Source organism: Ranitomeya variabilis, chromosome 4, assembly GCF_051348905.1.
Source record: "Ranitomeya variabilis isolate aRanVar5 chromosome 4, aRanVar5.hap1, whole genome shotgun sequence".
In the NCBI taxonomy this organism is placed as follows: Eukaryota; Metazoa; Chordata; class Amphibia; order Anura; family Dendrobatidae; genus Ranitomeya; species Ranitomeya variabilis.
In genome coordinates, this window is record NC_135235.1 from 535,051,126 (window position 1) to 535,123,214 (window position 72,089).

The following is a 72,089-nucleotide window of genomic DNA, read 5'->3' on the forward strand; positions in this document are numbered from 1 at the left end:
ATGCAAGCATAGCTCCTTACATAATAAACCTACTTACAGAAGCAATAAAGTCATAAAAGATTTACAAGAATCTCTACTGACAGATTCTTCTCAGAAGTCCTCACACGTCTTCATTTCTTACATACTTCTTGAATTTCTCAGAAAAACTACAAGTAGAATGTGTTATAGATATATCGTAAGTCTTGCAGACAGCATAAACCCAAAAAGTGACAGAGGTTTCCAGCTTCGGCATCCAATATTGGGGCCACCTCAATGAATCATAGTGAAGATCAGCAAAGAGTGATCCTCCCTCCCCGGAGGACACATTGGAGATGATTGCTGGTGTAAACCATGGGAGAACGCAGCTGCACAAATTTAGTTAATCTGCAGCGCCTCTACAGGGGAATTGAGGCATTACATAGGGACAAGAGACGTTCCTAGTGGCTGCTCTCTAGAATGTGCTAAACCGAATAAGTTTTTTTTAGACGACCCCTTTATGGAAAAAAGGAATTCAGTCTCAGAAACATTACAATTCATTACCCATGTCCAACATGTCTCATAAATGGATGGGTTTTTTTCTTAGCTTCTCCTAAAAATGTTTTCTCAAACTGAAGCTTCAGGAGTGCTCAGCTCCCAGTCTCCGACTTCCTGCCTTATGAGGGAGCAGTATGCTCCTGAATACTTACGGTTGCGACCAGCATCGTGGTCAAGGTTGCCCACATGATATTTTATTTTTTCTGGACAGCATATCAAAAAATCACAAACAGACAATAATTTTTCTGGACACTTTGGAAAATTATGAGAAATCATGATTACAAACGATCCTCTTCTACAGACCATAGTACTGATATGAAGACATCAGTGTCATTCACTGTAAACTGTAAAACATAATATGTATGTTTCTTCAGCCTCAAAAAAAATCATGGTTGCCTTAACTTTTTTACGGACAGGGCAAAAAAAGTGATACATTCTTATGGAGCGTCCTGGAATTTCTGGACTTTTGGCAACTCTGAGAAAATATTGACTGCAGCAGTGACTTGTTGGTCATCTCTGCTGCCAATGGTTTGACTAAATCAGTCTACATTTCTGCAGCAATGGTTTCAACCGCAGGCTTACATTGAAATATTCTGCTTGTTATACTGTAGTTCTGCCAGCAGATGGCAGTCGTCTACAATTCATTTTCTGAAGCGCTGTCTCATCTTCATAAATTGGCAAAATTGCAAAAGTACTTGCAAAACCAACATGGCGATTTTTCTTTTCTTCTTCCTTCTCAAGAACGGAGGGATATTTAATTATAAACAACCCCTGGTAAAAACTATGGACTCACCGAACCGTCCTTGGAGGATGTTCATTCAGCTGTTTAATTTTGTAGAAAAAAAACAGATCACAGACATGGCAGAAAACTAAAGTCATTGCAAATGGCAACTTTCTGGCTTTAAGAAACACTAAAGGAAATCAAGAACAAAAAATGTGGTAGTCAGTAATGGTTACTTTTTTTTAACCAAGCATAGGGGAAAAATTATGGAATCACTCAATTATGAGGAAAAAATTATGGAATCACCCTATAAATTTTCATACCCAAAAATAAATAAATCTGTATCTACAAAGCAGATACATCTGTGTATTGAATATACTGATGTTGCAGGGAGTCATCATCAGCTCCCCACTCCACCCTTCACGTGGCATCTGGAGCTGTGATCAGCCATATATAACACAGAGGGGAGATCTGCCCCTCTCATTGTGGAAATGAGGTGAGGTCATTATGCAGCGCCCCAGAGTCCTTGTCATTGCAGTAATGTCACTCTTCCACCAGGGGGAGTGATATTACGTCTGATGGTACTAAAGGAGTTCACCTTGCCAGGTATCACAAGTCACACACTACACTTCACACTCCGGTCCACCAGGGGGAGCCTTGCTTCTATCTATTAGGGCACTCCTCACATACGGGTAAAACTGGTGGGTTGGATAGAAAGTTAGTGAGAAGCTGCCTGGGTTTTGACCCAGAGAGGACCTGTCAGGCAGACAGGGGGAAAAGGAGGAACATCTGAGCTGCAGACAGAGGGTCCTTGTCAGGGGTGGGATCCTGGCAGAGGCCTAGCATGAGATAGAAAGCTACGGAGCTGCGCCTGCCCCACGTGCGGCAGCATCCTAAGAAAGGACAAGAAAGGAATTGTATTGTGGAGAGTGAGAACCGAAGTCACAGCACAAGGAGATAATACCAGGAGGAGTTCTGCCCCGAGATCGGCAGCCTCCTTCTGAGGTGCATAGCCGGTGGCCGGAACACCGAGGGAGTAATAGGCTTGTAATTAATAAGTAAGTAATACGCATTACTTCAGAGACCGGCAGGACAGTCAATTCCAAGTTGGCTGCCCGACCTTAATACCAAAGAAGACACGGTGGCAAATTGTGGGGGTCGGGGCGTCTCTAGGGTCCCTACAAACAAGCCCCAGGCTATCCCAGTCATACGGGTTGTCCTATCCATACCATCTGGGGGACAGAGAGAGAGAGAACATCAGAAACATCTATGAAAGTTGTGAGGACTATCCCGTGGTGCTCAGCAGGGAGGTACTACAACACACAGGCGCTAGTAGGAAGGCTATTGATTTCCACCTGGTTAAGAGAACTCTGGATATGCCTTCAGACCGGCCGGACTCTGCCTGCCCTGTGAACGGTACTCTGGACTGTGGACCCTGAAGTCTTCAGTAAAAGGTAAAGAGACTGCAACCTTTGTGTCCTCGTTATTCATTGCGCCTTACATCGTCCACCATCACCACCTACACATCTGGGAAGCCCTGGGGACACACTTCACCTGTGGGAAGGTATACCATCTAGCTGCCATTCCATCACCCCAGTGGACCCCTAAGCAGCGTCGGTCACCCTGACCGAATACCACAGGTGGCGTCACGAACACCAGACAAACTTCACCTTTAATTAGACGCCCCTCAGAAGGGCCACGGACCGGGTCGGGCTACCGTGACATAACCAGAACCGAGAGAGATAGACCCGGTGCCGGGTACCCCATTGCCCCTACACGTGCGGGCGCTCCAATTATTTTTATTATTTGCCAGTGGGGTGGAGTGGAGGGGCACCATACTTGGGGAAGGAAGCACTGTTCATCATATCATGTGAGTGTGTATGTGGGGTGAATAGAAGATACGGGGAGGTGCACTGGGGCAATCATAGTCTGTGGGTGGGGTGATTTGGGGGCGTCATACTAGTTGACAATTTTGTTGCAAATCATCATCACAACTTGGTGTCAGAAGGCATTTTAGGGGTATCATACAGTGTGTGGGGCACTGCGGGCATAATGATATGTCTGGGGCATCATAATGTGTGTGGGGGATCTTCTGTGTGTGGTGTGAATATATTGTATGGGAATCATATTGCGGGGAACTATGGATGATCGTAATGTGTAATTGAGGCATTATGGGGTCATCATGTGTGAGGGTTACTTTGGGGACATCATAATGTTCGAAGATACACTGTGCGGGAGGGCATCATTGTGAGTAGAAGCATCACAATGTGTGGGATATACACTGTGGTGGCTGTGTGGGAAGGGCATTGTAGGGACATCAATATGTGGGAGGCTAACTGTAAGGGCATCATTGTGGGTAAGAGAATATGCTTTGGGCATTATAATGTGAGGAAAGACATCATGTCCCTCTTTCCTGTCCTTCAAAGTTGGGAGGTATGAAGATCTACAGCGACCTGTTAGGTAAAGGGGCCCATTACTATGTAGCACTTAAAGAGCTGAGCTCACAATTACTAGTGGATTTTTAGAGAAACAAAAGAAGGTCCTTGATGTCAAGCTATTGGAAAGCCCGGGGCCTATATGCTGCTCTTACAATTCAGCCCTCTGACTCTAAATAAACAGTAGTGAATCTATACTCTGTGATTATACAGCTATGCTAAAGCATTCCTTAACTGTCCATTCCTGCCTGGACTTGGAATTACCCTGGAAACAGACATTGTGAGGGAATTATGGACACGTATCTCCATCTAGGGACTTTATGGAGATTTTTTGAGCTTTCCTGCAGTCCAGCTACCTTTTTCCTCACAGTGTTGACAGGGGGACTGAAGTCCAAAGGAACAACAATCTGTGTACAAAGAGCTAGCCTTCTTTTTATGACACTTTCAACCACTGACTTATAATAAAGTATCCAGGAGAAATGTGATTGAGATCTCCATTATGTGTAGCAAATACTGTTTGGTCATAGTCACCTTGCAATTTTATGTAGATTGTTGTTTAGGGATGAGCGAACGTACTCCGTGATACTCGGATATCACTTGAGTATCTGCTTGCTCGGATGTACTCTGCACTTGGCAAACATTAGCCGGTGATCAAATTTGAAACTCTAAGTCCCACCTCGCATGTTTGGCGCCTGTTACACAGCCAATAAGCATGCAGGGATTGCCTGCCAGTCAATGTAATACAGTAGCCATCTTGGTAGTGGCATTACTATAATTAACTGGCCGTATGACATTGTCAGGGGTTATAAAAGGACAGCTCGGCACACTGATGCCATTGCACAGCTTAGGGACAGTTCTTATTGCAGTGAGAGAGTGCTTTTCCAGGACTGTGTATGCACAATTGAACAAATCAGGTCCTCTAGCAAACATACCGTATATACTGGAATATAAGCCGACCTGAGGCATCGGGAGTGCCCCCATGGGGCCGTGGGGTACTCGGTACCGGGTCCTGCGGTTCACAGGGGGATGCCACAGTGGCTGACCCGGTCCGTGGCCCTGGGACGTCCGTGTAAAGGGAAAGGTCTTTATAGGGATAAAGTTTGTGTTCGTGACGCCACCTGTGGTATTCGGTCAGGGTGACCGACGCTGCTTTAAGGGGTCCGCTGGGGTGATGTTATGGCAGCTAGATGGTATACCTTCCCACAGATGAAGTACATCCCCAGGGCTTCCCGGTGTGTAGATGGTGGATGGTGAGAGGCGCAGAGAAAAACGAGGACACAAGGTTGCAGTCTCTATACCTTTACTGAAGACTTCAGCATCCACAGTCCAGGGCACCAGATCCCAGGGCAGGCAGAGTCCAGCCAGTTTGGAGGCAAGTCCAGAGTCCCCTTGTCCAGGTGGAAATCAGTAGCCTTCCCTTGCGCTGCAGTGTTGTAGTTCCTTACTGCCTAAGGCTTCACATAAGGTCCTCACAGATGTAATGTCTTTCTCTCTGTCCCCCATATAGGATAGGACAAACCCGTATGACTGGTGGCTTGAGGCTGTTTATAGGGACTCTAGCATGCCCCGCCTCGAAAGGTTGCCACTGTGCCTCCTGGATGTAGGGTGGACAGGTAACTTGCAAATAGCTGTCCTGCCGGTCTCTGGAGCAAAGCATAAAGGTCCTTACTCCCTCGGTGTTCTGGCTACTGGGCTTCTGCGCCTCAGAAGGAGGCAGCCTGTGTAGGGCTGGTCCCCTTCTGGAATCCTCTCCTTTGCTATGACTTCCTTCACGCTTGCTGCAATACAGTTCTGCCTTCTGTGTGTCGATTCCTAGAAGCTGCAGCTCTGAGGGCATGCACAGCTCCGTGTCCTTTCTCCTTTGTTCACTGACAGGATCTCACCCCTGCCAGGGCCCAACTAACTAAGCTGAGCTTAGCCAGCAACTGACTAACTTTCCCTACAGGCGACCAGTTTTACCTATGTGGGGAGTGACCTAATAAATAGGAGCAGAAGCTCCCCCTGGTGGCCTGGAGTGTGAAATGTGTTGCATGTTTGTGATACCTGGATGCAGTTATCCTTCTTTGCCTCCAAACGTAGCATCACTTTCCCCGAGAGAAAAGCAATACCTCTGCAACGACCAGGACCCAGGGGTACCGCACACCTACTTTTGCCACGAAAAACTGGGTAAGCTTATTGACTTGAGTATAAGCTGGGTGTGCATTGTCCCATCATCCTTATCGTGGTATGCATGGCTCCCCCGTCCCTGTCATTGTATGCATGGCTCTCCAATCCCTGTCTTTGAATGCATGGCTCCCCAGTCCCTGTCCTGGTATGCATGGCTCCCCAGTCCCTGTCATTGAATGCATGGCTCCCCTGTCCCTGTCATTGTATGCATGGCTCCCCAGTCCCTGTCCTGGTATGCATGGCTCCCCAGTCCATGTTAGGCTGCTGTCACACTAGCAGTATTTGGTCAGTATTTTACATCAGTATTTGTAAGCCAAAACCAGGAGTGGGTGATAAATGCAGAAGTTGTGACGTGTTTCTATTATACTTTTCCTCTAATTGTTCCACTCCTGGTTTTGGCTTACAAATACTGATGTAAAATACTGACCAAATACTGCTAGTGTGATGGCAGCCTTATTGTATGCATGGCTCCCCAGTCCCTGTCCTGGTATGCATGGATCCCCAGTCCCTGTCCTGGTATGCATGGCTCCCCAGTCCCTGTCATTGTGTGCATAGCTCCCCAGTCCCTGTCATTGTGCACATGACTCCCCAGTCCTTGTCCTGGTGTGCATGGCTCCCCAGTTCCTGTCCTGGTATGCATGGCTCCCCAGTCCCTGTCCTGGTATGCATGGCTCCCCAGTCTCTGTCATTGTATGCATAGCTCCCCAGTCCGTGTCCTGGTGTGCATGGCTCCCCAGTCCCTGTCCTGATGTGCCTGGCTCCCCAGTCCCTGTCCTGATATGCATGGCTCCCCAGTCCCTGTCCTGGTATGCATGGCTTTATCCCCTATATACCTATGTATGATTCCTGTTAAAAAAAATCTTATTTACCTGCCTGCGCTCCCTCGGTGGCACTGCATCTTGTTCCGGCTTCCAGCAGCTCTTCTTCTTCTACGGCGCATGTTTGGAAGGGGTTTAAAACATTTTAATGAGGCTTGCCTGGTGTTGCCTTTCAAGGGTCTATGGATGATTGTATGACCCTCCTTATATTTTTTTCCTGTCTTTGCACTTTTTGCAAAACCTTTATGAGTGTACGAGTACATCAACTAAACTTTCAGAATATTTATTTTCAAAAAGTTTTTCTGGATTCAATTACTCATCCATACAATTAAATGCAGCTCTTGTTACATTACAATGGTATGTAACACTCTAAAAAAGTATTTAAATTTTTTTCTGGATTCAATTATTCATCCATAGAGTATATTAAATGCTTTAAGCACATTTTGGTATTATATAAAACTCAAAAAAAGCATTAACATTTTTTTGTAGATTCAATTACTCGTCCATACAGTAATATGTGCTTTGTGGTACATTTCTGTGTTATGTAACACGGGGTGAGGTTGTTACGTATGATTAGCAGCAGCGGAGATGGGGGTCCATCGAAGAGTTCATTCAGACAGATGCCTCAGAAGTAGACCTAGGTGCTGTACTGTCCCAGGTAGTTAACGGGGACGAGCACCCCGTGGGTTACGTGAGACAAAAGCTCACCACAGCTGAATCCAGGTAAAATATAGTAGAGAGGTAGTGTCTTGCCATTAAAGGGACTCTGTCACCTGAATTTGGAGGGAACAATTTTCAGCCATAGGGGCGGGGTTTTCGGGTGTTTGATTCACCCTTTCCTTACCCGCTGGCTGCATGCTGGCTGCAATATTGGATTGAAGTTCATTCTCTGTCCTCCATAGTACACGCCTGCGTAAGGCAAGATTGCCTTGTGCAGGCATGTACTACGGAGGACAGAGAATGAACTTCAATCCAATATTGCAGCCAGCATGCAGCCAGCGGGTAAGGAAAGGGTGAATCAAACACCCAAAAACCCCGCGCCCTATGGCTGAAAATTGTTCCCTCCAAATTCAGGTGACAGAGTCCCTTTAAGTAGACACTTGAGTCTGTCCGTTATTATTTGCTGAGGAGGATATTCCACCTGGTGACCTATCATTCCTTTTTAACATGGATGAGTCAAACTAAGGAAGGGAATGCATGGGTCTCCAGGTGGTTTTGAACTTATATTGGCGATTGAACTTTGGGTTTAGAAATTCAGAAATAGGAACGTTTTTTTTTCATTATGATAAGTTTTCTGTGGTTCATGCAATTAATTCTCTTATGTAAAAATCACTCCCGGTAATAGCTTATTTGCAGCATCTGTTATTGAGGTGTTTGTAATGGAATGTGTCCATTATAGCTAGACATGTGTCAGGGGTGTCCAACAAGATAGCTGATGCATTGTCCCATTTTCAGTTCAGCAGGTTTCATAGTCTGGTTCCATGGGAGGATGATGTGGGAGTGGAAGGTCTCTGCTGGTTATGTAATCTGGTAAAAAGGAAGTTTTGAATTAAATAAATAATCGGTGACCAAAGTTACGTGGTGCTGGTACAGAAAAATATGGGAAGTATTAGGTGTGAATGCCAGGATTGGTTCTATGTATAGAGATTGCTTGTTTTTGACATTGTCTTTGGTTGATCAGTGATCACGACTTCACTGGGGAAAGATCAGTGTAAGCAGTGAACAAGGAACCCTGCTGGAAGCTGAGGCAAAAGCACGTGAAGGGACAGAGAGGTTACCGCCGTCAGCATGCGAGCAGCATGGTGGGCAGAGTGCTCCACACCCAGAGTGCCGGCGCTATGATGGGTTGCAGCAGACAGCTCCCGGTGCCACCAGCGAGACAGCTAGAGTGAGAGCCCCGTGCACCCAGTTACAGTGAAGTCAGTGCACGTGCAGAGAGCCGATTACAGGAAAGTACCTTGCGGTCTTTACTACCGGACAGTGTACCACAGCCCTCGTTTAACCCCAGGATTGCTGCAGCCATTGTTGCGTTGGCTGCACAAGCTCATGTGCAGCGCCCCAGAGTCCTGGTCGTTGCAGTACTGATGCTCCGCCGCTAAGGGGGCTATGGTACGTCTGATGGCACTGAAGGAATTCACCTGACCAGGTATCACAGACACCAATACACTTCACAGTCTGGCCTCCAGGGGGAGCTAAGGGTGCTATGTATTAGGCCACTCCTCACAGTCTGGTAAAACTGGGGGTTAGGTAGGAAGTTAGAAAGAAGCTGACTGGGAATCGAACAGGCAACATCCTGTGGCAGAGGGTGTTGCGGGGAGAGACTCAGGGGGGTCCCTGTCAGGGGTGGGATCCTGACAGAGGCCTAGCGAACAGAGAGAATGTTACGGGACCGCGCCTGCACTAGATAGCGGCGGTGCCCTAAGAAAGGACAAGAAGCGAGGTATATTGTGCTGAGTGAGAAACGAGATCAACGCAGCAAGGAGAAATACCAGTAGGAGTCGTGCTGTAAGACGAGGCAACATCCTACTGAGGCGCGTAGCCGGTGGCCGGAACGCCGAGGAAGTACTAGGCTCCAAGCAATACTTCAAACCTACGGCAGGACAGTCAGCTATAGACGGGCTGTCTCTCACAAATCACCTACGAAGACACAGGGGGCAACAACAGGAGAAGGGCGACACTAGGGTCCAGGAAGAGCTCCGAGCCTACCCGTCATACGGGTGCGTCCTAGCCATATCATCTGGGGGACGAAGAAGAACATCAGAATCGAGTTGTGAGGGAACACGAGAAACAGACACAACAGTTGTGGGGACTATCCCGTGAGCACAGCAGGGGAGGACCGCAACACACAAGCGCTAGAAGGTAGGCACAGATTTCCACCTGCAAAGGGAACTCTGGAGGTGCCATCGGACCGGCCGGACTTGCGCAGCCTGGTAAACCGTATTCCGGACTGAGGATCCTGAAGCCTTCAGTAAAGAGGTAAAGAGACTGCAACCTGGTGTCCTCGTTATTTACTGTGACCAGCACTGCACCGCACTACCACCACCATCCACACCTTTCATTGGGCGCCCCTCAGCAGGGTCACGGACCGGGTCTAGCCACCGTGACAACCCCAGAGCAGAGACCCAGAGGCCCGGTACCGGGTACCCCTCGGCCCTGCGGCAGTGGGGGCGCTACACATGGACTAGGGCAGGAGTCCCCAACAGGTAGTTCGGGAGCCACATGTGGCTCGCGGTCCCATGAATTGTGGCTCGCGGCTGTATGTAAGCTTGGTGCATTAACTCCAGTTGTAGCAAACAGTTGTGAAGAGCACATCTGAAAATGGTGAATTTTGTGAGCAGCCCTGAACAAAAGAGCAGATCTGGATGCACATATACTGGTCTTAGGGTACGTGTCCACGTTCAGGATGGCCAGTGGTTTGGACGGAGCGGAAAACCCGCTCCGCCCAAAGCGTTACCCCCTTCTGTAGACGCGATGATGCCGGATGTGTTCATTGCACACATCCGGCATCATCACACCCCACACATAGGGCCGTGCGCAGGTGCTGGGAAAGGTCAGAGAGGCCCAGCGCCTGCGCACCGCAGTACTTTGCTCTGCCCTCTGCACCAGAGCCGCAGTGTGAAGACAAGAAAGGCGTCATCCTATGAAGATAGGATGCGCTGGACCGGACCGTGACGCCCATCGGATCGGACCGCCCACCCAGGTGAGTATAGTCTAACCTCTTTTTCTCATCTTTCAGGATACATAGGGGGCTTATCTACAGCATTCCAGAATTCGGTAGATAAGCCCCTGATGTTGGTGGGCTTAGCTCATGTTCAATTTTGGGGGTTACAGGTTCCCTTTAAAGACTTTGCACTGGTCAGATCATCTACGGCGAGACAAAACCATGAACACGATAAGTTTATTAAGAGAACTGCTTTCACATTAACATCATTTGTTTCTTTGCATTTGCAATTTTAACTGTTTATCTCCCTGCGAGTACTGTTTTGTTCAATTAAATTGTTAACCCTTGCTCTGCCTCTCGTTCGTCACTGCATCCTGCAACCTGCTTACAGAGACATGTGGATGGTTTGGCATTATCTAGATATCTAGATATCAGTTTCTGGCATCATTTCAAGAAAGTTTAACACACTTAGCAAGTAGTTCAAAGAATATGGATCGCACTCTTTTCAGAATCAAGATGTTATGCTCAGATTTGTGTGACGAGGTGAATCGGCACATTGGACTTTGGGAATATTTGAGATTTCAGTCTTATGTTCACCCCCATTGGTTACATGTTAATGGTGTTCATTAACCTAGTTGGTCCTGGGACACTTGTATGTTTTCTGGGGTTGACGTTGTGAGTGGACATGTGTAGCGCCCCCACCGCCGCAGGGCCGAAGGGTACCCGGTACCGGGCCTCTGAGTCTCTGCCCTGGGGTTGTCACGGTGGCTAGACCCGGTCCGTGACCCTGCTGAGGGGCGCACAATGATAGATGTGATGGTAATGTTGCGGTGCAGTGTAGGTCGCAGTTAATAACGAGGACACCAGGTTGCAGTCTCTTTACCTCTTTACTGAAGGTCTCTGGGTCCTCAGTCCGGAATACGGTTCACCAGGCTGCGCAAGTCCGGCCGGTCCAATGGCACCTCCAGAGTTCTCTTTGCAGGTGGAAATCTGTGCCTTCCTGCTAGCGCTATGTGTTGTGGTCCTCCCCTGCTGTGCTTATGGGATAGTCCCCACAACTGTTGTGTCTGTTTCTCGTGTTCCCTCACAACTCGATTAGATGATGTTCTGCTAATCCGTCCCTCCCGGTGTTATGGTTGGGACGCACCCGTATGACGGGTAGGCTCGGAGCTCTTCCGGGACCCTAGAGTCGCCCCTCTCCACAGGTTGCCCCCTATGTCTTCTTAGGTGATTTAGGTGAGACAGCCCGCCTATAACTGACTGTCCTGCCGTTGGTTTGAAGTATTGCCTGAAGCTATATATAGAAATACTTCCTCGGCGTTCCGGCCGCCGGCTGTGCGCCTCAGTAGGATGTTGCCTCGGTCTTACAGCACGACTCCTACTGGTATTCTCCTTCTTGCTTTGATCTCGTTTCTCACTCAGCACAATATATCTCGCTTCTGATCCTTTCTTAGGGCACCGCCGCTATGCTGAGCAGGCATGGTCCCGTGACGTTCTTTCTCGTTGCCAGGCCTCTGTCAGGGTCCCAAACCTGACAGGGACCCTACCGAATCTTCCCCACAACACCCTCTGCCACAAGGTGTTGCCTGGTTCCAACCCAGTCAGCTATCTCTCTAACTTCCTGCCTGACCCCCAGTTTTACCAGTATGTGAGGAGTGGCCTAATGAATAGTACCCTTAGCGCCCCCTGGAGGCCCGACTGTGAAATGTATTGGTGTATGTGATACCTGGTCAGATGAACTCCTTCAGTGCCATCAGACGTACCATAGCCCCCCATAGTGGTGGAGCAACAGTACTGCAACGACCAGGACTCTGGGGCGCTGCACTCCCCCCCGGTTAAATCCAGTACTCCGGGACTGGGAAGAAAACAACAATACATGTCAGCAAAAAGACATACAATTTTTGTGAGTGCAATAACAATAAGCATATTTGAACAGAGCTTCCCTTTATGGGAGGTGAGGACACTTGAACGTTACAAACATGGTTTAATACTCTTAAATAACTTTACTATAAATAACTTTTCTTACCCAACCGGGTATTCTACTAAGTGCAAAATTTTTAAACATTAATTTAATATTGCCTTTAAGGATGTACACTCTGAATCCACTAAAGACCTTCTTATAACACATTATATGGCTTAAACAACTGTGCTACATTCTCCTACTTTACGTCTGCAGGACCGCCTGTCCTAACCGCTCCAGACCTACTGCCTCTCCTTTCTGTTACAGGACCGCTCCTTTCCGTCCGAGCCTACTGTCCTTCCACTACTATACACAGTATAGAACATGTTTTTCTTTCAGTTTAAGAGCACTGAGCCATCTCTATATGGCTCCTAGGAGGACTCACTACTAACCCCTACGGGTTCACTTCCTGTCCTCATTCCTCTATTAACATTATTGAACATTTCTTACAATCAACTAGTTGGTTACATTTTAACTTTCACATATCAACATCATCAATACTTTCTTTTCAGGACATTATTGCCATTCAACCGTCTTAAGGCAACACTGTTCATAAGTGCAGGATGCGAACATCCCCTTTAAGAGGGGACCAAGTCTCTATGAGGTAGTGCAACTTCTCAAGCTGCAAGTCCGTATGCAGCAAGGACTCCAGTGCAGGTTCCAAGAACCGTATCTTCGCAAAGAGTCCGTCTTTTATATAAAACCAGTAGAGAGCACCTTTAAGAAGGTGCAAACTATATACAAGGAGTTTGTATCATGCATTGTTCATGATTCAGCAGTTCTGGATAACTTGTGCAAAAAGTATAAAACAAACAAAAAATAAGAAACAATAGGGATCCCGGGTCAACAAAGGGATCCCTTTAAGAATAACCCTAGACGGGTTTTAGCAGCAAAATAGCAGAGAAAAACAATTAACTATGTACATCAATGAAGCGTTCTTGCTTACTCAGTCTTGTAGTGTAGGGGGTGGTCTTCTATCCCCGACCGAGGCAGCACCTGTGCTGATAGTTGGTCTCTCAGGTGCCATCAGATCAGCCGGTGTCTGGATTTGAAGGCTAACCCTGCTTGTAAGCTCGGTGGCTGCTACAAGGCGGACGGTGGTGATAGTAACAAGATCTGTCAAATCTGGATCAGTCATGGTCGGGGCAACAGGTGACGCTCCTTCAGGCTCACACCGGTGGACGTTCCGAGCGCACCATCCTTGTGCATTCCGGCGGCGAGTGTAGGTCACCTGATCCCCCCTTTGCAATGGGTCACCATCTCGACTGCAGCAGGGAGTTTTTACATTGTAGCTAGTAACGAAGACGTCAGTTGGTAGTCCCGGTTCCTGTATGGAGCCCCAACCCCTCTTCGGGTGGAAGGCTAGCACAGTCCCCCGCTTTACCACGTCGTTCCTGTTGTGCGCAGGCTTCTTGCGTTGCGTCTTCGGCATGTCAGATTGCTCTGTTTCGTCTCAGTTTTTCCAGTGTTGGATCAGACATTGTTTATACTGTTCCCAAGTGAGCACAGCAAGGGTGAGGCTCTCCCCCGGAGCTCCATACGGCTCGTTCCAGGGGGTGTCCCACCGGAGGATCACCCCATCTGGGCCCACATCTATGGGTTCCCCCATCTTGGTCGGTAGGGGAGGTACCAGCTTCCCCATCACGTCGGGGGTGAGGACCACCCGTTCCACCGTAAAGGCGCGGTTATTGTTGTTGGGGTGAGGAACGGTCACCGGAGCGGGATCGGTCAGGGGAGCCGGATCGGTCGGGAGAGCAGAATCGGCCGGGGGAGTAGGGGTGCCGTCCATACCTGTGCCTGATGTGATTCCACCGATGTCGATCTGTTCCGTTGACGAGGACACTGGAATCGGCTGCAGCCCGGACCGCGGCCCTTCCGGAATGGCCTCTTGATGTGGCTCCGCCCTCCATGGCTCCGTGGCTGGGATAGGTAGGCTCGGCTCCTCCACTGGCGGCTCCCAGGAATTCAGGTCCTTCACGGGCGGTGGACGCGAGTCCGTCTCTGATGGGTGAGGGCAAGCCGGGATCACCTCGCCGTTGCTCGGGCACTTGCTGCTCATCGTCGCTGTCTGGCATTCGGCGGCAACGCATGCACCTGGCTCCGCCATTTCTCCGAGGTTGAGCTCCTTCTTCATCTCGTTCCCGCCGTTGCAAATCAGGGGGCGGTTCTCCTCTGCTGCTGGGTAGGTCGTCCTCTCGCAGCAGGAGTCGGAGGGGGCGGTCGCCACTTCTGGCGCCGCTTTGGTAGTCTCCTCCCATGGCACGCCCTTCTTCTCCCTCTGCACTCCCTGTGGTGCTGCAATGGCGGCGACTTTTGGCGGGAACTTTTGGCGGTAAACGGCACAGCACAGTCTTTGCAATAAATCACAGTCCAATTATAATAAATCACAGTTCCAAGGCACACATGACCCGATTCCTCAGGCTTAAGTAGATCCTGTTCGTGACGCCAAGTTGTAGCGCCCCCACCGCCGCAGGGCCGAAGGGTACCCGGTACCGGGCCTCTGAGTCTCTGCCCTGGGGTTGTCACGGTGGCTAGACCCGGTCCGTGACCCTGCTGAGGGGCGCACAATGATAGATGTGATGGTAATGTTGCGGTGCAGTGTAGGTCGCAGTTAATAACGAGGACACCAGGTTGCAGTCTCTTTACCTCTTTACTGAAGGTCTCTGGGTCCTCAGTCCGGAATACGGTTCACCAGGCTGCGCAAGTCCGGCCGGTCCAATGGCACCTCCAGAGTTCTCTTTGCAGGTGGAAATCTGTGCCTTCCTGCTAGCGCTATGTGTTGTGGTCCTCCCCTGCTGTACTTACGGGATAGTCCCCACAACTGTTGTGTCTGTTTCTTGTGTTCCCTCACAACTCGATTAGATGATGTTCTGCTAATCCGTCTGTTGTGAATTTGGATTCTGGGCTCCCCCGGTGGCCGCTTGTGGAATTGGACTTGTCATCCTCTTTCCTGTTTCACCTGATTCCATCAGTAGTGGGTGTCGCTATTTAAGCTCATTTCTCTGGTGGTTTCTTGCCGGTCAACAATGTTATCTGATGCCTCTCAGTGCTTGTTCCTGCTTCTAGACTACTACTAGATAAGTTGGACTTTTGTCCATGTTTTGTTTTGCCTATTTGTTCCAGTTCACAGCTGAAGTTTTGTTACTGTGTCTGGAAAGCTCTCGTTGATCAGGGATTGCTACTCTGGCGTTATGAGTTAATGCCAGAGTTTAAGGTAATCTCTGGATGGTGTTTTGTTAGTGTTTTTCTGCTGACCATGAAAGTATACTATCTGTCTTCTGCTATCTAGTAAGCGGACCTCAAATTTGCTAAGACTATTTTCCTGCTGCGTTTGTTGTTTCATCTGAACTCACCGTCATTATATGTGGGGGGCTACTGTCTTCTTTGGAATATTTCTCTAGAGGTGAGCCAGGTCTTATATTTCCCTCTGCTAGCTATTTAGGTCTTAGGCCAGAGCTGGGCATCTAGCGATAAATAGGAAATGCTACCTGGCTATTTCTAGTTGCGCGGCAGGCTTAGTTCATGGTCAGTATAGTTCCATCTTCCGAGAGCTTGTCCCTCTATAGGCTTGCTATGATCTCTGCCTGCAGAGATCATGACAGGAATGTTAACCTAAATGTGTACTTCGGTCTAGGATGAGTGGAAGACCGCATTTAATACGCCCGAGGGCCACTTTGAGTATTTGGTCATGCCTTTTGGTCTTTCTAATGCCCCTTCAGTTTTCCAGTCTTTTATGCATGATATTTTCCGCGATTTTCTGGATAAATTTATGATAATATATCTGGATGATATTCTGATTTTTTCTGATGACTGGGACTCTCATGTCCAGCAGGTCAGGAGAGTTTTTCAGGTTCTGCGGTCTAATTCTTTATGTGTGAAGGGGTCTAAGTGCGTTTTTGGGGTCCAGAAAATTTCCTTTTTGGGGTATATTTTTTCTCCCTCTTCCATTGAGATGGATCCCGTCAAGGTGCAAGCTATTTGTGACTGGACTCAGCCCTCCTCTCTTAAGGGTCTTCAGAGATTTTTGGGCTTTGCCAACTTTTACCGCCGATTTATTGCTGGTTTTTCGGATGTCGTTAAACCACTGACTGATTTGACCAGACAAGGCGCTGATGTTGCTAATTGGTCCCCTCATGCTGTAGAGGCCTTTCAGGAGCTTAAGCGCCGTTTTGCCTCTGCCCCTGTGTTGCGTCAGCCTGATGTGAATCTGCCTTTTCAGGTTGAGGTTGACGCTTCGGAGATCGGAGCTGGGGCAGTGTTGTCGCAGAAAGGTTCCGACTGCTCCGTCATTAGGCCTTGTGCCTTCTTTTCTCGCAAATTTTCGCCCGCAGAGCGGAATTATGATGTTGGGAATCGGGAGCTTTTGGCCATGAAGTGGGCGTTTGAGGAGTGGCGCCATTGGCTCGAGGGGGCTAGACATCAGGTGGTGGTATTGACTGACCACAAAAATTTGATTTATCTTGAGACTGCCAGACGCCTGAATCCTAGACAGGCGCGCTGGTCTTTATTTTTTTCTCGCTTTAATTTTGTGGTGTCATACCTACCGGGTTCTAAGAATGTTAAGGCAGATGCCCTTTCTAGGAGTTTTGACCCGGACTCTCCTGGTAATTCTGAACCCACAGGTATCCTTAGGGAGGGAGTAATTTTGTCGGCCGTTTCTCCTGATCTGCGGCGGTCCTTGCAAGAGTTTCAGGCGGATAGACCGGATCGTTGTCCGCCTGATAGACTGTTTGTTCCGGATGATTGGACCAGCAGAGTCATCTCTGAGGTACATTCTTCTGCATTGGCAGGTCATCCCGGAATTTTTGGTACCAGGGATTTGGTGGCAAGATCCTTCTGGTGGCCTTCTCTGTCACGAGATGTGCGAGTCTTTGTGCAGTCATGTGACGTTTGTGCTCGGGCCAAGTCTTGTAGTTCTCGGGCTAGCGGACTGCTGTTGCCCTTGCCTATTCCTAAGAGGCCTTGGACACACATCTCGATGGATTTTATTTCAGATCTGCCTGTTTCCCAGAAGATGTCTGTCATCTGGGTGGTCTGTGACCGTTTCTCTAAAATGGTCCATTTGGTTCCTCTGCCCAAGTTGCCTTCTTCTTCTGAGTTGGTTCCTCTGTTTTTTCAGAATGTTGTCCGATTGCACGGTATTCCTGAGAATATTGTTTCTGACAGAGGTACCCAATTTGTGTCTAGATTTTGGCGGGCATTCTGTGCTAGGATGGGCATAGATTTGTCTTTTTCGTCTGCTTTTCACCCTCAGACTAATGGCCAGACCGAGCGGACTAATCAGACCCTTGAGACATATCTGAGGTGTTTTGTCTCTGCTGACCAGGATGATTGGGTTGCTTTTTTGCCATTGGCAGAGTTCGCCCTCAATAATCGGGCCAGTTCTTCCACCTTGGTGTCCCCGTTTTTCTGTAATTCGGGGTTTCACCCTCGATTTTCCTCCGGTCAGGTGGAATCCTCGGATTGTCCTGGAGTGGATGCGGTGGTAGAGAGATTGCATCACATTTGGGGGCAGGTTATGGACAATTTGAAGTTGTCCCAGGAGAAGACTCAGCGTTTTGCCAACCGTCATCGTCGTGTTGGTTCTCGGCTTTGTGTTGGAGATTTAGTGTGGTTGTCTTCTCGTTTTGTCCCTATGAGGGTCTCTTCTCCTAAGTTTAAACCTCGGTTCATCGGCCCTTATAGAATATTGGAGATTCTTAATCCTGTTTCTTTCCGTTTGGACCTCCCTGCGTCCTTTTCCATTCATAACGTTTTTCATCGGTCGTTATTGCGCAGGTATGAGGTACCTGTTGTACCTTCAGTTGAGCCTCCTGCTCCGGTGTTGGTTGAGGGTGAGTTGGAGTACGTTGTGGAGAAAATTTTGGACTCTCGTGTTTCCAGACGGAAACTCCAGTATCTGGTCAACTGGAAGGGTTACGGCCAGGAGGATAATTCTTGGGTCAATGCATCTGATGTTCATGCTTCTGATCTTGTTCGTGCCTTCCATAGGGCTCATCCTGGTCGCCCTGGTGGATCTGGTGAGGGTTCGGTGCCCCCTCCTTGAGGGGGGGGTACTGTTGTGAATTTGGATTCTGGGCTCCCCCGGTGGCCGCTTGTGGAATTGGACTTGTCATCCTCTTTCCTGTTTCACCTGATTCCATCAGTAGTGGGTGTCGCTATTTAAGCTCATTTCTCTGGTGGTTTCTTGCCGGTCAACAATGTTATCTGATGCCTCTCAGTGCTTGTTCCTGCTTCTAGACTACTACTAGATAAGTTGGACTTTTGTCCATGTTTTGTTTTGCCTATTTGTTCCAGTTCACAGCTGAAGTTTTGTTACTGTGTCTGGAAAGCTCTCGTTGATCAGGGATTGCTACTCTGGCGTTATGAGTTAATGCCAGAGTTTAAGGTAATCTCTGGATGGTGTTTTGTTAGTGTTTTTCTGCTGACCATGAAAGTATACTATCTGTCTTCTGCTATCTAGTAAGCGGACCTCAAATTTGCTAAGACTATTTTCCTGCTGCGTTTGTTGTTTCATCTGAACTCACCGTCATTATATGTGGGGGGCTACTGTCTTCTTTGGAATATTTCTCTAGAGGTGAGCCAGGTCTTATATTTCCCTCTGCTAGCTATTTAGGTCTTAGGCCAGAGCTGGGCATCTAGCGATAAATAGGAAATGCTACCTGGCTATTTCTAGTTGCGCGGCAGGCTTAGTTCATGGTCAGTATAGTTCCATCTTCCGAGAGCTTGTCCCTCTATAGGCTTGCTATGATCTCTGCCTGCAGAGATCATGACATCCGTCCCTCCCGGTGTTATGGTTGGGACGCACCCGTATGACGGGTAGGCTCGGAGCTCTTCCGGGACCCTAGAGTCGCCCCTCTCCACAGGTTGCCCCCTATGTCTTCTTAGGTGATTTAGGTGAGACAGCCCGCCTATAACTGACTGTCCTGCCGTTGGTTTGAAGTATTGCCTGAAGCTATATATAGAAATACTTCCTCGGCGTTCCGGCCACCGGCTGTGCGCCTCAGTAGGATGTTGCCTCGGTCCTACAGCACGACTCCTACTGGTATTCTCCTTCTTGCTTTGATCTCGTTTCTCACTCAGCACAATATATCTCGCTTCTGATCCTTTCTTAGGGCACCGCCGCTATGCTGAGCAGGCACGGTCCCGTGACGTTCTTTCTTGTTGCCAAGCCTCTGTCAGGGTCCCAAACCTGACAGGAACCCTACCGAATCTTCCCCACAACACCCTCTGCCACAAGGTGTTGCCTGGTTCCAACCCAGTCAGCTATCTCTCTAACTTCCTGCCTGACCCCCAGTTTTACCAGTATGTGAGGAGTGGCCTAATGAATAGTACCCTTAGCTCCCCCTGGAGGCCCGACTGTGAAATGTATTGGTGTATGTGATACCTGGTCAGATGAACTCCTTCAGTGCCATCAGACGTACCATAGCCCCCCATAGTGGCGGAGCAACAGTACTGCAACGACCAGGACTCTGGGGCGCTGCACATGCATCCTAACGATTGGCAGCCTGGGCAAAATAGGGTATGACGTCGGTCACATGGCTGGGAATCCGTGGTATGACATGGAGTAGGATGGTGCCTTTTTTTATATTACTGTCAAGTGGACCATCTGCCGAATGTGTTCCACGTTGGAAGGAATGATATTAGTGTCAGATCCTCCAGGGAATTAAAACGGGACAGAAAAGATTGATTTTTTGCAGTTTAGGTCATTCTATCCAAGAATCATAATTGTGTAGTCTGACAATGTGGTGTAGACAACTTTGAGGTATGCGAGATCGGTGTATAGTCTGAACAAGTCTAGGTTTAAAGTGAACAATGTTGTGGCTCGTTTTGTGGCAGGATAGTTGGTGCTGCACAGAGACTTGGAGACTTTGTCAAGAGAGTATTTGAGGTGTCATCTTAAAGGGACTCTGTCACCTGAATTTGGAGGGAACAATTTTCAGCCATAGGGGCGGGGTTTTCGGGTGTTTGATTCACCCTTTCCTTACCCGCTGGCTACATGCTGGCTGCAATATTGGATTGAAGTTCATTCTCTGTCCTCCGTAGTACATGCCTGCACAAGGCAATCTTGCCTTACGCAGGCGTGTACTATGGAGGACAGAGAATGAACTTCAATCCAATATTGCAGCCAGCATGCAGCCAGCGGGTAAGGAAAGGGTGAATCAAACACCTGAAAACCCCACCCATATGACCCCAAACTGGTCCCGCCAAATTCAGGTGACAGAGTCCCTTTAATGCGATTGGCATGGACCTATGAATTCTGGGATTATGGGATGGCATTGAACAAGCTGCAGACATTTTTAAGGTGTCAAACGGTCAGGTCTGTGGCCGGGAATTGATTAGAGGCTCATTAAGCGTTGTGTCCCCCCAGATAGTTACATCTCAATATAACTGGCGAGCATAGGTCCTGCATGGTTAGGGGTCATAACTAGGGTTGAGCGAAACGGATCGGACAAATTCGCCGACCTTCGGCAAAGTCGGGTTTCATGAAACCCAACCCGATCCTAGTGTGGGATCGGCCATGCAGTCGGCGATCTTTGCGCCAAAGTCGCGTTTCGTTTGACACGTTCAGCGCCATTTCTCAGCCAATGAAGGGGGACGCAGAGGGTGGGCAGTGTGATGACATAGGTCTCGGTCCCCACCATCTTAGAGAAGGGCATTGCAGTGATTGGCTTGCTTTCTGCGGCGTCACAGGGGGTATAAAGGGGCGTGCACGCCGACCGCCATCTTACTTCTGCCGATCTTGTAAAACAATGGGGACACAAAGAGCGCAATAGGGTCTTATCCACGTTACACAGAGGAGAATATACACCAAATTTGCTCACCTGGTTAGGATGAGATTAGAGCATGTAGATAGCGGCTGCTGCAGATCCACAGGTCTTCACCGACCAGAGAAAATAATGTCTTCAAAGGGAAATTTGTAGTTAAAATTCTGCGCTGCTGCTAAGATGAATTTCAGGAGAGTATAGTTGATTCACAGTGGTACTGTGAATCAACTATACTCTCCTGAAATTCATCTTAGCGGCAGCGCAGAATTTTAACTACAAATTTCTCTTTGAAGACATTATTTTCTGCCGATCTTAGCATAGGAAGAGATTGCTGCAGCTTCGTCAGAAGAAGGGATATAGTTAGGGAGGGAAGATTAAGGGTTAAGATTAACTCCCAAACTGCTTGTGCTGTAGCGATTTCCACTGTCCAACACCACCTTTTTTTGCAGGGACAGTGGAGGCTATTTTTTTGTGCATCAGCTCTGTAGCTTATTAGGCTGCCTTATAAGGCTCCCTGATAGCTGCATTGCTGTTTGCACCGCTGCTGTGCAAACCAACTGCTTTTTTAAAAGCAAAAATCCTGTTGCTCCTTTCTGCAGTTATCTTGTTTATTTGTCCACACTTTTGTGTGCAGCGGTCCTTTTTGTTGCTGCCATACTTGTCCTTAGATCATTGTAGGGAGATTGAAATTGTACTACAGTCCTTGGATTTTTTCAGATATCTTCCAGCCACTTTCTGCCACTTACATTGTGTTGTGTTACACACTGGGCCTGAGTTGTGGTGCTGTCTCCCCCCAAAATAACGGAGATTTAAATTGTCACAAAGTGTATATACGTCAGTTCTGTTAGTTTGTCGTATATCAGCCAGCCACGTTCTGCCACTTACATTGTGTTGTGTTATACACTGGGCCTGAGTTGTGGTGCTGTCTCCCCCCAAAAAAAGGGAGATTCAAATTGTCACAAAGTGGATATACGTCAGTTCTGTTAGTTTGTTGTATATCAGCCAGCTACGTTCTGCCACTTACATTGTGTTGTGTTATACACTGGGCTTGAGTTGCGGTGCCGTCTCCCCAAAATAAAAAGGGAGATTCAAATTGTCACAAAGCGGATATACATCAGTTCTGTTAGTTTATCGTATATCAGCCAGCCACGGTCTGACACTTACATTGTGTTGTGTTATACACTGGGCCTGAGTTGTGGTGCAGTCTCCCCCCCAAAAAAAGGGAGATTCAAATTGTCACAAAGTGGATATACGTCAGTTCTATTAGTTTGTCGTATATCAGCCAGCCACGTTCTGCCACTTACATTGTGTTGTGTTATACACTGGGCCTGAGTTGTGGTGCAGTCTCCCCCCCAAAAAAGGGAGATTCAAATAGTCACAAAGTGGATATACGTCACTTCTGTCAGTTTGTCGTATATCAGCCAGCCACGGTCTAACACTTACATTGTGTTGTGTTATACACTGGGCCTGAGTTGCGGTGCAGTCTCCCCAAAATAAAAAGGGAGATTCAAATTGTCACAAAGTGGATATACGTCAGTTCTGTTAGTTTGTCGTATATCAGCCAGCCACGTTCTGCCACTTACATTGTGTTGTGTTATACACTGGGCCTGAGTTGTGGTGCAGTCTCCCCAAAATAAAAAGGGAGATTTAAATTCTCAACAAGTTTAGATGCACCTTCTACCTTGTTTTACAGTACCATATAACGGTTGTTATTCTGGTAACATTTTCCCAAAAATGAGGAAGTCTGGTGGAAGAGGCCGTGGGCGGTTGTTGCCAGCTGGTACTGATGGTGGTGGAGCATCTGGTGGTAGTGGGAAAAGAAAAATAGCACCTAAGGCTGGAGGTGTTCAGCCAGCGTCATCGTCTGGCTGCACAAGGCCTCGAAGGCTCCCTTATCTTGGAATAGGAAAACCGCTTTTAAAGCTGGAGCAGCAGGAAAACGTTTTGGCTTTTCTTGCTGACTCAGCCTCTAGCTCTTTCGCCTCCTCTTCAGAAAGTTCCAAATATAAAAGCAGCGAGTTGTCAGTGGATGCTCCCAGTCAGGAACAAGACGTTTCCTTGTGTCCTTCACCCAAACCAAAAGTAAAAGATGCGTCAGGCGACACTACAGGTTACTCCATGGAGCTCTTTACACATACGGTGCCTGGGTTAGAAAGGGAAATTGTTAACTGCCCATTACAAGATGAATCGGACATGGAGTGCACTGATGCACAGCCACAGCTAGATTATTATGCTGTTACATTGACTCAGATCACTAAATTGCCCTCGCAGTGTACTCAGCCAGAATCTGACCCTGATGAGACTATGGTGCCCCGTCCCGAACGCTATAGCACCTTACACGGTGACACAGAGGAAGGTGCACATGACATTGAAGAGGAGGTGATAGATGACCCAGTTGTTGATCCAGATTGGCAGCCATTGGGGGAAGAGGGTGCCACTGCCTGTAGCTCAGAAGCGGAGGAGGATGATCCGCAGCAGCCCTCTACATCGCAACAGCTGTCATCTGGCAGGCCCGTATCAGGCCAAAAACGTGTGTCAAAAACAAAAAGAGTTTTAGGACAGCGTGGCCATCTGGTGAAAGTAGCACAGCGTGCAATGCCTGAAAAGGTATTCGATAGTAGGAAGAGTGCAATGTGGCAATTTTTTAGCCAAGACCCGAATGATCAGTCAAAAGATTTCTGTAAGAAATGCTCAAAGACCTTTAGCAGAGGGAAGAATCTTCAAAATTTAAATACAACGTGCATGCGTAGACATTTAACCAGCATGCACTTGCAAGCGTGGACTAACTATTAAACGTCCCATACTGTTGGTGCACCTGCTCAGAATGAAGGTAGTCAGCAGCGCTACATTGCTTCCCTCACTGTAAGCCCACCAGTTAGGACACCACCAGCAGCAAATGTGGAGGTATCGTCGCAAGGCCAAAGCAGTCAGGGAACCACAAGGTTTTTGGTAGGAAATATTGTATGTAGGCCAACATCCAGAATACCATCACCAACCCTCTCTCAATCCGTCATGTCCACCACCACCACCACCGGTAGTTCCACCATATGCAGCTCTCCAGTCCAGCTCACCCTACAAGAGACTCTCGATAGGAAAAGAAAGTACTCATCCTCTCATCCGCGTACACAGGGTTTGAACGCCCACATTGCTAGACTAATCTCGTTAGAGATGATGCCCTACCGGTTGGTTGAAAGCGAAGTTTTTAAAGACCTGATGGCCTAGGCAGTACCACGCTATGACCTACCCAGTCGGCACTTCTTTGTGAGAAAAGCCATCCCAGCCCTCCACCAGCATGTCAAAGACCGCATTGTCCATGCACTGAGGCAATCAGTCAGTGGAAAGGTGCACCTCACAACAGATGCATGGACCAGTAGGCATGGCCAGGGACGTTACGTGTCCATCACGGTGCACTGGGTTAATGTGGTGGATGCAGGGTCGGCAGGGGACAGCCATAGTGGGACAGTTCTGCCTAGCCCACGGTCTAGGAAACAGTTGGATGTAGGCGTTCGCCACCCCTCCTCCTCCTCCAGAAGCGAAAGCTCGTCCACAGAGCACAGTCGCACGACCACTCCATCCGCAGCTGCCAGTGTTGCACACGAGGTGTCCCATTATCGAACAGCTAGTGGTAAGCGTCAGCAGGCTGTGTTACAAATGAAGTGTTTGGGCGACAACAGACACACCGTGGAAGTACTGGCCGAGTACTTGCAGCAAGAAACTCAGTCATGGCTGGGCAATGTACATCTTGAGGCAGGCAAGGAAGTCAGTGATAACAGAAGGAATTTTATGGCTGCCATAGCCCTTTCAGAACTGAAACACATACCTTGCCTGGCTCACACCTTGAACCTGGTGGTGCAGTCCTTCCTGAAAAATTATCCGGGGTTACCAGCCCTGCTCCTGAAGGTGCGAAGACTTTGCTCGCACATCCGCCGGTCGCCCGTACACTCCAGCCGTATGCTGAATCATCAGCGATCGCTGAATCTTCCCCAGCACCGCCTAATAATCGACATTGCAACAAGGTGGAACTCCAGACTGCACATGCTTCAGAGGTTGTGTGAACAGAGGCGTGCTGTAATTTATTTGTGGGAGGATACACATACATGGGCAGGCACTTGGATGGGAGACAAGGAGTTGTCTGGTGTGCAGTGGTCGAAGCTACAAGACCTCTGTCAAGTCCTTCAGTGTTTTGAGGAATGCACATGGCTGGTAAGTGCAGACGACGCCATCATCAGCACGAGCATCCCACTAATGCGTCTGCTGATGCAAAGTTTGACGCCTATTAAGGAGCAGGCGTCTGCAGCCGAGGAGGAGGGAAGCCTTGATGATAGTCAGCCATTGTCTGCTCAGGGAACTCTCCTGGACGAAGTGGCGGACGAAGAGGAGGAGGATGATGGGGATGAATATTTATGGGAGGAGGATGCTTCTCAGGGGGCAATAGAAACTGGTGGCGTTGCAAGGTCAGGTACAGTGTTTTTGCGGGACACAAGTGATGTTGATTTGCAAGAAAGTGCTCCTCAACCCAGCACAAGCAGTGAATTGACACCTGTAACATTGGCCCACATGGCTGAGTATGCCTTGTGTATCCTAAAAAGGGACCCCCGCATTATGAAAATGAAAACCGATGACGATTACTGGTTGGCCTGCCTCCTGGATCCACGATATAAAGGAAAATTACAAAATATCATGCCACATGAGAACCTTGAGCAAATATTGGCTACCAAATAAGCAACTCTTGTAGACCGTTTGTGTAATAATTATAGGGGATAACTCAGGAGACTCTTTGCCTGGAACAAGACAACTACAGGACACAGTTTTATAAGTGGTAAAGTCTATATTATCACATGGTGATTCAAACAGGTGCAGAGAGAAACTCAAGTCCACAACACTTGGTGCAAATATCAAATGCAGCACAATTATTCTTGAGGATACTTGACACGAATAAGTCCTTGCTTAGTCCAAAACACAGATAGATATGCTTATAAGGCAGTTCAAATAATATCTTAGCTCAACCAGGGAGGTCTGGGTAATAGTCTCAGGTTCTTGCAGAGCAGCAATAGCTTACATGTCCAGCAAATGCAGATGGAAGTAACCACGAGCAGCAGATGAAAGAGGATTACTGGAACTGGTGTATGCAGCAGGAACTCAGAGCAGAGTAGCAGGATAACCCCACAGGTTTACAGGAGCAGGTATATAGCCAGGGAGTCACCAGAGGTCAGGAGCTGGATGCAAGGCAGAATACTCTAGCACAGACTGAAGGCTGGGGTGGAGTTTTATAGCAGGAAGACACAGTGCACATGAGACCAAAGACGCCATCTTGGAAAAGGGCAGTTATGCACAAAAAGGTAATAAAAAATGTTCAGAGTTCTGACAGTTTGGTTCAGGCATTCCCAGCACACAGCGGCGGTGATGGTTCTCACACCAGCCGTAGGGGGCAACATGGCAGAGGTTTTAGAGGTGCACAAATCTGAAGTGGCGTTGGACAGAGGGGTTTTATGACCAGGTTGTGGAGTGATTTCGCAATGACCGCTGACACGACAGGTACTGCTGCATCGATTCAAAGTGACAGGAGACAGCATTTTTCCAGTATGGTTACGAACTACTTTTCCTCCCTCATTGATGTTCTCCCTCACAGGTCATTCCCCTTTGATTACTGGGCATCTAAAATAGACACCTGGCCTGAATTGAATTACAGGAGCTCGCTTGCCCTGCTGCTAGTGTGCTATCCGAAAAAGTCTTCAGTGCTGCTGGTTCAATACTGACCGAAAAAAGGACATGCCTGGCTACCCAAAATGTCGATGATCTAACCTTCATTAAAATGAACCAATCATGAATTTCAAATTATTTGGCCCCACCTTCCCTTGCTGACACGTAGCTTGCCTGAAAAATGTCTTGCTTTTGGCCTCCTCTTACTCTTACCTCTTACTTACTTCTCCAATTCCTCAATTTGCAGCTGCTGAATGTCCACCATAGGCCATTTTCATACCTCCCTAAATGGGCTGACTCCCCCCACAGGGCCGTGGTCACCACCTGGCGCAAGCACCCGTGCGAGTGCCATTTGCCTGGACAGGTGGGTGTGCCCACTCTTGGGCGACGGCTCTGGCACAGGGTCCCTCATAGTACAATGAAGTGTCTCTGACGGTGGTGGTGCACAACCAACGTCAGACACACCGTCGTAATATGAGGGGCCCTGTGCCAGTACGGCTGCCCACGAGAGAGTGTTCCCCCCAGCTCGAACAGTGCTCTACCACTTGCAATAATTACTTCTCCCTGCTCCACCACTGTGCAGTCTGTGCTGTTAAATCCTTCAATGGCACTGCCAATACAAATTTGTTGAAATGATAGATGATAGTTAAAATATACAGGGGCCCTGGCCTCCATTTAGACCAGTTAATACTTTGCGCCTACTACCACTGTCTGCTACTCAGCAGAGGAGCCCACCCCTGTACCTAGCTATGCCACCTGTTTATTTATGAACAATTTGTTGGCAGAAATTTAGCCTACTTAATTATTTGGGCCTACTAACTGTGTCAGCCTCTCCTTTCAGTTGTCCTCCGCTGAACAAAGTAATGCCGCCAGTTTAGTCCTGTTACCAATTATGAACTGCATTTAGCCTACTTACTTATTTGGGCCTACTCACTGTGTCAGCCACTCCTTACAGTTGTCCTCCGCTGAACAAAGCAATGCCACCTGGTTAGTCCTGTTCCCAATTTTGAACTGCATTTAGCCTACTTACTTATTATTTGGGCCTACTCACTGTGTCAGCCACTCCTTACTGTTGTCTTCCGCTGAACAAAGCAATGCCGCCAGTTTAGTCCTGTTACCAATTATGAACTGCATTTAGCCTACTTACTTATTTGGGCCTACTCACTGTGTCAGCCACTCCTTACAGTTGTCCTCCGCTGAACAAAGCAATGCCGCCTGGTTAGTCCTGTTCCCAATTTTGAACTGCATTTAGCCTACTTACTTATTTGGGCCTACTCACTGTCAGCCTCTCCTTACAGTTGTCCTCCGCTGAACAAAGTAATGCTGCCAGTTTAGTCCTGTTACCAATTTTGAACTGCATTTAGCCTACTTACTTATTTGGGCCTACTCACTGTGTCAGCCACTCCTTACAGTTGTCCTCTGCTGAACAAAGCAATGCCGCCTGGTTAGTCCTGTTACCAGTTTTGAACTGCATTTAGCCTACTTACTTATTTGGGCCTACTCACTGTGTCAGCCACTCCTTACAGTTTTCCTCCACTGAACAAAGCAATGCCGCCTGTTTAGTCATGTTACCAATTTTGAACTGCATTTAGCCCACTTTATTATTTGGGCCTACTAACTGTGTCTGCCCCTCATTACAGTTGTCCTCCACTGAACAAAGCAATGCCGCCTGTTTAGTCCTGTTACCAATTTTGAACTGCATTTAGCCCACTTTATTATTTGGGCCTACTCACTGTGTCTGCTACTCCTTACAGTTGTCCTCCGCTGAACAAAGCAATGCCGCCTGTTTAGTCCTGTTACCAATTTTGAACTGCATTTAGCCTACTTTATTATTTGGGCCTATATCTGTGTTTCCTCCTCATCCTGCCCATTGCCCAGCCACTGCTAGATGAGTCTGCTGGTACATTGACCCAGACTACTACATTCCCCTTGCACTCTACACAGCCAGAATCTGACCCTGCTGAAAGTCAGGTTCCCCTTCCCGCATACTATACCACCTTACACGGGGACAAAGAGGAAGGTGCAGATGAAAGTGCAGGTTCCTTCATCAGGTGGGGGCATCACTGGCACAGGGCCCCTCATAGTACGCAAAAGTGTCTCTGCCAGTGGGATGCGCCACCCGCCGTCAAACACACTGCCGTACTATGAGGGGCCCTGTGCCAGTGCCAATGCCAACGAGTGGGCCCCCCCTGCTTGCTCAGGATCACAGCACTTGCAAAGTTGAAATACTTACCTCTCCCTGCTCCACTGCCGTGACGTATTCCGCGTTTCCTGGGCCCACGAAAATCTTGAGCCAGCCCTACCCCCCCACAATGTTAGCCAAATGACCCCCAGTTTTCAATACCTAACTATTATTATAAAGTAAATTAAGATTGACAAGCTTCAGTACTAAGAATTGATGTTTTAGGCATTAAAATGGGCACTGTAGGTGTTTTCCTGTCCTCCACTCACTGCCGACTTTGATTCCCCATTGACTTGCATTGTGTTTCGTGTTTCAGTCGGCCCCCGACTTTTCGCAATAATCGGCCGATATCACCCGACCCGACTTATGACAAAGTCGGGTTTCGCGAAACCCGACTCAATCCGAAAAAAAAGTGAAAGTCGCTCAACTCTAGTCATAACCATGTGATATTAATACTCCTTACTCCCTGAGCTGGTGTGGTGCATCAAGGGAAAGTTCTCTAGGACATGTGGATTTACTCTGGCCTGGGCCTATTCGTTTTTAGGTAGTTAGGGTCGCTAATGTAGGTGCTCCTGGTTTTTGTCATGTTAAAATTTAATAAAAGGCTGCAATGGCCATTTTACCCAAGTCGCAAGCAGTCGTGTGTTTTTTTACATATGCGAAGAAGTGTTATTGGCTAAGGTGCAACGCAGCCTAGCGGCTGAAGAAGTGTCTTGCACAATTGTTCGACACATAAAGCGATGCTGATCTTATTCACTTTGAATGAGCAGCGCTAATGTAGATGGCTTCTACATCTGTACAATTTCATATCATTAGAGCATCATACAAGTGTATGCAATGTTCTTACATAATTTTTATAAGTTTTAATTCTGGCCCTTTTTCACAATTTCATGATACTGCGTGCAGTCAGTGAATAGAGACATACTTATTTACATTCAGATGCTAAAAACCTTTTCAGATCATGTCCAACTAACTCCCACTCATGTACAATAAGATAGTGAGGGTACTACTGCTTTTTTTTTTTTTTTGTTTTATTGTGGATCTCCCTCCAGTATTATAAATTGCTTGAATCAAAAGAGGTTGCTTGTTTCATGATAGATGCTTTCAAATCTGTCATCTCGAAAAACTTTTGGATGTCTTTGAGACTATCATCTATCAGTTAGATGTATGAGAGTACAGATCTAGCAAACGTTACCTTGACTCAGATAATACACATCAATGTAATATCACTGCCCAAATAGGTGTCATTCAACATCTAATGTGACATCGATTATTGTCTTGTGCAATGTCACAAGGGTTAACTCAAGTTCATAAATGGGTAAAATTGCAAAGTGCTTGGAAAAACAAGAACATTTACAATTTACCTTTTATTAACAATCATCTCCATTCTCAAGAATGAATGGATTTTTAGTTGTATAGTGTACAGTTTGTTGCTTAGGATACCGACCACCCTGAAGTTACAGCGTGGCCAGTTGCTTTGATAAGGAGCACACAGAGTGAGCACGCTCTATATTTTACTGCCTGCTCACGCTACTCTAAAGCTGGCCAGATCGCTGGATCCAACCAACCTTAGTGGAGACTTTTCTGAAAATTGATTAGTACTCTGGGACCCAAATCTATCAGACATTTATGATATATCCTGTGGATATGCTATAAATGTCCAAGATGAGTATACCCTTCACCTTTCTGCACAGAGGAATGTCAGCACTGGGTCTCCTGAGGCTCACGTGGCATTGTTATGATATTTGAGCTCTGCCTGCAGCCAATCAGCAGCTGCTATTAGGCTGCTGAGCGCTAACTTTTTTTGAACGAACCTCAAGTGAAGTGAAGAATTGAGGATTCAGCAACCCCATAGTAGCTGCTGATTGGATTCAGGTCTCACGTGGTGCCCAAACAGCTGGAATGGCACCAGTGCAAAAGCTGAGTATATGTTATTTTTATTTTATAAGGGGGCTACTTTATTTAAAAGGGTTTTTTTTAGGTAGTGGAGACACCCTTTAACTTTTAGCCTGTGCAGTGGTTGGCAGTTGAGTAGTATGTTCAATGCAGGTGACGTATGCTAATACTGCTCAATTGATCCGCATAGGCTTTTGTTTGGGTGACTACAGTGAGGAATCATTAAAATGATGACATTAAAGGAGTAGTATCCTTGCCCATATTCTTTAAACATACCAGTTCATGCAGTGTTGGGGCCTAAGTCCAATATCAGATAGCCATAATATATTTTAGTATCTGCATTCCAATAATTTCCAACTGTTGAAATCTCCTGGAAAGTCAACAATACCTACAAGAGTCTCCCAATTTGGTTATGTTTACATAAGTTCTACACCCATTAAAGTTGTATATTTTGGGTGTAATGCCCTGGCCACCAGTCATTCTAGTGAATCCAACCTCGATCACTACAGATCCTTGTCTAAGTCCAACCTAAAATTGAATATTGCCAGCACTAGACAACTCTTGCCTTGACAGTTGTCATGTTCTTTTATTTTTAGGAAAAACTCAGAAATATTTCTAGAAGTCAAGATTAACTCTGTAAAATTATGTATCAACTTGATTGCAAGAGTTTATTGGACAGGAAAATGCAAAGAAAACAAAAAGCACACAGCATAGAAGTGACACTAGACGGTCCGTGAAGGAGAATGTTCTTTGAAGTTTCCTAGACTTCTGCTTAGGTCCATGTTAATACTTCTCTTCAATTTCTCTCACTTGTGTATTAACAACTTTTCCATCCACCACTTCTTCAATCAAGGTCTTGACTTTTCTTGTTCTATTTGGATCTTTGGAGGAAAACAAAAGAATGATCACTTAAATGTAGAAATAACTTCTTAGATGTGAGAATACATTTTAAATGTGTGAGAAACAGATTGACCTACTTTCCTAATAGTTATGGCTAATATTATATCCTGTGAAAATGTCATAAATATCTAAAGTAGTTATACCCATACTGGTTTGATCACATTGCATTGCAATTCTGCTATTCGTGAGGTCAACTTATAATGGTCATAACTTTATGACACAATCCATAAGGGTCAATAGTAGACTCAACATACTTGAAGATCTGCTGTGTGGTCCTCAAGATGACTGTATATATGCTAATATCTTAAGACCAGTATATACATTAGACTAACAATGGCTGTACCCGCCAATATCACCGTATTGTACCCTCCAATATTGACGCATTCGGTCAACAGTCTGCTGTGTATATCGACTTTTCCCTGATAGATGATGTCCGGAGAGATCAGAATTTGGCTTGTCCAATTTCGGACAGCTGATCCTTTTGTTCTCTAAGAAATAAGCCACTGCTAGAGATATCTGACAGAAGTTCTCTCAATGAGAACACATAAGTATGGGAGAGTCGGCAGATAGGTGCCTGCCGAACGATCACCCGAACGGTAGCTATCAAAGCTATACTTTAGAATATTGTCTGGCTTATTTGCTTGTTTTCATGGATGATAATGAAGATTCTTTAGGACAGCTTACCTTTAGAAGAATCCACTGAAACTGCTGAGGACTTTTGACTTGTAGAAGAAGATGATGAAACTCCCAAAGATGACCTTGAATAAAGAAAGAGTTTGTTAGTCAAAAAATGAGCATGAGAACCACCATAATCTTTGAGAGTTTTCCTTCCTTACCCTCCTTCTCCTTCAAGCAGCTGACGATATTTCTCAATTTCTTGCTCCAGACGGGTTTTTATATCGAGCAGCCGTTTGTACTCATCACTTTGGTTTTCCATGTCGCACCTCAGCTGGCTCAATTGTTCTTCCACACTACTAATAATATTTTGTATTTGTGTGATCTGAGCACAGTATCGACCTTCTGTTTCTGCCAACGTGCTTTCTAGGGATTTTTTCTGTGAACATGAATAAAACTCATGTTTTTGAGGATATCAGATTCTGTTGGCGAATGTATTTAGTGAAAATGCTAAAGAAGATCTGTAAAGATCTTATGTATCGTCTATTCATAAGACTTATGTAGGCTCTAATATACTTCTTCAACACCATTATTTCCATACCATTGCCAACTGAGACTGCAGCTCTATCTCCAGGGCTTGAAGGCTTCTTCTCAGGTCGGAGATCTCAGAACTGCTGGACTGCACCTGAGCCACCCCAGCTGAGATCTCTTTCTTCAGCTCCTTACTCTATAAAAGCAAAGTGCAAAGTGATACATTACAAATCAATCCCATAGTATCCTCAATATTTTTGTTGGGTTTATGTGATAAATGAAAAAGATTGCCCTTTTGAACTTCCCCTTTTTGTAAGAATAATAATGGCCCCATAACAATATGCTGAGGGTCCAACAATTATCAGTTGTAAGGTATGGGGAAAATTCCTTACAGAATCCCTACAAGGAAACTAAAGAACTGCGGAACACGGTTGCTATTGCAATGAAAGGTCTCTCTCTGTGTGATACATAGATATACTGGGCCTTCTATAGGGGAAATGTTCTTTGTGGCCTCTCTGCTTTGGCTAATATATGGGGGATTGGAGATAGAGGCTTCACTTTACTTAAATAGAGTCTCCTAAAAGACTGTAAAAGAAAAAGGCTTTCCTAAAAGAGTAATAAATGTTTTTTTGTGTTTTTTTTTAAATAAATTAATAGTACACATGCAAATAAGCAAATTTGGAATATATCTTATCAGAGAAATCCACTTCTTTCTCCATCAGAACTAATTATTCATTCTCAGAATTCTCAATTCACTGTTAAAATCTGTATTGGGTGAAGAGGAAGAGGGAGGAGTAAACTGACCTGCGGTGCATGTTTGAAATTTGTAACATATACATTTTTCTTTGCAGGTACGCTGAGTGTTATGTGCAGATTTTCCCCCATAGAATTGTATTAGATGTGGAAAATCCTCAAATAAAAAACGCTAAGTAAATGCACTAAAACTGCATGTAATCCACACAGGACTGTACCAATAAAGCTTGGGTTAAAAACAAGGCAGCTTTATTTAAAACATGACCATACTATTTAATGCCTGGACCTGCATCTCCTCAGAGTCATACAAATTATCTTCTACAGCCAAGACTCAATTGCTGCTCCCTGATCCTGAGTCTAAATACGGTGGTCATGGCAGAGGGGCTTGCTTTGCAATGAGCACTAGGGCTGAGTACGATCATGCAGCCCGCGACCCCTGCCTACTCCTATATACATGAGAACATTAGACCTCCCATTACCTGCTCCAGGAACCGAGCCTCAGCCTCCCTCCTGTTCTTATCGGCAATGGCTTCATACTGCTCCCTCATGTCATTAAGAAGTTTCATCAGATCAACGCCGGGCGCAGCATTCATCTCAACAGTGACTTGTCCGGCCTGTGTGCCATGAAGAGATCCCATCTCCTGGAAACACAAAAAGGAAAAGCAGAATGTAATACACTCAACATTATTATCTGATGGACAATATGTGGCACTAATGTATTATTAGATATAACTTATATGGTCACCTTGGTTTCATTTGCTTTGCGGTAGTGAAAGTGTGGGAGAACATTATATAATAGGATATACGGCTAGAGATCTATGACTGTAGAGAACATTCCCGCTCTCCATTCTGTCTCTTTAATGAAATATCTTTTCTTAGAATACTGCATTATACTGGTCTTCTTTTAATGTATGAATAAATTGACAACTCAGGATTACCATTGTCGATGGGGCATGTCCACACTGTTAGCAAAAATTGGACTGTATATATAGGCCACCTACTCATTAGAATAAAGTAGGATGAACCTGCCGATATCAGCAGCATCGAACAACAGTCTATTTTGTATGTGGGACATCAAACTCTCCACCGAGTTTCCTCGGGCAGTCTGAATTTTTAATGGCCGACACTTTTGTTCTTCAGGAGATAGGCCCCTGCCAGAGCCATTTTGCAGCAGCTTTCTCCACTCTCCCTTTTGAAAACACATGAACATTCAGCCAAGCTGATCGATAACATGTATGGATGTCGGTAGAGATTGCTGATGGGTGAATGAGTAGTCGGACATCAGCTACCGTATGTGCATGACCGCCCTTGGACTGCAATGGACACACCCAATTGACAATGGTAATAGTTGCTAATGTGTTCTTTCTTTTCCAGAAGGGCTAACAGAGGATCAGCACAATGCCGAATTCTAGAAGAATATATGCTCTCACATTACATAATAACATTTATTCATACAGTGCATATACAATCATTACATAGGGAATACCAGTATTTGTTTAAACAGTGATGTTATAGAGGCTGAAGCTGACGGATCCTCCTTAGATGAATGCCCAAATTTTGTTGGACGGTAGTGATAGATGTATTTTTGTTGGATGTTAATGACTGTTGCTTCCAACTGATCTTAAAATGGAATCTGTCAGCAGGTTTATCCTATGTAATCTTAGAACAAAATGAGATAGAGGTTAAAATACTGAATTCAGCGATGTGTCACTTATCAGGCTGTGTGCTGTTGTTCACTTATAATGAAGCTTTTATCACTAGGACATTATCGCTGCCTCGTGCCAAGTCATCCAACCACGCCCCTTCCTCTGATAAGCAGCTCACTGTCAATAGGCAATGTATACATAGAGCCTGATGGGTGGGATTAGCTTTCTTAGCTCTGCTACATGTAAGAACTCTGTTTATTGAGTGCAACAGTAGTGACATAAAGTGATACATCACGGGAATCAAGGTCTATGCCCCTACATTTTGCTGCTCTCAGATGAGATAGCAAAAACCTGCTGACAGATTTCTATTAATACAAGCTTGCATGCCTATCTCTTGGCTTGTCTGACACCATTGAGATTGTAAATTATAAAGCAATCATAAAGCTATGCAGAATTCCTGCACAAGTAAGTCATGAACAGGCAGGTTTTGAACAACGATGCTCAGTTGCCAGAGGGCAAAAGTATTTCATTTATTTATTTAAAGGATAATTGCAGATTATGGGATGCCATACCAATCATCTTCTATCTTTTATGTCATGTTGGATACAACACCCATAAAAAGTTCATCACCTATGTAACTTCCTAAATGTACATTGGTGTCTGGAGCATACACAATATCATAATAAAGGGTGAAATGATCGGTGGCTTACAAAATAGTGTTCAAAGGTCTGATGGACATTTGTATCAGGGCAATGCTTGCACCTAACGGGGTTGGTACTGGCATAATACTGATACACTCATCACATTACAGAAACATGCTATTTCATATGGGGAAACCTCCTTGAAATGACTATTAAACATTGCATTTATCAATGGTCTTTTAGAGGGATAGTCTTTTCAGACTGAAAAACCTGGTCAGTATCAGGAGTGGTCTACTGAAAGAGGTCGTATTTTGGAGAGCTTTCATCTTACAGTAACTGAGGCATTTACCAGGATATTTTTATAATTTCAAGATATAGGGTCACAAATTTCTGCCTAGCTCCAGTGGCATAAACAATATGGCACCTCACATGCTTTAGAGAGTTCAACTTCTTACCTCTTGGTGATTCTTCTTCAGATACATCAGTTCTTCAGTAAGGCTTTCAATTTGTATTTCCAGGTCAGATCTTGCTAAGACCAGTTCATCCAAGACTCTTCGTAGGCCATTAATATCAGCCTCCACACTCTGTCGAAGAGCTAGTTCATTTTCATATCTGTTGAAGACATAATTTTCATAATTTTGTTGTCAGCTTTGTGGGTTCAAGTGCACCACTTGTCCAACTAGACATATGTAACCCATATTATACTTATATTACTCACTTAAGTCTGAAGTCATCAGCTGCCAGCCGAGCATTGTCAACTTGCAAAAGAATCTTGGCGTTATCAATAGTGGCAGCCAGGATCTAAAATATAAGGTGTAAACAGTGACTTACTCACCCAAAACTAGAACATGAATGGTTGATGATTCTTTTGCTTCTTTTCTAGAAGAGGTACGGCATGACAAAAACTCTTGCCATCCTTCAAATTGAAAAATAATCAACCCTGCTAAGGTTCATGCAAAATCCAAGAAAAATAGAGTTCAAAACATCAGCTTACTGCTACTTCTAAGTAGTCATGACTGAAAGTGCCCAAAGAGACAAACTCTCTGGTACAAGAATCAGTTGTTATGATGTTCAAAATATAGTCTTTACTCAAAAACCTTTGTCAATATTATCTCTAAAGTTCACATATATAGTTAACGTAGCTGAAACTCCATTTAGGTTAGCCATTGTTTCATACAGTTAAAGGAGGCCTGTTTGTTAATTCATGCTGCCCAAAGCAGAGCAGCTTGCAAACCAAGAGACACTCAATTTGATTATCTGTAATCCATATTGTGTACAAGTCTATGTCTTACCTTATTTCTGAGATCCTCAATAATTGGATCATATTTGCTGTAGTCTGCTGCTCCATCACCAGTAGTGGAACCTGGACGTTGTTTTTCATACCATTCTCTGATTTTTTGCTCAAGATCAGCATTAGCCCCCTCTAAAGCCTTGACCTTATCCAAGTAGGAAGCTAAGCGATCATTTAGGTTCTGCATGGTTTGTTTTTCATTACTTGCAAAAATCCCTGAACCGCCTCCACCACCAAATCCTCCACCAGCACCTCCACCAAATCCTCCACCAGCACCTCCACCAAATCCTGAACCAGCGCCACCACCAAATCTTACACCAGCACCTCCACCAAATCCAGCTCCACCACCAGCTCCTCCACCAAATCCTCCTCCAAAGCCACCACTAGCACCTCCAGCTAATCCTCCTCCATAACCACCACCAGCACCTCCACCAAATCCTCCTCCGTAACCACCTCCAGCACCTCCGCCAAATCCATCACCAAATTCACTACCACCGAGTTCATTATAGCCAAAATCTCCAAAACCTGCTCCATTCATTATTATTCCTCCTTGCCCACCACCACCAAATCCTCCACCTCCAATGCCTCCTCCAACTTGCTGAAAGCTTTGTGTTGACCTCCGAAATGAAGCAGAGTTTGAACCACCCAGGGATCTTGCATATTGGGTTGACATGATGGTGGAACAGAGAAGGATTGCTCAGTGTAATATGCTGCTCTAATATCGACCAAACGGTAGTGCTGTCAGTTTTTCTATCCTTTTATACACAATAATGGTGGGTGTAAACCTCTTACAGTCTTGTGTTAGAAGAAATCATTGTTGCGACAGATCAGCCATTTGGTGCCCAGGTAAATAATTTATTCCATTTTGTTATGTTCTTATCTGCTCAAATATTTTAGCCCATGGCTATGTTTATTAAATCAAAAGGGTAAGATGGGTGGAGTGTCATTAGACCATCATTATACTGCTGAAGACTTTCTAAGCCTGTCTAAACAGATTATTTATGACTTATAGTCCTAGATTTTTGCTGATTGTCATTGGAGCTTTGCCAGGTGACCATGTAACTACTTTCTGCATCCTAGGTTGCCATTTATCTTGGTTAAGTGTACTTCTGCCTGGGGGTTTATAGGTTTTATAACTGAAGAAAGTCATATAATTCAGCAGATTTACATCTAGTAGTACACACTAGATGAAAACAGTTGTGGGTATCTAAAAATGACTTGAAGTACAGACAAAGCATGACAGAAGAATAAGAACCTTCTATGCAGAAATGATTCTGTTGGCTGAGCCGACTATGGTACCGTGTGGTGTCTATTACCCACTCGGTTGTGGTTGTCCCTTCCAGTATTTTAAAAACGAAAACTAGAACAGATTCTTTATACTCAAAAAAGTTATTATAGTCACTGACTCACTAGTGATGAGTGAATATACTCGTTACTCAAGATTTCCCGAGCATGCTCTGGGGTCCTCCGAGTATTTTTTAGTTCTCGGAGATTTAGTTTTCCTCACCTCAGCTGAATGATTTACATCTCATAGCCAGCTTGATTACAACCTAGCAACCAGGCAACCCCCACATGTACTTATGCTGGCTAACAGATGTAAATCATTCCGCTGCGGCGATGAAAACTAAATCTCTGAGCACTAAAAAATACTCGGAGGACACCCGAGCGTGCTCGGGAAATCTCGAGTAACGAGTATATTCGCTCATCACTAATAGTCACCGATCCTCTGGCTTGACCTAATTGTTAAGTTTGAGACTTGAATGCTCATTGGGCAGACAGCTATCTCTTCTGACTCCCACATAAACATAACCAGTTGGTTTAGCAGAATATTCATGTGGTGGCTAGTGTTGAGCATTCCGATACCGCAAGTATCGGGTATCGGCCGATACTTGCGGGTATCGGAATTCCGATACCGAGATCCGATACTTTTGTGATATCGGGAATCGGTATCGGGATTAATAGCAATGTGTAAAATAAAGAATTAAAATAAAAAATATTGCTATACTCACCTCTCCGACGCAGCCTGCACCTCACCGAGGGAACCGGCAGCCTTCTTTGCTTAAAATGCGCGCGTTTACTGCCTTCCGTGACGTGCCGCCCATGTGACGGCGACGCGACCAATCACAACAAGCCGTGACGTAATTTCAGGTCCTGAATGCCTAATTCTAGGCATTCAGGATTTGAAAATTATGTCACGGCTTGTGATTGGTCGCGTGCCGCCCATGTGACCGCGACGCGACCAATCACAACAAGCCGTGACGTAATTTTCAGGTCCTGAATGCCTAATTCTAGGCATTCAGGATTTGAAAATTACGTCACGGCTTCTGATTGGTCGCGTGCCGCCCATGTGACCGCGACGCGACCAATCACAAGCCGTGACGTAATTTTCAAATCCTGAATACCTAGAATTAGGCATTCAGGACCTGAAATTACGTCACGGCTTGTTGTGATTGGTCGCGTCGCCGTCACATGGGCGGCACGCGACCAATCAGAAGCCGTGACGTCACGGAAGGCAGTAAACGCGCGCATCTTAAGCAAAGAAGGCTGCCGGTTCCCTCGGTAAGGTGCAGGCTGCGTCGGAGAGGTGAGTATAGCAATATTTTTTATTTTAATTCTTTATTTTACACAGTAATATGGATCCCAGGGCCTGAAGGAGAGTTTCCTCTCCTTCAGACCCTGGGAACCATCAGGGATACCGTCCGATACTTGAGTCCCATTGACTTGTATTGGTATCGGGTATCGGTATCGGATTAGATCCGATACTTTGCCGGTATCGGCCGATACTTTCCGATACCGATACTTTCAAGTATCGGACGGTATCGCTCAAAACTAATGGTGGCTCAACTTCTGAACAAAAAAGGGGGGAAGTGTTTAATCAGGTTTCCCACCACTGGACAACCCATTAGTAATAGCTTCAATGTGTTACATAAAAAAAATTCAATTCTTACTTCCTCCGCTCTCTGCCCTGTGCCCTCTTCCTGTCTCCTAAAATAAGCAATGTAACATGACCACTGCAGACAATCAGTGGCCACTGATTAGCTGCAGCCTTTACATTTCTGTCCAATCAGACAAAAATATGATTTTTAGGGATGTAAGTATAGATTTTTTTAAATTTATGTAGCACCATGGTGTCATTATTAGTGGACTGGCCAGTTGTGCAGAAAACCTTTAGGTTTAAACTGCCTGGTCAGCATGTGATCACTACAACCGTCAAGTAGCCTCCACCAAAAGTGAGTACAGTATATGCAAATTCCCATAACTTTTTTAACCACGCTGGGCCCATATAATAAGTTAAGCCCCCAATATACAGTAGACTAATGTCAGCCAGATCTACAAACAACAACAGGTTTGTCTGACTCAAATGTGTATTGGAGCCTGGGCAATTGATTGTTGGGGGAATTTAAGATCCAACATAATCACTTTCAGACTGACAACCAAACATGTCTTATCACAGAGAAAACAGGAGTGCTCAGCTGAGCAAGCACTCGCTCCTGTCTATAGAAGAGACAGCTGGACAGTCGCAGGCTCAACAATCATTTAATGTGTATGGTTGGCTTTAGAGAAAAGTGTGAGAATCCCCTTTATGTTCATTGTGTATGGAGTTCTTAAGCTAGCTCTGTGAGAGCTGCTGCTCTCTCACTTTCTCTAGATGTATGTGATTTGTTTGAATGCAGAGAGAGTGAAGCCAATACTGATTGGCTGCAGGGATCGCATGTCATAATAGTGTCACACGATCCCTGGGAGAGCCAGTTTTGACACCACTGGAAAGACACCATCATCGGAGATTAGTATAGCTGTTATTCATTTACAAGGCAGAAACATAAGGAATAAGAAGGGGTTGTCCAAGTTGTGGACAACTCCTTTAATGTTTCAGAATATTTTAAGACAATTGTCTCATTCAACTTTGTGATTTTTGCCTGTTCCAACCTGATATGGTTTGATGAGCCTGGTGGAGATGAACACCATCAAAAACCTTTGGGATGAATGAAATATTGTCAACCAGACACAATGTGCAAAAATTTCCCAGACACATTCCAAAATTGTGAGGAAAGCCTTCAAAGAAAAGTGTGGTAAGACCACAAAATGGGACCCAACTCCATATTTACACATGACTTTCGAACTGGAAGTCCAACAAGCTCAAGTGAGTGTGATTATCAAGTGTCCACATACTGTTGGCCATATCACAAATCTTTTATTTTTTTTATTAACATGTCTTATTCTTATTTTAGTTGCATAGCTTGAAAAAAGAAAATACAAAAAAAGTTGCAATCTGTAGTGCTAAAGCACGTCAATGTGAAATATATGAAATATGAATAGCAAGACTGCTTCTGGATACTAGGAAAAAATGAGACACTTAGCACATAATTTGGCCAATTCATGCATGCCCATCAACCAACAACAAGGTGGTCTGAGCTGATGGGTCCTAACATGTCTAATGTGAATACCTCTATAAAACTGAAGTCTGAATTCCTGGGTAGATGTGAATACCTCTCTTCCAAGTCTGATTTTATGGGTAGTGTGAGATAGCACTCACTAACGGGTTGGGGAATACTCACTTGGCAGCGATATAGCACACAGCAAGATCGTATTTTCTTCCAAAGTTCAACTGGGTTTTTATTAAGCCATAAACCCCAGTAGCACAAAACACAAAGTAACAGCCTTCATAGCATGGCAAAACAAAGTAAGTAAGTAAGCTGCCTTATGGGGATCACTAACTTGCCTGGCCGGCACACGTCAGTCAGTTCCAGACCCACCGAAGGACAGTAGCTTCCCCAGCACAGTAGCCATCTGCAGATCCATGGCCTCACCTCTTGGTTTTCAGGGATCCGGTCCTACTCCCAGGACCTCCCAACACAGAGGCCACTCAGGATCACAGCCTCAACAGGTGCCCTTCAGGGATCCAGTCCACACTCTGAACCTCCTAACACTCATGACACTCAGGATCATGGCCTCACCAGGGCTCTTCAGGGATCCAGTCCACACTCTGGACCTCCCAACACTCAGGTCTTTCCTCTCACAGGACCTTCCAGCCCAGAACCATTCAGGGCCATACACAGGAGCCATGTGACTCACACCCTGGTCACATTATCAAGCTGTAACCACTCCCATAGATGGGTGGTGTGTGTGTGTGTGGCTAGTTCGACCCACCCAGCTCTCAAACTAGCCCTGCCAGCCTCCCTCTAAAACTACACAAATACTTGTGGGACTACAAGTCCCAGAACAACCTTACTTCAGGCTTACAGCGCAGAGTATCTTCCTCTGCGACACACATACCGGCCATTCACAATAATGCCGGACTTTGTCTCATCGCCATAGTTATGACTGCACATGCCATGCATTCCTATGGCCTCAATATGCCTCCATGTGTATTCTGGGGACTATGTAGGGCCCCTACCTGTAACAGGGCTCACTGAATCACAGTAGGAGAACCCTGCTGCAATTAAAATCCACCACATGCTGAAGGGTGCGGTGCTTGGTCAGAAAGCTAATATGCAATGACAAAAACTGACTAGCACTACCCATAATTTCTGAATATCCTTTTTAAAATGTGCTCAAAACTGGATCCCACATTCTAGATGTGGTCTCACCAGTGATTTATAAAGAGGTTACAATACATTGGGATCGTGGGATTTTATATCTCTTTTTATACACTCTAAAATCTTGTTTGCTTTTGTGGCTGCTGCTTGACATTGAGTACTGCTGCTCAGCTTACTTGTAACCAGTAACTTCGACTTGCAACTATTAAGCATATGATTAGTTATGCAGTTTCTAATTTTTATTATTTTGTCAGTATTTTGTAAATCCACCTTTGGTTTTCAGGCTTTTGACATGTTGGGTGATTACCCCGCATGTTAGATTTGGTAACCTCCGGTTCTACCATTTACTTCCAATTTTATGGGAGTTGTCATCTCGCCTGCAGTAGCAGTTATTATGTGGGGATTTTACTCTTTCCATTTTTGGATTATGTATTAGGACCTGTCACTAACCTGTCTCCTGCCATTGTTTTGTGACACTCAGCTGTTTTTGTTCATTCTATTGCCTCCAATCACTAGTGGTTATTCATGTTTTAATCAATAAAGTATTGTGCCTTCTCCAAACTGCCATTTTTAGATCTCTCCACAGGTGTTCTATGGGATTCAGCTCTGGACTCATTGCTGGCCACCTTAGAATTCTCCAGTGCTTTCTTTCAAACCATTTTCTAGTGCTTTTTGAAGTGTGTTTTGGGTCATTGTCCTGCTGGAAGCCCCATGACCTCTGAGGGAGACCCAGCTTTCTCACACTGGGCCCTACATTATGCTGCAAAATTTGTTGGTAGTCTTCAGACTTCATAATGCCATGCACACGGTCAAGCAGTCCAGTGCCAAAGGCAGCAAAGCAACCCCAAAACATCAGGGAACCTCCGCCATGTTTGACTGTAGGGACCGTGTTCTTTTCTTTGAATGCCTCTTTTTTTCTCCTGTAAACTCTATGTTGATGCCTTTGCCCAAAAAGTTCTACTTTTGTCTCGTCTGACCAGAGAACATTCTTCCGAAACGTTTTAGGCTTTTTCAGATAAGTTTTGGCAAACTCCAGCCTGGCTTTTTTATGTCTCGGGGTAAGAAGTGGGGTCTTCCTGGATCTCCTACCATACAGTCCCTTTTCATTCAGACGCCAACGGATAGTACGGGTTGACACTGTTGTACCCTCGGACTGCAGGGCAGCTTGAACTTGTTTGGATGTTAGTCGAGGTTCTTTATCCAACATCCGCACAATCTTGCGTTGAAATCTCTTGTCAATTTTTCTTTTCCGTCCACATCTAGGGAGGTTAGCCACAGTGCCATGGGCTTTAAACTTCTTGATGACACTGCGCACGGTAGACACAGGAACATTCAGGTCTTTGGAAATGGACTTGTAGCCTTGAGATTGCTCATGCTTCCTCACAATTTGGTTTCTCAAGTCCTCAGACAGTTCTTTGGTCTTTTTTCTTCTCTCCATGCTCAATGTGGTACACACAAGGACACAGGACAGAAGATGAGTCAACTTTAATCCATGTCAGCTGGCTGCAAGTGTGATTTAGTTATTGCCAACACCTGTTAGGTGCCACAGGTAAGTTACAGGTGCTGTTAATTACACAAATTAGAGAAGCATCACATGATTTTTCGAACAGTGCCAATACTTTTGTCCCCCCCTTTTTTATGTTTGGTGTGGAATTATATCCAATTTGGCTTTAAGACAATTCTTTTTGTGTTTTTTCATTTAAGACAAATTAAATGAAGATAATAATACCAAAGAATTTGTGTATGCATTAATTTTAGGAAGAAACTGAGTATTATCTGACAGAATTGCAGGGGTGTCAATACTTTTGGCCACAACTTTATGTAGTTTGAAAGAGAGATCAATGTCAAGGATAACCCCGAGGCAGCAAGCTTGTGGGACTGGGAAGAGTGGGCAGCCATTTACTTTAATGGATAGGTCTGTTGGGGGGGGTATTGAGTGAGATGGGGGAAAGATGATGAGTTCTGTTTTATCCATATTAAGTTTTAGAAATCTAGCAGAGAAAAAGGATGAAATAGCAGACAGACATTGTGGGATTCTGTTTAGTAGGGTGGTGATATCTGGTCCAGAGATGTAGATCTGTGTGTCATCAGCATAGAGGTGATACTGAAAGCTGTGAGATTCTATGAGCTGTCCCAGGCCGAAGGTGTAGATGGAGAAGAACAGGGGCCCTAGGACTGAACCTTGCGGGACTCCGACAGATACGGGGCGTGGTGAGGAGGTGGTGTGCGAGTGGGAGACGCTGAATGTCCGGTCTGTTAGGTATGACACGATCCAAGATAGGTCCAAGTTTGTGATGTCAAGAGATGAGAGGGTCTGTAGTAATAGGGAATGGTCCACTGTGTCAAAGCCAGAGGACAGGTCCAGGAAGAGGAGGACAGAGTAGTGTTATTTGACCTTGGTGGTTAATAGGTCATTGGTGACCTTAGTTAGGGCAGTTTCAGTGGAGAGGTGTGGTCAGAAGCCAGATTGTAAGCGGTCGAAGAGGGAGCAAGAAGAGACGTGGGCGGACAGTTCAAGATGGACGTGTTGTTCCAGTAGTTTTGAGGCATGGGGAGAAGTGATATGGAGCGATAACTCGATGCCGGGGAATGGTCAAGGGAGGACTTTTTGAGGATAGGTGTGATTGAGGCATGTTTAAAGCTTGATGGGAAAACACCAGTTGTTAGTGATAGGTTGAAGAGATGGGTTAGGGTTGGGATGAAGACTGTGGTGTGGTTTGGGATGAAGTGGGATGGGTTTGGGTCAAGTGCACAGGTGGTGAGATGTGATCTTGAGAGTAGAGTGTTGAGATGATCTTCTTTAAAGGTACCTTCACACTAAACGACTTTGCAACGATAACGATAGCGATCCGTGACGTTGCAGCGTCCTGGATAGCAATATCGTTGTGTTTGACACGCAGCAGCGATCTGGATCCTGCTGTGATATCGATGGTCGTTGCTGAAAGTCCAGAACTTTATTTGGTCGTCAGATCGGCGTGTATCGTCGTGTTTGACAGCAAAAGCAACGATGCCAGCAATGTTTTACAATGGTAACCGGGGTAAATATCGGGTTACTAAGCGCAGGGCCGCGCTTAGTAACCCAATATTTACCCTGGTTACCATTGTAAATGTAAAAAAAAAAAACAGTACATACTCACCCTCTGATGTCCGTCAGGTCCCTGGCCGTCTGCTTCCCGCACTGACTGTGAGCGCTGGCCGGCCGTAAAGCACAGCACAGCGGTGACGTCACCGCTGTGCTCTGCTTTTACTTTACGGCCGGCCGGCGCTCACAGTCAGTGCAGGAAGCAGACGGCCAGGGACCTGACGGACATCAGAAGGTGAGTATGTACTGTTTTTTTTTTACATTTACAATGGTAACCAGGGTAAACATCGGGTTACTAAGCACGGCCCTGCGCTTAGTAACCCGATGTTTACCCTGGTTACCCGGGGACTTCGGCATCGTTGGTCGCAGGAGAGCTGTCTGTGTGACAGCTCTCCAGCGACCACACAACGACGAAACAGCGATCGGCATCGTTGTCGATATCGCTGCAGCGTCGCTTAATGTGACGGTACCTTAATGGTGGAGAAGTTGGTTTTGGAGGTGGAGGGCTGGGCAGTTAGGAGGAAGGGCTCTGGGGGTTGTCGACCAAAACTGTCTCTGATGTTATCAATCTTCTGCTTGAGTTTGTGGAGTGGGGATTATGGACCTGGAGAGGAGAGGGAAGAGAATGTAAGTAGGTAGATAACTTTGCTAGTTTGATTTTCTTTTTTTACATTTCTTGTTTAGATCTTTATATTCCCGAAATACTGTATTCTGTATTCTAGGGCTTTTTTTTTGTGGAACAAATAGTACTTTTGAATGACACCATTGGTTTTACCATATCTTGTACTAGAAAATGGGGAAAAAATTCCAAATTCGGTGAAATTGCAAAAAAAGTGCAATCCCATACTTGTTTTTTGTCTGGCTTTTTGTAGGTACACTAAATGCTAAAACTGACCTGCCATTATGATTTTACAGGTCATTAAGAGTTTATAGACACCAGACATGTTTAGGTTTTTTATCTATGTGGTTAAAAAAAATTCCAAACTTTGCTAAAAAAAAGCATTGTGCAATTTTCCATTACCCGTAGCGTCTCAATTTTTCATGATCTGGGGTTGGGTGAGGGCTTACTTTTTGCGTGCTGAATTTATATTTTTAATTAGACCATTTTGCTACAGATACGTTCTTTTGATCGGCAGTTATTGCATTTTAATGCAATGTCGCGGCGACAAAAAAACTTAATTCTGGCATTTTGATTTTTTTTCTCGCTACGCCGTTTAGTGATCAGGTTAATCCTTTTTTTTATTGATAGATTGGGCGATTCTGAATGCGGCGATACCAAATATGTGTAGGTTTGATTTTTTTTAATTGTTTTATTTTGAATGGGGCAAAAGGGGGGTGATTTAAACGATTACAGTTACATGAAAAAGTTTGGGCACCCCTATTAATCATAAGCTTAATGTTTTTTAAAAGTTGTTTTTTTTTTGCAACAGCTATTTCAGTTTCATATATCTAATAACTGTTGGACACAGTAATGTTTCTGCCTTGAAATAAGGTTTATTGTACTAACAGAAAATGTGCAATCTGCATTCAAACAAAATTTGACAGGTGCATAAGTATGGGCACACTTATCATTTTCTTGTTTTAAATACTCCTACCTACTTTTTACTGACTTACTAAAACACTTTTTTGGTTTGGTAACCTCATTGAGCTTTGAACTTCATAGCCAGGTGTATGCAATCATGAGAAAAGCTACTTAAAGTGGCCACTTGCAAGTTGTTCTCCTGTTTGAATCTCCTCTGAAGAGTGGCATCATGGGCTCCTCAAAACAACTGTCAAATAATCTGAAAACAAAGATTATTCAACATAGTTGTTTAGGGGAAGGATACAAAAAGCTATGAGATTTAACCTGTCAATTTCCACTGTGAGGAACATAGTAAGGAAATGGAAGAACACAGGTATAGTTCTTGTTAAGGCTAGAAGTGGCAGGCCAAGAAAAACATCAGAAAGGCAGAGAAGAAGAATGGTGAGATCAGTCAAGGACAATCCTCAGACCACCTCCAGAGAGCTGCAGCATCAACTTGCTGCAGATGGTGTCACTGTGCATCGGTCAACTATACAATGCACTTTGCACAAGGAGAAGCTGTATGGGAGAGTGATGCGAAAGAAGCCGTTTCTGCAAGCACGCCACAAACAGTCAGCTGAGGTATGCAAAAGCACATTTGTAGAAGCCAATTTCTCTTTGGAAGAAGGTCCTGTGGACTGATGAAACCAAGATTGGGTTGTTTGGCCATACAAAAAGACGTTATGCATGGCGGCAAAAAAAACACAGCATTCCAAGAAAAACACTTGCTACCCACAGTAAAATTTGGTGGAGGTTCCATCATGCTTTGGGGCTGTGTGGCCAATGCCGGCACCGGGAATCTTGTTAAAGTTGAGGGACGCATGGATTCCTCTCAGTATCAGCAGATTCTTGACAATAATGTTCATGAATCAGTGATAAAGTTGAAATTACGCAGGGGATGGATCTTTCAGCAAGACAATGATCCAAACCACCGCTCCAAATCTACTCAGGCATTCATGCAGAGGAACAATTACACTGTTCTGGAATGGCCATCCCAGTCCCCAGACCTGAATATCATTGAACATCTGTGGGATCATTTGAAGAGGGTTGTCCATGCTCGGCGACCATCAAACTTAACTGAACTGGAATTGGTTTGTAAAGAGGAATGGTCAAAAATACCTTCATCCAGGATCCAGGAACTCATTAAAAGCTACAGGAAGCGACTAGAGGCTGTTATTTTTGCAAAAGGAGGATCTACTAAATATTAATGTCACTTTTCTGGTGAGGTGCCCATACTTATGCACCTGTCAAATTTTGTTTGAATGCAGATTGCACATTTTCTGTTAGTACAATAAACCTCATTTCAAGGCAGAAACATTACTGTGTCCAACAGTTATTAGATATATGAAACTGAAATAGCTGTTGCAAAAAAAAAACAATTTTTAAAAAACACTAAGCTTAAGATTAATAGGGGTGCCCAAACTTTTTCATATAACTGTATATATTTTTTATTTTTTTCATATTTTTGAAAACTTTTTTTTTTATTTTTGGCATGCTTCAATAAACTCCATGGGAGGCTAGAAGCTACTCAGATTCCCATATGTAGTAGAATTGCAGCATTGCTATGAGCGCCGACCACAGGGTGGCGCTCATAGCAATCCGGCATCAACAACCATAGAGTTCTGCAGGAGACCTCTGGCTGTTATGCCGATGCACCGATGACCCCCGATCATGTGACGGGATCACCGGTGCGCACTTTTCCATCCAGATGGCCGGAAGCGCTTGTTAAATGCCGCTGTTAGAGTTTGACAGCGGCATTTAACTAGTTAATAGGTGCGGGTGGATCATGATTCCTCCAGCGCCTATTGCGGGCACATTTCAGCTGTTCAAAACAGCTGACATCTCCCGGCTTTGATGCAGGCTCACCGCCGGAGCCCGCATCAAAGCGGGGGTTCTGCCATCGTTTGTACTATTCCGTCCGATGGCAGAAAGGTGTTAAACTTTGTGCTGTCTTATTTATCCATAATGGTATATTTTATTACTTCTGTACTTTCCTTGCATATCCCAGATTCCCCCTAAATACTCATTAACCCTTTCTGTCTCTGGCTACTCTATGTATCCTCTTATTTGCACAACTACCCTCCCCTCAGATCCTATTTTAAAAGCTCTTCCATCCGTCTGACCATTTTTCCCCAAGCAAAGCTGCACCCTCCCCACTGAGATTCAGCTCATCCCTACCATAGAGCATTTAGACGACAGAGAAGTCGACCCAGTTTTCCATGAACCCAAACCCTTCCTCCCTGCACCAATTTCTAAGCCACTTAAACTCCCACAGTCTTTCTATTGATGCTTATGGGACCAGCAGTATTTCTGAAAACACCACCTTGGAGGTCTTGGCTTTCAGCTTCTCTTCTAGTTCCCTGTAATAATTTTTAAAAGCCCTTCCACCTCCTTCTAACTTTGTCATGGGTACCGATGTGTACCATGACTGCTGGGTTTTCTCCAGCCCCACCCAACAACTTGCCTATCCGATCCATAATATGTTGAACCCGTGCACCCGGCAGACAGCACACTGTTTGGTATTCACGGTCTAGGTGGCAGATGACTGTGCCTAATTACAGAGTCCTCTGCCACCAACATTGTCTGGCCCTTGCTGCACTCCTATTTCCCTCCTTTTTACAGCAGTCGTTTTCCTTGTTGCTAAGAGCAGCGTCCTGCTGTAGTGATTCCAGTGAAATAATGTTTTAAACGAAGGTTATTGACATCATGTTATTTGTCAGTAACATTTATCCTATATGCTTAGCCCTGTGAGTAGCCAGTCCAAGCATTAATTGACAAATTTTTCCGTTAACAAAATATAAGCATTAATGACTGCAAACTCCCTTGTTCCAGGCACTGTATTTCCACTTCTTGAATGTAAACGAATTATTTGCTTCCTGAGGTATGGGAGTTTACTTAATTGATTCTGAACATGATCAGGCAGAACAAGCAGCTCTGCCAAATATCTTAGAAATTATAACATGCTTGCCAACACACAGCAGAGCTCACAGAACGGGGGCTGAAGTCTTGAGGGTTTTTGTAAAATGTTCCTGCATATTTTTTTTTTTACTTGCCTCTGGGCTGATTTTAAAGAATGTTTTAGCAAAATTAGATAATATTGACCTGTCCGTTATGAGCCTAAAACCGGTGAAGGACATACAGTATGCTTGTAAGTTTCCTCTCTGGCGTTTGCTTTATATTCCCTCTCACTGCCTTCAATGACATTTCTCTTTCTACCTCCAATTTTGCGTATGCTACGCTGCCCCAAGGCTCCCTTAACCCCTTCCCGATATACGCCATACATATATGGGGCGCGTTCCTACAAACAGCAGTATATGTGCGATGCCGTGATCAGATGCGGGTGTCAGCTCTATGTGAGAGCTGACAACCTGCAGCAACACCCACGATTGGTGCTAGAACCCATCGCGGGCATTTAACTCCTCTGATGCCAACTCCTCTGATGTCAATAGTGACAGCAACATTGAGGAGCTTCGCTAGGCAGGAAGGTCCCTGTCCGCTCCCATCGATGGTCTACATGATGACAAGATGGCCGCAAGGTCCTTCAGTGTCTTGCGGGAAAGGTGTCTTGTGAGCACTTGTTATGACCAGGAACTGACATGTCTCCTCCGCTACCTGTCAGGCACTACTCTGATGCCCTGCAGGGCAGAAACATTCAGCGATCTGTCACAATATAGCTGATGTCCCATCCTAGGAGATGTAAAAAAAAAGTTTTAAAAAAATTATTACAAAGGGTGAAAATATTTTTTAAAAAATCCCCAAATAAGGAATACAAAAAAGAAAAAATATTAATCTAATAAATACTAGGAACGGCATAAAAAAATGAAAAAAAAGAATAATTCTTCACCTGCTGTTGATTTGTTCATTCTGCAAGCAAAAGATCGCAATAAGGCTCGGCTCACATTTATCCTGCGCATTGTACTGAGCGCTTTCACTGGGGGTTTCATGCAAATCTCTAAAATGCATGATTCAGACAGAATCCCATGTGGAAGTTTCCCTAGAATGAGGCAGATGGAGGCACTATGGACGCCATAGGACCTGTGATCCGACAGTATTTGTCTTTTTAGGTGAGCATAAAAGAGCGGTCGACCATAGTTTTTTGCACTTCTGAAAAGAAGGACAATTCAGAACAAAGGCCAGATGGAGTCCAGAGTAACTCTGCTGCTTCATTGTAGTGAATAGATCCCTCGGGGATTTCATATGTCACATCACTCAGATATTTAGATGGAAACCCAAAAGTACATGATCAGTGTAGTGCCCCGGATAAGTGTGATCCTAAATGTTATGTAAATTGTTCTCAATAAATCTTCAACTCCATCCACGTAAAAGTCCCCACTCAGGTCTGTCATCTATCGATGGATATATAGTGAGCTTCCACGTTACAGGTAGTACTAAGGCTTTGGAAAAGCAAAATGGTTCCTCGTCGACCCTCAAAAGGAATTCAGAAAATTTTGCCCTCACAAATACAAATGCCCCCCTCCCTTCTCAGCCCTAAAGTGTCTAAACCACATTTAGCATCCACATGTTTGGCATTTCTGTAGCGATGAGAGCCCAACCAATTTATGGGTACGTGTTTCCAGAAGAATGAGCTGGTCATAATGTACTGGTCACTACAACGTACTGGTCACTTCAACATACAGGTCACTTCAACATACTGGTCACTACCATTGCAGCTTGCAATTTTCATTCAGCAGAATCCACTACTGCTTGTTTCTGGAAAACACCCATGGAGTCAAAATCGTCACTACACCTGTAGATAAATTCCCAAAGGGGTATACGGTAATTTCCAAAATGGGGTCGCTTGAGAGGGGATTCTATTTTTCTAGCTCTTAGGGGCTCTGTATATGGAGTCCGCAAATTCTAGGAAAATCTGCACTCCAGTAGGCAAATAGCGCTCTGTTTGTTGCACAACAAATGTTGGGGTCCATTTTCTCCTTTTACCCCAGTGAAAATGCAAAATTTGGGAATAAAAATATTTTTGTTGGAAAAATGTGATTTTTTTTATTTTCGTGGGTCAACATTATAAGCTTTTGTGAAGCACCTGGGGGTTGAAGGTGCTCAATACACATTTAGGTAAGTTCCCTGAGGGGTATAGTTTTCAAAATTTTGTCACTTGTGGGGATTTCTACTGTTTAGGCATATCTTGGCCTTTCCAAATGTGACATTGTGTCCTCTAATTATTCCACCAAATTTTCCATTCAAAAAGTCAAATGGCTCTCCTTCCCTTCTAGGCCTGTCGTGCGCCCAAACAGTAGTTTTCCTCTACATATTGGGTATTGGTGTGCTCAGGAGAAATTGCACAACAAATTATATGGTGCAATTACTCCTGTTATCCTCATGAAAATGCAAAATTTGGAGCTAAAAATAATTTTTTGGGGAAAAAATTTATTTTCTTCATTCTTGCAGGTCAACATTATAAACTTTTGTGAAGCACCTGGGGGGGTTAAGGTACTTAATATATACATCTAGATAAGATACCTGAGGGGTCTAGTTTGCTAAATGGTGTCACTTGTAGGGGGTTTCCACTGTTTAGGCACAGCATGGACTCTCCAAATGCTACATGGTGTCTGGTAATTTTTCAGCAAATTTTGCATTCAAAAAATCAAACGGTACTCCTTCCCTTCTAAGCACATAAATAGTTGTTTTTCTCCACATATTGGGTATCGGCGTACTCAGGAGAAATTGCACAACAAATTTTATGATGCAATTTTTCCTGTTACCATTCTGAAAATGCAAAATTTGCTGATATTGTTCGGGATACACCATAAAGTTGATGAATGGGTGCGAATTCCTGCTGGTGAAGTACTTCGGGCACTTCCCACCATAAAATTTGTCTTTTTTTGATTAAAAAATAATTTAAAAACAGGAGGATCCCTATTTTAAAAAACCCAGTTTTTGCAATTTCAATTGTTCATGCATTTACTGATATATATATATATATATATATATATATATATATATATATATATATATATATATATATATATATATATATATATATATATATATACACTCACCGGCCACTTTATTAGGTACACCTGTCCAACTTCTTGTTGACACTTAATTTCTAATCAGCCAATCACATGGCGGCAACTCAGTGCATTTAGGCATGTAGACATGGTCAAGACAATCTCCTGCAGTTCAAACCGAGCATTAGTATGGGGAAGAAAGGTGATTTGAGTACCATCTCTAGGGTTTACAGAGAATGGTCCGAAAAAGAAAAAAAATCCAGTGAGCGGCAGTTCTGTGGGCGGAAATGCCTTGTTGATGCCAGAGGTCAGAGGAGAATGGGCAGACTGGTTGGAGCTGATAGAAAGGCAACAGTGACTCAAATCGCCACCCGTTACAACCAAGGTAGGCCTAAGAGCATCTCTGAACGCACAGTGCGTCGAACTTTGAGACAGATGGGCTACAGCAGCAGAAGACCACACCGGGTACCACTCCTTTCAGCTAAGAACAGGAAACTGAGGCTACAATTTGTACAAGCTCATCGAAATTGGACAGTAGAAGATTGGAAAAACGTTGCTTGGTCTGATGAGTCTCGATTTCTGCTGCGACATTCGGATGGTAGGGTCAGAATTTGGCGTAAACAACATGAAAGCATGGATCCATCCTGCCTTGTATGGAGCATCTTTGGGATGTGCAGCCGACAAATCTGCGGCAACTGTGTGATGCCATCATGTCAATATGGACCAAAATCTCTGAGGAATGCTTCCAGCACCTTGTTGAATCTATGCCACGAAGAATTGAGGCAGTTCTGAAGGCAAAAGGGGGTCCAACCCGTTACTAGCATGGTGTACCTAATAAAGTGGCCGGTGAGTGTATATATATATATACTGTATATATATTCTGAAGGATTGACTTATATTTTAAACTTTCTATGTAGTTTTTCTTAATGCAGTTTTTGCTTGCAATATGAATAGACCAGTGAACCTAGTTCAGACTAGATTTTTTTTTTTCCTCAGGTGTCTGCTTTTAAGCGCAGTTCTAAACAAGCTTTTTCGCTTTCATTTCGCATAATTTATATAAAACAAACTAGTTTTTGCATCTCTTATTGTTAATTCATGCACCATTATATATGAAGATTCTCTGGTTTTATATTTCAAACCTTTTATTTAAGTAGTTTTGCTTAATGCAGTTTTTGCTTGCAATATCCTGTAATTTGACATGATGCTTTCTGTCTGGTCCAGGAATTAATACTTAAAGGGAACCTGTCATCAAAAAACACTATTACATTGCAGATATGGGGTTAATCATCAGGTTGATAGTATTAATAAGCTGCCCGGTGCCTGCACTTAGTCAAACTATGCGGAGGGAAAATGCACTTTATTCCTCCTGGCAGCGTTTGGTAACCACAGGGGCAGCATTGGCATGGGTTTAGTCACCGCTCTGAGCATAAACAGCACAGAGCAGCTACTGTAACTGAGCCCCTGTCCTTGACTGACACTGTCTCTGCATTAGGGCCGGCTGTCAGTCAGTGCCAGGGTAGCGATTACAGCCACCGCGCTCTGTATATCTCTGCACTTTAGCTCTTCCCGTAAGTGTCTTTTTCACAGTACTAATTTCCATAGTCTTTCCCTGTCCCCAAAAAACATTATCATATGTTCCTTTGGGCCAAATCAAGCTTTTGTGTCTGGCAATGTTGTGGACAAGACTGGGTTTGGAGTATTCTAGGACAACAATGCCTGCTGCTAACCTACCTTTGTATTCTGAAGTTGTCTCTTGAGCAGCTCAGTGCTATGCAATCTCTTTCACTTCTTTTTGTGTGTGAGGCAGGCTCTCCTCCTTGAGTGACAATTTTGGTGATTAGCGGAGCTGAAATATTAGTAGAACTATAAAGCTCAGAACAAGTTTTGCTGTAACACATTCAACTAACATTGTTTTGTTCTGGATTGCACACTACAATAGTAAGGAAGTGGACAAGAGAGAAGAATACAGTTGAACCTGATGCCTAGCTGAGTAATTGCAAGTGATCTGCCAATCTACCACCATCTCCTGGTCGAAAGTGAAAGTAAAGAAAGAATTTCAGTTGTAGGAACATAACAGTGGGAACCCATGTTCTCACAGGAAGAGATAAAAGACAACACTAGGACATGTGACTAATTATAAAAGGTCTTTCCAGGCCAAAAAGAGGCAGTTGGCACCAGAATCTGTACCAGGACATGTGTGGCTGTTAGGTGGGCTTAGAGGCACCATCGCCGCAGAATGTTTAAGGGTTGTTCTGGTTCTGAAAAGGCCTGACCTGTGCCAGTAGAAGTCTGTATAGAAGTAGGTTATGCTACAATCCTAACTTGAGCTTCCTTGAAGTCGTGGCAGAAGCTAGGGAGTGAGAACAAGAGGGTCCTACTGTAGCGGGTCTGCTCCGGAGTCATGAAATGGCCACCTCAGGGGCGCATGATGCCAAACCATACTGGGTCTGTGAGTTATGACAAGAGATGTCAGAAATTAGAAGGGACCTATGGAGCATAAAAAATACCCCTACAGCTACCTCAGACCGGATTCTGTACTCCGGTATGTAAAGCAACCAGAGTGGGGGTATCCTCCACCCAGAGAACAGTGGCATAGGCCTAGACACCCACCAGATGAGCACCAACTTGAATGTTGGAGCTGTGAAAGTATGGGACATATGTCGAGGGACTTCCCTACTCGAGGCAGTCAAAAGCAAAAACAACTGTTAAACCAATGTGCCCTGTGGTCAGGGAGCACATCGTGGGGCTAGGTCCAACCAGACTGAGGAATGAAGGGTCCAATGATGTTTTTGAGAGTCTCACTATGTGGGCTGAGTTAAATGGTAAGAAGATTTGCTGCTTAAAAGACACAGGGTCCCAGGTGACCACAATGCCTATCATCGCCTGATTAAGAGGAGGCCCAATTATCTGATTGACATCTGCCAACCAATTACCTATCCCTGTGGCAGGGATGGTAGGTTGGAGATTCGTGTCTGTGGGAAGAATTTGGGAAAGAAGGGGATCATACTGGTGAAAGGCCCCATCAGAAGTGCACCGATCATGACTTTGGGAATGAATGTTCTGAAGGAAGTAAGACCAATCCTGAAGATCAGTGGCACAACACAAAGGGAATGCCCCGCTCATCATGGGAGTCAGAAAAGAGAAAAAGCACAATGATTTTCCCAGTCCTCTGAAGGTTACGCCTACTGGAGGGAGTGTCGCGCCTGGAGGAGTTGGTCCATGGTAAGAAATGCCTGCCCCCATAGGCCAAAGTGGAAAGATAAGGTCCACTCGTCGCAGAGTGACCAGAGAGGATGGTCACAGGCCTGGAGGAAATGGGATGGTGAGCCGAGAAGAACCTCACTCAGTGAAAGATGGAGCATTGATGCAAGACCCTGAGGAATAACGGAGACGGTGTCAGTTGCCTTCAGGAAGACGTCTGCATTAACCTGGTGTCTGAAAGCGACTCAGGTGGAGCTGTTATGTGCCATGGAAGTTGAAGATGACTTCAATTCCAGAGAAGAAGCGGAGGTAGGACTCACACCTAATGCACAGTCAGGTGTTGGAGATGGGACGCTGATGCAGCTGAAGGGGGTACAGCGTACGATGGTGTCACCCCATGTGAGACTCTAGAGGACAGCAGCCAAGGCACTATAGCTCCAACCAAAGAATACAGATTTGATCTATTGCCCATAACTGTACCCATGGAGACGTTAGGAGAACCCAGTGTGAGGGGTTTACACACTCAGCTGATTTCCCAGGTAGTCATTGGATCCATTCTGGTAGATCACCTGCTGGTTTATTGAGCATATCATAAACCTTGGCAGGGTTCAGCAAAATAAACAGTGCCTTGCTGACATAATGATAAAACAAACAAAACACAGTCCATAAGAGTCCATTCCCTGCAGGGTTCACCTGCAGTTAAGCCCCACAGTCCTTAGCTCCTCTGGGAGCTATGTGAGAGTTTCTGTCTCTCTCAAGACACGACACCTACAGACTCTCATGGCCAGGTATTTAACACCCCATGTGATGATCACATGACCTTGACACAGGTCCTCTCAGAACTCTGCAGCTGGAGATACAGTGGACCCCCTCCCACCCGCTCTGTGGAGGTCCACTAAAGCCAGCCAATAACATAGATTCCTATTAAACTTCTCAACACATAGTGTGCTTGAGGAAAACTATTCTGGTTTTATATCACTGAAACTAATATGCGCTGTGACCCATATCTCCCTTCATACTCTGTGCCAGTGACCCTGTCACACCAGGTTGAGACAATCAGGTCACCTCGCCAAGTACCTCAATCGACTCTGTCAGCTTCCTAAGCTTGCTGCTTCCTCTCTGTGAGTGTTCACCAAAAGCAGGGTGATACTGGCTGGGGTAGTTGGCCCTGGAATCCCCGAAGTCACAGATTTTCAAATTCCCTGCGAACCAGTAGGGTGAAACTCAGTGCAAATGTCAATTTTATGTGCTTACTGCGGCGCCCCTGAGGGTCCAATCGCCACAGAGGTACTGCATCTCAGCCAGAGATGTGGTACCCCAACTCTCTGGTAAAGAGGGGGACACTGCAGAGAGCCCTAACACTTGCACCCATCACTAGACCTCTCCAGGCCAGAGAGGGCTTAGGTAGAGGGTGTGGGTGGAGAAAGTGAAAAAGGGGAGGAGAGAGTGAGGAAGTCAGGGAGTCTGTGGGAAGGAAGTGCAGCAGAGCAGACGTGTGGGTCTGAAGCTCCTGACAGTCTGAAGAGAGAGAGGAAAGGAAAGAAGCTCCCAGAGGGAACAAAGGGGTCCTAGGGGCATGGGAAGTGTGGAAACCACCCTTGGGGTCCACATCCACGCTGACCATCGCCAGGTGGAGGGACCAGGTCGCAGTGGGGGAACCGGCCCCTGATCTAGTGAGGAACTACAAGTCCCAGCTAGGGACCCGGAGGCTGTTGTGTCTGCAAGTGCGACAGCCACAAGCACATCTACTTCGCTGAAAAGGTAGACAAAAAGGGTCAAGGGGACAGTGAAGACGTCACCCAGGGGCGGATTATCATAGGGTCAATATGGGCGGTAGCCCAGGGCCCAGTGGCTTGGGGGGGCCCTGGGCCACCACAGATTGACCCTATGATAATCCGCCGGAGTGTGACTGAATGCCCGGCCCGCCGGCATTTATGTGCCCCGCCCCCCGGACCCGGTGGGCAGAGAGAGGGGGTCCGCATCGGGCCCCTTCTCATCTGCTCACCGGGCCCCTTCCGGCGCTCGCCCGCACCTCAATAGTTAACAACAGCCGCCAGCCAGCCAATTGGAGGCTGGCAGCTGAAGTCGGCCGCAGCTCACACGTCGCCGGCGTCTGACGTCATTGTCAGTCGCCGGCGAGTGTGCGCTGCTGGAGGGAGCTCGCCGCATGGAGCGCTGATAAGGTGAGGAGACTGTTTGTTGTTTTTTTTTTTTTTTTTTTATAAGCTATCGGTGGACTGTGGACACATTGGGGGCAATGCTGGAGACACTGGGGCAGATTGCTGGAGACACTGGGGCAGATTGCTGGAGACACTGGGGCAGATTGCTGGAGACACTGGGGCAATGCTGGAGACACTGGGGCAGATTGCTGTAGACACTGGGGCAGATTGCTGTAGACACTGGGGCAGATTGCTGTAGACATTGGGGCAGATTGCTGTAGACACTGGGGCAGATTGCTGGAGACACTGGGGCAGATTGCTGGAGACACTGGGGCAGATTGCTGTAGACACTGGGGCAGATTGCTGTAGACACTGGGGCAGATTGCTGGAGACACTGGGGCAGATTGCTGGAGACACTGGGGCAGATTGCTGGAGACACTGGGGGCAATGCTGTAGACACTGGGGCAGATTGCTGTAGACACTGGGGCAGATTGCTGGAGACACTGGGGGCAATGCTGGAGACACTGGGGCAGATTGCTGGAGACACTGGGGCAGATTGCTGGAGACACTGGGGCAGATTGCTGGAGACACTGGGGCAGATTGCTGGAGACACTGGGGGCAATGCTGTAGACACTGGGGCAGATTGCTGTAGACACTGGGGCAGATTGCTGGAGACACTGGGGGCAATGCTGGAGACACTGGGGCAGATTGCTGGAGACACTGGGGCAGATTGCTGGAGACACTGGGGCAGATTGCTGGAGACACTGGGGGCAATGCTGGAGACACTGGGGCAGTGTTGTGATTCGGTTCGTGGGCTCCCCCGGTGGTCTCTTGTGGTACTGGTGTCCTGCAAGCTTTGCCTTCTCAGTTCACCTGTTCCTATCAGGATGTGGGAGTATCCTATTTAACCTTGCTCCTCAGTCATTCTAATGCTGGCCATCAATGTATCCTGAGTGATTCTGTTGCATGTTCCTGCTCCCAGTTTTCTGCTCAGCTAAGTTGGACACTTTAGTCCTTAAGTCTATTTTTGTATGTTTTGTCCAGTTTGCACTTATGTGAATCTCTGCAGCTGGAAGCTCTTGTTGGGCTGAAATTACCACTCCAGTGGCATGAGTTGTCACATGAGTTAAGGTAATTTCAGGATGGTGTTTTGAAGGGTTTTGCAGCTGACCGCGAAGTCCTCTGTTGTATCTTTCTGCTATTTAGTTAGCGGGCCTCTCTGTGCTAAATCTGCTTTCATACTACGTGTGTCTTTTCATCTGCTCTCACCGTTATTATATGTGGGGGGCTGCTATCTCCTGTGGGGACATTCTCTGGAGGCAAGCCAGGTCTGTGTTTTCTTCTATCAGGGGTAGTTAGTTCTCCGGCTGGCGCGCGGCATCTAGAGACAACGCAGGAATGCCCCCTGGCTACTTCTAGTGTGGTGTGTAGGTTTAGCATCGCGGTCAGCTCTAGTTTCCATCACCCGAGAGCTTGTCCGTTTATTCTATGCTTCTGATGTTTCCTTGCCATTGGAAACCATAACAGTATGGCCAGCCTGATGTTTCTCTTCCTTTTCAGGTGGAGGTTGATGCTTCCGAGATCGGAGCGGGGGCGGTTTTGTCGCAGAAAAGTTCAGATTGTTCAGTGATGAGACCTTGTGCGTTCTTTTCTCGAAAATTTTCGCCCGCCGAGCGAAATTATGACGTCGGTAATCGGGAGCTTTTGGCGATGAAGTGGGCATTCGAGGAGTGGCGTCATTGGCTTGAGGGTGCTAAACATCAGGTGGTGGTCTTGACTGATCACAAAAATTTGATTTATCTTGAGTCGGCCAGACGTCTGAATCCTAGACAGGCGCGCTGGTCGTTGTTTTTCTCCCGGTTTAATTTTGTGGTTTCGTATCTGCCAGGTACTAAGAATGTGAAGGCGGATGCCCTTTCTAGGAGTTTTGAACCTGATTCCCCTGGTGACTCTAAACCTACGGGTATACTTAAGGATGGGGTGATATTGTCTGCTGTCTTCCCAGACCTGCGACGTGCTTTACAAGAGTTTCAGGCGGATCGGCCTGATCGTTGTCCGCCTGGTAGATTGTTTGTGCCGGATGAGTGGACCAATAGAGTCATCTCGGAGGTTCATTCTTCTGCGTTGGCAGGTCATCCGGGAATTTTTGGTACCAGAGATTTGGTGGCTAGGTCCTTCTGGTGGCCTTCCCTGTCTCGGGACGTGCGTACTTTTGTGCAGTCTTGCGATGTTTGTGCTCGGGCCAAGCCTTGTTGTTCTCGGGCTAGTGGCTTGTTGTTGCCCTTGCCTGTTCCTAAGAGGCCTTGGATGCACATCTCTATGGATTTTATTTCTGATCTCCCTGTTTCTCAGAAGATGTCCGTCATTTGGGTGGTGTGTGACCGCTTTTCTAAGATGGTTCATTTGGTGCCCTTGCCCAAGCTGCCTTCCTCATCTGAGTTGGTGCCCCTGTTTTTTCAGAATGTGGTTCGGCTGCATGGTATTCCGGAGAATATCGTTTCCGACAGGGGATCCCAGTTTGTGTCCAGATTTTGGCGGGCGTTTTGTGCCAGGATGGGCATTGATTTGTCTTTTTCGTCTGCATTTCATCCCCAGACAAATGGCCAGACGGAACGTACTAATCAGACCTTGGAGACTTATTTGAGGTGTTTCGTGTCTGCTGATCAGGATGACTGGGTCTCCTTTTTGCCGTTGGCTGAGTTTGCCCTTAATAATCGGGCCAGTTCTGCCACTTTGGTCTCCCCTTTCTTTTGCAATTCAGGGTTCCATCCTCGTTTTTCATCTGGTCAGGTGGAGTCTTCGGATTGTCCTGGAGTGGATACCATGGTGGATAGGTTGCATCGTATTTGGGGGCAGGTGGTGGACAATTTGGAGTGGTCCCAGGAGAAGACTCAACGTTTTGCTAATCGCCATCGTCGTGTTGGTCCTCGTCTTCGTGTTGGGGACTTGGTGTGGTTGTCCTCCCGTTTTGTCCCTATGAGGGTCTCTTCTCCTAAGTTTAAGCCTCGGTTCATCGGTCCTTATAAGATTTTGGAAATTCTTAACCCTGTGTCTTTTCGTTTGGACCTCCCAGCATCCTTTGCTATCCATAATGTCTTCCATCGGTCATTATTGCGGAGGTATGAGGTACCACTTGTGCCTTCTGTTGAGCCTCCTGCTCCTGTGCTGGTTGAGGGTGAATTGGAGTACGTGGTGGAGAAAATCTTGGACTCCCGTGTTTCCAGACGGAGACTTCAATATCTGGTGAAATGGAAGGGCTACGGTCAAGAGGATAATTCTTGGGTTACAGCTTCTGATGTTCATGCTTCTGATTTGGTCCGTGCCTTTCATAGGGCTCATCCAGATCGCCCTGGTGGTTCTTGTGAGGGTTCGGTGCCCCCTCCTTAAGGGGGGGGTACTGTTGTGATTCGGTTCGTGGGCTCCCCCGGTGGTCTCTTGTGGTACTGGTGTCCTGCAAGCTTTGCCTTCTCAGTTCACCTGTTCCTATCAGGATGTGGGAGTATCCTATTTAACCTTGCTCCTCAGTCATTCTAATGCTGGCCATCAATGTATCCTGAGTGATTCTGTTGCATGTTCCTGCTCCCAGTTTTCTGCTCAGCTAAGTTGGACACTTTAGTCCTTAAGTCTATTTTTGTATGTTTTGTCCAGTTTGCACTTATGTGAATCTCTGCAGCTGGAAGCTCTTGTTGGGCTGAAATTACCACTCCAGTGGCATGAGTTGTCACATGAGTTAAGGTAATTTCAGGATGGTGTTTTGAAGGGTTTTGCAGCTGACCGCGAAGTCCTCTGTTGTATCTTTCTGCTATTTAGTTAGCGGGCCTCTCTGTGCTAAATCTGCTTTCATACTACGTGTGTCTTTTCATCTGCTCTCACCGTTATTATATGTGGGGGGCTGCTATCTCCTGTGGGGACATTCTCTGGAGGCAAGCCAGGTCTGTGTTTTCTTCTATCAGGGGTAGATAGTTCTCCGGCTGGCGCGCGGCATCTAGAGACAACGCAGGAATGCCCCCTGGCTACTTCTAGTGTGGTGTGTAGGTTTAGCATCGCGGTCAGCTCTAGTTTCCATCACCCGAGAGCTTGTCCGTTTATTCTATGCTTCTGATGTTTCCTTGCCATTGGAAACCATAACAGGGCAGATTGCTGGAGACACTGGGGCAGATTGCTGGAGACACTGGGGCAGATTGCTGGAGACACTGGGGCAATGCTGGAGACACTGGGGCAATGCTGTAGACACTGGGGTAGATTGCTGTAGACACTGGGGCAGATTGCTGTAGACACTGGGGCAGATTGCTGGAGACACTGGGGCAGATTGCTGGAGACACTGGGGGCAATGCTGGAGACACTGGGGCAGATTGCTGGAGACACTGGGGCAGATTGCTGGACACACTGGGGGCAGGACTGGAGGCATGGGCAGAATGTAGAGACGGGGCAGAATGAAAGACATGGGGCAGGATTGGATCATGGGGCAGGAGAATACGATGGAGACAGATGGGGCTGGATGGGGAGATCACATGGTGTAGAATGGATACTCATGAGTGCAGGATTGGAGAACATATGGCAGGAGCCAGGAATGAGACACACGGGGCCAGGGTGGGGAATATTATTACCATAGGGGCTAATTAAGGGATATTATTACTGCAGTGATGTATTTATTTTATTTTTTGAGTATACTGTTTTAAATGGGGGGGGGGGGGCGGTCCTGTTACTGTGCAGAGTGACACTATATCACCTTTTTTTCTCCATGTGTAATGTAGAAGTTGTGAAAAATTAAGTAATGTGTTCTGCAAGCAGAGCTTGAGATAACTGTGTTATTTCCTGCAGAAACGAGTCCTGGCTGGATGAAGTGACGGCGGTCTGTGCTGGATGAAAGATGAAGGACTTCACCTAGAGACGTCATTGGTGAGTCAGTGTTACCTATACATTGGCACTATACACTATACTATATACAGAGCTCCTGTGTACAATGTCACCAGTGATCACTGTATTACCTATACACTATATACAGAGCTCCTGTGTATAATTTCACCAGTGATCTCTGTATTACCTCTACACAGACACTGCATACTAAGTATAGATCTCCTGTGAATACTGGCACTTATGGTGATAGTATTGTGTTTTGTTTTTTTTATTATTACTGATCAGTATTGTAGTATTCAGTCACTATGTGGTGGTAATATGTGGTCTGGAAATGGTGTTGTGGTATTTGTCCCTTGAATGTGCTATTTGGTCACCAAGTGGTTGTAATTTGTGGTCTTGACATGGTGCAGTGGTATTTGTTCCTTGTATGTGATATTATTCGATCACTGTGTTTGTAATTTGTGGTCTGGTCATGGCGCGGTGGTATTTGTTCCTTGTATGTGATATTAATGGTCAAAATATACCTAAATTATATTGCAGATTTTAAAAAATATTTAATAGGTTACAGTAGAGTAGGGCCCGGCCATTTTTCTGGAATAATCTGGTTCGGGTATAATATGACCCCCCCCCCCGTCACATGACGACCCCCCCCCGTCACATGACGACACCCCCCCGTCACATGACGACACCCCCCCGTCACATGACCCCCCCCGTCACATGACCCCCCGTCACATGACCGGGGGGGCCCACAGTGTCTGAACAGCCCGGGGCCCTGGCTACCCTTAATCCACCCCTGACGTCACCCGACAGGACCCGTGACTACTGGCTCGGGAAACTGGGTGTGAAGCGCAGGGCAGGAGAGGTGAGAACTAGCACAGTGAGTCGGCCAGGAAAGGCACATACGAAGGGGGTTCTGTACAAGTGGCCCAAGCTACTGGAGAGTTTGCTGGACTGCTGACCTGGAGGACACAGCACCCCGGCTGGGGAGTAACATCTGAACTGTGAGTAAAAGTGTGGAAACTGCACCCTGCTGTGTCCTCTCAATTCAATGTGACACCTGCCCTGCACTACATCCATCACCACTATCTTTATTACTCTAACTGCTCTGGGACTAAGCTCTACCTGTGGAGAGCTATACCAACTCTGCTGCATCACCATCAGCCCCAGCGGTCCCTTTAACTGTTGCTGATCCAGCAAATCATTACCGTAGTGTGTTACTCTCATACTGTGTTGTCTGAGTAGTATTCTGTCCATGGAAAAAGAGTGTGGGCATTCGGTGGAATGAGCCCTGGTCCATGGGGTTTTTCAAAAGACAGCCAGGCTAGCGGATGAGAGCACCCACTGACCCTCATGTCTCCACAATCATCATCACTGTCCCCATTGAGGCTCACAATCTACTGTACATTCCCTATCAGTATATCTTTGCAGTGTGAAAGGAAATTGGATCATCCAGCGTAAACCAACGCAAACACGGGGAGAACATACAGACACCCTGAAGATGTCCTTGGTGGTATTTAAACCCAGGACCCCAGTGTTGCATGGCAACAGTGTTAACCACTGAGTAACCATACTGACTGCTTCCAAATTTGTGCTAACCATTTGGGAAAGGTCATTTTCTGATCCAGCAAGACTGTGCTCAAGCGCAAAAAGCAAGGTTCATAAAAACTTGGCTGGTTGAGTTTGGTATAAAGTAAGATGAGTGGCCACACAGGGCCCTGACCACAACCTTGTCAAGCTACTATGGAATGAACTGGAACACACATTGTAAGCCAGGCCCTTTCCTCAAACGCCAGTGTTTGACTTCACAAATGCTCTTTTGGATGAATAGCCCAAAATTCCCACAGACACACTAGACAATCTTGTAGAATTACTTCCCGAGAAGAGTGGAAACTGTTATAGCTGCAAAAGGGAAACCGACTCCATATCAATACCTATGGACTGAGAATGAGATGTCATAAAAGCTCCTATAGGTGTAATGTGGAGTTGATTAAAGGGAACCCGTCACCCCGTTTTTTTGATATGAGATAAAAATATGGTTCAATAGGGCCTGAGCTCAGCTTTACATCAGAACCTTTCATATTTCCCGATTCCCCACCTTTGCTGCCAAAATACCTTAGTAATTTCTCTGTTTTCGTATGTCAATCACCCCGGTCCCGTCCGATTGGTGGGGCCTAATCACTGATTCTCCCCACCTCTGGCTTTGCTCCACGAATCTTCTTTCCTGCTGTTGTGTAGTTTTCTGCGCCTGCGCATTCCAGTGGCGTGTCGCGCGTCCACTGTATGTTTTGCCCAACAGTGGGCAAAGCATTCAACTCATTATTGCGCATGCGCCGGTATTTTCCTTGACATTCTGTGCCCCGGAAGTCTTTCTATGCTTCCGGGGCACAGAGCATAGGGTCAAAAGCCGGCGCATGTGCAATAATGATTTCATGCTTTGCTCACAGTTGGGCAAAGCATACCGCGCACGCGCTAGAAGCTAATTGAATGTACAACTGCAGAAATTGACTGGATCTGTGGTATTCACATATCTAGTTACGTCTGACATGCCGAGGACCGGGGGGGGGGGGGGGGGAGAGACAGCGATTAGGCCCCGCCCATCAAACTGGAACAAGGTGATTGACATATGAAAACGGAGAGATAATGAAGGTATTTTGGTAGCAAAGGTGGGGAATCCGGGGGATATGAAAGGTACTGATGTAAAGCTGAGCTCACGCCCTATTGAACCATATTTTTATCTCATATTGAAAAAACGGGGTGACAGGTTCCCATTAATTATAGAAACTGAAAGTTTACTGGTCTCATTTGTTTACTCTGACAATAGAATTATTCATCTAATCGTTAATAAATGTTGAAAGTAATTTTTCTTTAAGAAATTGGAATTTTAATATATTATTTTGAAGAAACACCTGCAACTTTTCCAGAGGCATACAACTGCTAATCAGTCCTTTAATCTTATTGTACAAGTCTCCACAAGCTACAGGTTGACTGTAATCCGATGCTTCCATTCTCCAAGACTGTAAGAAGTGATAACAGCGTCATGCTTGGCCATGTCTGGCTATGTATGTTATTACAGATCAGAAGCATTCAAATAAAGTAATATCTACGATATAATAAAGGTAATAGTTCAAATGCTTAAGGGTAATAATATGTGAATGCAGCGCCCCAGAGTCCTGGTCGTTGCAGTACTGATGCTCCGCCGCTAAGGGGAGTGATGGTACGTCTGATGGCACTGAAGGAGTTCATCTGACCAGGTATCACAGACACCAATACACTTCACAGTCTGGCCTCCAGGGGGAGCAAAGGACAGTATGTACTAGGCCACTCCTCACAATCTGGTAAAACTGGGGGTTGGATAGAAAGTTAGAGAGAAGCTGACTGGGGTGGAACCAGGCAACATCCTGTGGCAGAGGGTGTTGCAGGGGAAGATTCAGGGAGGTCCCTGTCAGGGGTGGGATCCTGACAGAGGCCTAGCGAACAGGACAGAACGTTACGGGACCGCGCCTGCACTTCATTGCGGCGGAACCCAAAGAAAGGAAAAGAAGCGAGGTTTATTGTGAAGAGTGAGAAACGAGATCAAAGCAAAAAGGAGATAATACCAGTAGGAGTCGTGCTGTAAGATCGAGGCAACATCCTACTGAGGCGCGTAGCCGGTGGCCGGAACGCCGAGGAAGTATTGGGCTCCAAGCATTACTTCGAACCAACGGCAGGACAGTTAATTATAGGTTGGCTGTCTCACCTAAATCACATAAGCAGACATAGGGGGCAACTGTGGGAGAGGGGCGTCACTAGGGTCCCGGAAGAACTCCAGGCCTACCCGTCATACGGGTGCGTCCTAGCCATATCATCTGGGGGACGGAGAAGAACATCAGAACAGACATAAGTTGTGGGAAATAACATCAGAACCATACACAACAGTTGTGAGGACTATCCCGTGGTGCTCAGCAGGGAAGTACTACAACACACAGGCGCTAGAAGGAAGGCACAGATTTCCACCTGCGAAGGGAACTCTGGAGGTGCCATTGGACCGGCCGGTCTCAGACAGCCCTGTTAACCGTACTCTGGATTGAGGATCTTGAAGCCTTCAGTAAAGAGGTAAAGAGACTGCAACCCTGTGTCCTCGTTATTCATCGCGACTTGCGCCACGCACCACCACCACACTTTTCATTGGACGCCCCTTAGCAGGGTCACGGACCGGGTCTACCCACCGTGACAACCCCAGAACCGAGACAGAGAGAGGCCCGGTACCGGGTACCCCATGGCCCTGCGACTGGGGGCCATTCCATGAAGAACAGGTCTGCTCATCTGCATGAGGATGAGTTGCAGTCGCCACACAGCTCTTGACACTATATCTAAGGAAGCAGACATTTTTTGTAATCTCATATAACCCTTTAGAAACTTGGAAAATGGATTGTAATGGGTAGCAGGTAGTGATGATCGAACATGCTCGGATAAGGTGTTATCTGTGCATGCTCAGGTGCTATCCGAGTATCTTTAGCGTGCTCGAAGAAAATGTTCAAGACCCTATGGCTGCATATCTCACGGCTGTTTGACAGCCAAAACACATGTAGGAATTACTTAACAAACAGGCAATTCCTGCATGTGTTGGGGCTGGCAAACAGTTGCGAGACATGCAACCACGGGGTCTCAAACATGTTTTTTGAGCACACCCAAGATACTCGATTAACACCCGAGCATGCTCGGATAACACCTTATCAGAGCACGTTCGCTCATCACTAGGGTTGAGCGACTTTCATTTTTTTAAGATCGAGTCGGGTTTTGTGAAACCCGACTTTGTCCAGAATTGAGTCGAGTGCAGTCGGCCGATTATCGCTAAAAGTCGGGGATCGACCGAAACACGAAACCCAATGCAAGTCAATGGGGAAGCATAGTCGGCAGTGAGTGGAGGCCAGGAAAACACCTACAGTGCCCATTTTAATGCCAAAAACATCCATTCCTGTTTCTGAAGCTTGTCAATCTTAATTAACTTTATAATAATAGTTGGGCATAGGAAATTGGGGGTCATTTGGCAAAAGTTGTGGGGGGTAGGGCTGGTTCAAGCCTTTAGTGGGCTCAGGAAACGTGGACTACGTCACGGCGGTGGAGCAGGGAGAGGTAAGTATTTTAACGTTGCAAGTGCTGTGATCCTGAGCAAGCAGGGGGGGCCCACTCGTTCGCATTGGCACTGGCACAGGGCCCCTCAAAGTACGGCGGTGTGTTTGCATGGCGGGGGCGCCTCCCACCAGCAGCGACACTTTTGCGTACTCTGAGGGGCCCAGTGCCAGTGACGTCGCCAACGAGTATGCCCCCCCCACCTGATGAAGGAACCTGCACTTTCATCTGCACCTTCCTCTTTGTCCCTGTGTAAGGTGGTATAACATGCGGGAAGGGGAACCTTACTTTCAGCAGGGTCAGATTCTGGCTGTGTAGAGTGCAAGGGGAATGTAGTGGTCTAGGTCAATGTACCAGCAGACTCATCTAGCAGTGGCTGGGCAATGGGCAGGATGAGGAGGAAACAGATATAGGGCCAAAAAATAAAGTATGCTAAATGCAGTTCAAAATTGGTAACAGGACTAAACAGGCGGCATTGCTTTGTTCAGTGGAGTAGCAAACCCAAGAGCAGCAGACAGTGTTTCAAGGGCCCAACCACACTAGTAGGCCAAATGCAGTTTAATATCTGATACTATAGGCCGAAAGCCAGAAGGTAGAAGCTCAGCTGTATTCAGTTGAGGGCAACACCAGGGAGGGGCAGATACCGTTAGTAAGCCGTAACCAAAGTTGAAGGCCAAATGCAGTTTAATATCTGATACTATAGGCCGAAAGCCAGAAGGTTGAAGCTCAGCTGTATTCAGTTGAGGGCAAAACCAGGGAGGGGCAGACACCGTTAGTAGGCCGTAACCAAAGTTGAAGGCCAAATGCAGTTTAATATCTGATACTATAGGCCGAAAGCCAGAAGGTTGAAGCTCAGCTGTATTCAGTTGAGGGCAACACCAGGGAGGGGCAGACACCGTTAGTAGGCCGTAACCAAAGTTGAAGGCCAAATGCAGTTTAATATCTGATACTATAGGCCGAAAGCCAGAAGGTAGAAGCTCAGCTGTATTCAGTTGAGGGCAACACCAGGGAGGGGCAGACACCGTTAGTAGGCCCTAACCAAAGTTGAAGGCCAAATGCAGTTTAATATCTGATACTATAGGCCGAAAGCCAGAAGGTAGAAGCTCAGCTGTATTCAGTTGAGGGCAACACCAGGGAGGGGCAGACACCGTTAGTAGGCCCTAACCACCAATTTTTAAAAACACAGCAATTAATGAGAGCCAGAAGGTTGAAGCACAGCTGTATTCAGTTGAGGACAAACACCAGGGAGGGGCAGACACCGTTAGTAGGCCCTAACCACCAATTTTTAAAAACACAGCAGCACTTAATGAGAGCCAGAAGGTTGAAGCTCAGCTGTATTCAGTTGAGGACAAACACCAGGCAGAGGCAGACACCGTTAGTAGGCCCTAAACACCATTTTTTTTATTTAAAAACAGCACTTAATGAGAGCCAGAAGGTTGAAGCTCAGCTGTATTCAGTTGAGGACAAACACCAGGCATGGGCAGACACCGTTAGTAGGCCCTAAACACCATTTTTTTAAAAACACAGCACTTAATGAGAGCCAGAAGGTAGAAGCTCAGCTTTATTCAGTTGAGGACAAACACCAGGGAGCAGCAAACAGAGGTATTAGGCCCCATCCAGCAATTAAAAAACAAAAAAAAACAAAAAAAAAAGCTTAATAAGAGCCAGAAGGTAGAAGCTCAGCTTTATTCAGTTGAGGACAACACCAGGGAGGGCAGACACCGTTAGTAGGCCCTAACCACCAATTTTTAAAAACACAGCACTTAATGAGAGCCAGAAGGTTGAAGCTCAGCTGTATTCAGTTGAGGGCAACACCAGGGAGGGGCAGACACCGTTAGTAGGCCGTAACCAAAGTTGAAGGCCAAATGCAGTTTAATATCTGATACTATAGGCCGAAAGCCAGAAGGTAGAAGCTCAGCTGTATTCAGTTGAGGACAAACACCAGGCAGGGGCAGACACCGTTAGTAGGCCCTAAACACCATTTTTTTATTTAAAAACAGCACTTAATGAGAGCCAGAAGGTAGAAGGTAAGATTTAGACAGTGGAGGACAATTTGAATTAGGGACTGCAGACAGACTTAGTAGGCTGTCCCCTGTGGACCATGCATCCACCACATTATCCCATTGCGCCGTAATGGACACGTAACCTTCCATGGCCATGCCTACAGGTCCATGTGTCTGTTGTCAGGTGTACCTTTGGACTCACAGATTGACAGAGTGCATGGACAATGCGGTCTTTTAAATGCTGGTGGAGGGGTGGGATGGCTTTTCTCGCAAAAGAATTGTCAACTGGGTAGCTCATAGCGTGGTACAGCGTAGTCCTTCATGGTTTTATTAATATTAAATAAAATAAAAAAATAGGCTCTATGCACTGTAAAATAGGTTCAAGGTGTAAACGGGCAGCATTGTTGTGGTCAGTGGAGGAGGATTGCAAGGAGGCACCGCAGACAGGCTTACTAGGCCTAAAATACCTAAAAATAGGCTCAAGGCAGTTTAAAATAGGTTACATGGATACACAGGCAGATTTGTGGTCAGCGGAGGAGGAGTATTGCAAGTAGGGGCCGCAGACAGGCTATCAAAGGCCTAAAATAACAAACAATAGGCTCATGGCAGTTTTACATCGGTTACATGGATACACAGGCAGGCAGCATTGTGGTCAGTGGAGGAGTAATGCAAATAGGGGCCGCAGACAGGCTATCAAAGGCCTAAAATAACAAACAATAGGCTCATGGCAGTTTTACATTAGTTACATGGATACACAGGCAGGCAGCATTGTGGTCAGTGGAGGAGTAATGCAAGTAGGGGCCGCAGACATGCTATCAAAGGCATAAAATAACAAACAATAGGCTCATGGCAGTTTTACATCGGTTACATGGATACACAGGCAGGCAGCATTGTGGTCAGTGGAGGAGTATTGCAAGGAGTGTCTGACCCAGTACTCCCAAAATATAAATAGATGTTAATGTCTCTCAAAACAAACAAAAAAAAATAAAAAGGGTGGCATACTTAGGTACAGGGGTGGGCTCATCTGCTGAGTTTCTGACATAGTAATTTGGCAGTAAATATTTAATGGTGCCAATATAGCACACTGACCCAGACTACTTTAAGTAGCATCATAGATGTCTACAAATTGGTATTGTCGGTGCCAGACATTGAATGATGTCAGCGAATAGACTAAACATTGGTGGAGCTGTGCGAGATAATTTTGCACGTGGTAGAGCACAGTTTGAGCTGGGGGAGGGGGGAACTCTCTTGAGGCCGGCGGGACCGCCCCAGAGCCCCTCATGTTACAACGGTGTGTCTGACGTTGGGTGCGCACCACCACCGCCAGAGACACTACATTGTACCATGAGGGACCCAGTGGCAGTGCCGTCGACCAAAAGCGGGCACACCCACCTCTTCAGACAAACAGCACTGTAAC

General features: G+C 45.9%; 1 protein-coding gene across 1 annotated transcript; it reads right to left on the reverse strand.

Annotated features, from left to right (window-relative positions):
- Positions 1-31,462: 31,462 nt before the first annotated feature.
- On the reverse strand, positions 31,463-38,037 carry LOC143765596 (keratin, type I cytoskeletal 12-like). Its single transcript, XM_077252434.1, has 8 exons — positions 37,199-38,037; positions 36,625-36,707; positions 36,362-36,518; positions 34,099-34,260; positions 32,937-33,062; positions 32,557-32,774; positions 32,405-32,478; positions 31,463-31,701 (listed from the first exon to the last, which is right to left on the reverse strand). The coding sequence occupies exons 1-8, from the start codon at positions 37,868-37,870 to the stop codon at positions 31,604-31,606; spliced, it is 1,590 nt and encodes a 529-aa protein (XP_077108549.1). The 5' UTR covers positions 37,871-38,037; the 3' UTR covers positions 31,463-31,603.
- Between the last annotated feature and the right edge of the window lie 34,052 nt (positions 38,038-72,089).

Excerpts from the sequence above, each read along its gene's own strand:
- LOC143765596 (XM_077252434.1), bottom strand. The coding sequence starts at position 37,870 with ATGTCAACCCAATATGCAAGATCCCTGGGTGGTTCAAACTCTGCTTCA. Across the intron at positions 32,775-32,936 it reads TGCAGTCTCAGTTGGCAATG|AAAAAATCCCTAGAAAGCAC; the intron begins GTATGGAAATAA and ends TCATGTTCACAG. Across the intron at positions 31,702-32,404 it reads TTCAGTGGATTCTTCTAAAG|ATCCAAATAGAACAAGAAAA; the intron begins GTAAGCTGTCCT and ends TTTCCTCCAAAG.